A 60948-nucleotide genomic window follows, 5' to 3' on the forward strand; every position below is an offset into this window, starting at 1 on the left:
CTTTGGATTCAAGAAGATTTTAGTTTTCCCTACTCCCTCCCGTGACAGCTGCAACCTCTTGGAGAACCTACTCCATTTCCTTAAGCATCGGTGGGTTTGGGTGTTGTTTTTAAAATGGGACCAATAGCAAGACATATCTTGTCGGATTACTGTGAAACGCGAAAGAAATATCAGTTAACATCCTGTAAACCACAGCCAAAACACATTTGCCGTCAAATCATTTCTGACTCATCACTGTATAGTAGAAAAGATTGGAGTTTCCAAACCTTTATCAGAGCTGAATTTAATAAATACCAGCTTAGCAAACAAGATGGATACCAATGCAGCTACATTCTCATGGTAATTTAGAAATGAAACAGGTGGAGAATCAAGCATCAGTTCGAAAATCAGCATGGCCCTCCACCCACTGCCTCGAGTTAAGACAGACTCAGAGGACTCTCTGTAGGGTTTCTGAGGCTGTAAATGTTTGTTGTTGTTGTAAATGTTTTCAGGAGCAGATAACTCCATCCCTTCCAAGGAGTGCTTTGTGGGTTTGAATCGTTGACCTTGTGGTTAGCAGTCCAATGTCCTATCTGACAGTTCCATTAAAACTTCAGGCTCTCCAATGACTCTAAAATGAAACAGAAAAGTTCTGTCATTATAATGTGATACATCCACTATTCTGGTTTTAATAGATGGTGAGAAGTTGGGAGAATAAACCAGGTCCAATAAAGAAACTGAAAGAGAGCTGTGCTGGAATGTTTGTAATTAGCACTCCACCTAAACACTGATTTTAATCTCTAAAGTTTCCTTTTAAGCCTGTTGTGAATGATTTGATTTCTGGTACAACTGGTTATTACCATACCTACTTTAAGCTGTTGAAACCTGAAAATATCTTCCTCCACTTGACAGAACAGAGAAATGCAATTCTCGTGTGGTATGTCAGAAGATATCAGGTCAAGCTTGGCCATTCAGAGGGGTTCAAGGGATAGTAGATCATTATAATGTAGGGGCTTTCTAGAAATGTACAATCTTGGACTGCACCCAACTTAGCCAAATCAGAATTTACCTTTTAACAATGTTATCGATAAACTCATATTCACATTAAAGTACGATAAACATTCAGGTACAAAGGACATCAGATGGTGTTTGAAGATTATGTTTTAGAAATAGTTCTATCAGGATGATGGATCTCAGGGGGTTTCCACCAACTTCTTAGTAATTGTATGTTCTGAAAAAAAGCTATTCCTACCCAAAATAGTTGCAGGATCTATAATCTATTATGTCACCTTTACGATCCCTAGAATTGCATTGGATTTTCTGACATTTTCATATAAACAAATACTTCCCTTAAATAATAACTGCAACCAACCAGTCTTGCTCAGTATTATGCCTCACAATGAAGTTCTATTATTTACAAAGCTTTCAGGAAGTACTTTCCTGATTCACTGTGATTGGGGTTTTTATTTGCTCTGAAAATGGGGAAAGAAGCTAGAAAACTTAGTATTTGTGGTGCTTCTCCTCTTGATTCTTAGTGGGACACAGACACATTTCCAACCTCTTGCCCACCTCACAGGCACCTCCCAGGAATTGCCAAAAGACAGGAAAAGTCTGCTTTGGCCCTTTCTAGTCCCTATGTTCTTCAAGATAACTAAATTTTAAAGATGAAAGGTGAAAGCTGAAGGTTTTCGGAAAAGTAGAAATTAAAAGTGCAGAGGTGCCCAGACCTCCTATTTAAACGGTTTGTTTACTTTCTGCTTATAATTCTGTGGCCATAATAAGAGTAAGGCTAGAACAAAAAAGAAGGTGCCATGAGAATGAGACTGAGATGACGCTTTCCACCAAAGGAACAAGGGGGCCAACGGTAGCACATTATTTCATTATTTTGGTTTAATGTTGAGATATCTTTGCTCACATACAAAAAGAACTGCTTTTATTTACTGTTGATTTTTTTTCCCTCATGTGGATAAAATCCCATAACCACCCTATTGGATGTAACAGACCTGACTTTGTGAGTAGCTTTTTACAGGAGTAGGTCACTATCAGTCAGAATTGACTCAATGGCAGTTGAGTTTTATTTTCAGGGAATGAAAGAATTGAAGTCTAGAGGGATGAGCTAGGGCTACTGAACTGCTTAAATTATGTTTGTGTTGATAGTGTATGGCTGAATGTTTCTCCACATTAAAAATCTCTCTCTGAATTTTAAATGTTTTCCTTCCATTATTTAGCAATGTACACTGTTCACAAACAACAAGGAAACTCAGTTTAAGCCTTGGAGCTTCCTTCGTAGTCATTGATTGCACATTTTTCATTATCTTTGAGTGTGTTGTACATCTTGTAATTGCATGAACTTTGTACGTCAGTTTGCTACCTTTGTAGACCTAGTTAATAAAACCATTCAGCAAAATCAATGTTGAAGAGAAAAATTTGCATATTCTAGAATCCTATCTTCCCCACAACCCCTTATTCATTATTATTAGCCTTACTAATGAGAAAGGAAGTCATGACCTGCATCATCTTGTATTTTACTTTTTGCCTTAACATGAAGATTTTTGAGGTAGAATTGTGGGTAAACCCAGGGATTTTGAGCTCAGACAGACAGGAGTTATCCCCCATCTCTGCTGTTAACCATAGTCAAAACTAGAAGAAATCAATTTTCTTACCTAAAATGGCATCCATATTAGTCCTCTTTCCCTACTTATTCACACTTGTAATTGTATTGTCCCCCAAACCTCAAAGTCATTGCCACTGAGTGATGACGACTCATCCTGACCCTGTCATTCTTCAGAGATTAGAAACACTCCTTTCTCCCTCAGAGAAACGGGTGAGCTTGAGTGTCTGATCCTTTGATTAGCAGCCCCAAACGTAACCCCTACGACACCGCCAGCACTCCTAATTATATACCTTTCTAGAAATTCTGGTATAATTTCTCCATCTAGCCTCCTCAGTATAATTTCTACAAAGTCCTTTTTGTCATATAAGCTAATATATTCATTGGTTCTGAGGGTTAAGAGGAAATCTTTGCGAAGCCATTTTTAGCTTTCTATAAATAGGTAGTAAACGTGGTCTTTTGTGATATTAATGACCAGTTTCCTGAACTTTCTCTCATGTATTTATTGGCCATATGTTTCTACCTCTGTGAAACAACTCTTTATGATTTTTGCCATTTTCCCTGACTGGGTTATAGGTTTCTTAAGTAAATAATAGATATTATGTAAACTAGAAAACTATCCTTTTTGTTGTGCTTTAGTGTGTGTTGCATTATCTTGAAAAATATATATTCTTACTTTAATTTATCTTTTCATTTTTTTAATGTAACAGTTTGGTAAACGTAGGTTCCAAATTTAATGTGGTTTAATTCTTTTGCATATCGTAAGTTAAAAGCATAGCCAAAAAGCATATTTTTTTCAGATGCCTTTTTAATAAAACCTTTAACACCTGTAACCCATTGTCATTGAGAAGATTCTGATTCATAGCACCTTTATATAGGGTTTCCAAAATTGTACATCTTTACAGGAGCAGACAGCTATTAAAACCAAATCCTGAATTAAAATTTATTTAGGATCAGACATTGAAGACATATACTATTTAATTAAAAAATGGATTGTAAACAGATATGCTTTTATTAAGGAAATATTTTTGATGCCCTTAATAAAACATTATTTTCTATCTTTTTCTATTTTTGTTTTGTATGTTATGCTTTGTAATGTATACATCAGTCAGATTTCTACTCAGAAAACAGAAAGACTGAGAGAAAGATGTCTAAGCAAAACTAACAATGACTTTCGGAAAATTAGGAATTTGAAGAATTTAGCTGTGATTTAGGAGTTCACCTATTATTCAGCTGCTTGTTGACTAATGAAATTAAAGAATTCGCAAGAGGAAAATTATCCTATGGGAGTCTCTGAAAACACCTCTTCATCTGCTAAAGCAGATGACATACTTGCCATTGCTATGGGAATAAGATTATGGCTTCTGTTTCTCTCTTCTCTTTTCCAGCTTGTAAGAGTACATTTTATAGACAGAATGTGTAACCTGAAACTCTGCTGGCAGGGCTTCTGAGAAACAGAGTTTTATTCTTTGAGTCCTTGAGAATCAATGAACTAGGATTGTGGGTAGTTCTGGCTTATCCATAGATGATCTTGCATAGCACCTAAAGTATAAAAGTATATATTTTTCATTTAATAATAAGTATATATACTACATATTTGATACGAACAATGTGCAATTTTTTTTCTAATGAGGATGTGCAATCAAAATTATTTGGATAGTTGCTGCAAAATGGCACAGAGGCCATATCTGACCTCCTCTGGTATCTTTATTACCCAAGACAGAGATTAGATATACCTCCACCCCCAGCCTTATTTGCCTATTCTGAAACTAACTATTCTTCACACACACTGTAGTTTTCAGTTGGGTTCAATAATCTGTTGCAATAGCTACCCAGAATGCAAAAACTATATTCATGATTAAAGATGTTTGTCAGAGAAGTTAAGAGGTTACCACAAGCCGGGATCAGAAAACATCATGGATATAGTCATTGGTCAACAGTATAACCTCTTCTCAGTCAGCTGGACAAGTCTTTCTCTGGTCTTCAGCCTCTTATTCGTGGACTCCTGGGCCTCTGGTTCCATGAAAGCATGGAAAGCCCACTGGTTGCCCTGTCTCACAGTTCCATAGTTTTGGCATTGTTCCTATGTTCTGTATCATGGGCTTCTTGCCTCAGCCTCTAGTCTTGTCATGAGTTCTTTGGTCTATCCTGTAGTCTCTTTGTTACAGCTTCTATTACTTCTGGTCTTGGCCTCTACTACTTCAGACAGAAACTTGAATGTACGCCTGTGATCTGCTGGCTGCTCTTTTTCCTTTGTGGTTTGGGGAATTTTTGCTCTCTATTTCTGAGATGGCTCTTATATACAGTAGCATGGCATTGATGGAGGCGTGCTTTTTGTCTTCTAGAAGACTATATCCCAAAGGAAACAAAGGTTTGTGACCTGTTTCATACCCTTTAGTAAAGTTGAAATTCAGAATACATTCCATCTTATTATAGCAGAGAATTTCCTCCAAAATGAGATTATAACCACAGGCATAGAGACTAAGATTTATAATGCATCGCATAATCTATTATGGCTAGAAGGGCCTTATTAATTGACTACAAATCAGGCTACCCCTTGGGTATTCTAGATAATTCCTCACCATACTTGAGGGACTAACTTATCCACTCTTTAAGTTATGCTTTCTACAATTACAATTTTTATAATCCCCATTAACCCTGTTGATAATCATAACTGAATCATATAAATTTATATTTTCCCAAACTTTGATCTCCAGATTCACCAGGAAAAAGACAAAAACAAAAACCATTCAATGAGGATTCCCCCTTGTCCTCGTCATTTTGAAGCTAAAAACACTCATGAAATCTTAAAACTCAGTCACATCATGCTTTTTTTATTCCCTGTTCTAGATTTCTAATTTCTAAGAGATAGGAAAGTTTTTTTTTAAATCATTTTATTGGTGGCTCGTACTCTCATCACAGTCCATACGTACTCTCTTTTTTTTATAATCATTTTATTAGGGGCTCATACAACACTTTTCACTATCCATACACACATCATTTGTGTCCAGCACATTCGTACGTAGGTTGCCATCATCATTCTCAAAACACCTGCTTTCTACTTGAGCCCTTGGTATCAGCTCCTCATTTTTCCCCTCCATCCCCGCTCCCCCCTTGATAATTTATAAATAATTATTATTTATCATATTTTACACCATCTGATGTCTCCCTCACCCAGTTCTCTGCTGTCCGTCCTCCAGGGAGGAGGTTATATATATACCTTGTCATCTGTTCCCTCTTTCTCCCTCACCCTCCCTCCACCCACCCAATATCACCACTCTCACCACTGATCCCGAGGGGCTCATATGTCCTGGATTCCCTGTATTTCTAGTTCCTATCTGTGCCAGTGTATATCCTCTGGTCCAGCCAGATATGTAAGGTAGAATTGGGATCATGATAGTGGGGGGGAGAAAGCATTCAAGAACTAGAGGAAAACTGCATGTTTCATCATTGCTACACTGCACTCTGACTGGCTCGTCACCTCCCCACAGCCCTTCTGCAAGGGGATGTCCAATTTCCCCCAGATGGGCCCTGGGTTCCCACTCTGCACTCCCCCTCATTCACAATGCTATGGTTTGTTTTTTTTTTCATCTTTGATGCCTGATACCTGATCCCTTCCACGCCTTGTCATCTCGCAGGCTGGTATGCTTCTTCCATGTGAGCTTTGTTGTTTCTCAGTTAAATGGCCCCTTGTTTATCTTCCAGCGTATGGGACCCCAGAGTGTATATATTTTGACAACTGGGCACCATCAGCTTTCTTCACCACTTTTGCCTATGCACCTGCTTTGTTCTCAGCAATCGAGTCAGGAGAGGCCTGTGTGATTCTTCCATGTGGGTTTTATTGTCTCTCAGCTATATGGCTGCTTGTTTATGTTCAGGTCTTTAAGACTTCAGGTGCTATATCTTTTGGTAGCCAGGCACCATCACCTTTCTTCACCACATTTGCTTGTGCACCCATTGTCATCGGCGATTGTGCCAGGCAGTGAGCATCTCAGACTGCCAAATTGTTAGAACAAAGTGTTCTTGTGTTGAGGGAGTACTTGAGCAGGGGCCCACTGTACATCTGTTTCCTTAATACTAAACCTATAAATATATGTACATAGAGCTATTTCAACCTCATTGTATATAATTATATTTACATCTTTATATGCCTGTATTTAAAACTATATGACTACCCTTTGCCTCCTAGTTCTTTCCTCTATTTCTTTGTACTTTCCTCTTGTCCCACTATCATCTTCTGCCTTCATTAGGGTTTTAGGAATTCCTCTCAGTTACATTACCCTTGATCCCAGGGACAAGGGAACAACAAGGGATCCAAAATCAATGTCAAGGAGGGTGAGCAAGGTCTGGCAGGGCTGGATCAAGGGCAATGTTTTTTTTAATTTAAAGAATCTTTATTCCAATTAGAACGTGAAGCATCTACATCCATTAGCAAAATGTAGTCTATAACATGTCATTCATCAAAACTATAGCATTATAAACCAACTCAGAGCATTCAGTATCTTTATTTTCACCTGCCTGGGTTCTGGTCAACTCAGCCCTCACCGTCCAGCAGATCAAATGGAAGATACCATCAGCAAGCTTGAAAATTCAAAGATACCTCCTTGTAGTTCAGACCACCTAGGGCTAGGTCATGACTATAGGCTCACTAGCCACATACAAAATAAAAGATATGATCACAGGTAGAATCCTCCACCTGGCACTCCTGTTGTTAAATCAGAAAAAAGGTAGGAAGACCAATACCGGGAGGCTGGGTGCTAAAAATAGATTCAGTATACTAGGGTCTATTCCAGACCTCCCCTGCTATTTTCACAATGAAGTGAGTTGAGCACTCACTGAAACACCCTTTAGTTTACTGTGTCTGCCCATGGGCTCCACTAACCTCTTTCCAGGTCCAGAAGGATGGTGTACAGCACCCCTTTCTGGACCCAAGAACCAAGCCCCATAGTGAGCAGTAATTTCCCCAGGATCCTGTCTACAAGTGGTCATAATCCCAGGCTCATGGAGAGCCTCTTAAAACTTGCCACAAGACCTCACACCAGAGTTCTCCTCTCTGCTATCCACCCTGCACCTGCAGTCTAGGGCTTGGCAGCTCCCCTCCCCAGTCAGGAGCGGAGTGACTACATCAGCCATCTTCTTTCCCCCCTCCCCAGCTCCACACCAGAGTGGGTAACATTAGGTAAGTAGGCACTAATTTGTAGAAATTGAAGAGCTACTGGAATATTTACCTGTGACAGAGTTCCCCATAGCACAACATACTGTGCTGTGTAGGACAGAGCCTGGAGTGAAATCGGAGTGAGAATTCAGATCCAGTCAGCAGCTCCAAACCCACTCCACTAATCTGGTCCCCCTTCCCTGGTGACAGCATGTCTCAGCCCCAATACCAGGCACCACACACGTTCATTATAAAAAAAAGGGGGGGGGGTTATTATTTTAAAAAAAAACAAACGCTTTCAATTCCAGGTTGTGTTCCTTTGAATGTAAACCACAAGAACTCTTTCCATTAGCATAGCATTAACCTAACAAGTGAGAATTCTAATCCCCAGAGCAAAGCCTAGGATTTTAACATAACAAAACAGAAAATCCCAACCATTTCTGACAGCCACAGCCCAAACCAATAACTAGCTCTAACAGTTTCAGGCTCCACAAAAGGTTGAAAATTGTGGTCAGACAGTCCAGACCAGGCCTGTACCTATGCTGCAGGCGTGCCCCCCCAGGTCCAGTGGAATACCTACACTCACCTGCCTCAGCCCAGCCTTGGAGGTCCCTAATGACACTTGCCACTGAGTTGTCATGGTACTCCACCTACTTAGCAGTCTGACTCACCATGATAGTTGGCCACAGGTAGACCTCAAAAAGACTTATCAGCACACATAGAAAGAGCTCAGAGCCCCATAGTCTCCCAGGAACATGGCACCCAGTTTTCCAAAATGACACAAAAACAGCAACATATCACAACACACTCAACAAGAAAACAAGACAGTGGGGGAAGTCCTAAACCTAACTATGCTCATGGAAGAAACAGATGTTGATCTACAACAAAAAGAAATCTTGAGAATGCTGCTTGGAATAATAAAGGATATGAGAGAAATAACACAGAATAAGGATGTAATGATAGAGGAGATGAAGTCCATAATAGAGTCCATGCGCCAAAAGGAAACACAAAAACGAACAGTTGGAGTAACAGAAGCAAAAGATAATGGACCTCATCAACAGACTATAAGACGGAAAGGATCATACCAGTGATCTCGGGACGATCAGGCAGACTTCAACAAAAGGGAAAGACAGTCAAACAAGATAATCAAAGAGGCAGAAGAAAACCTGATACTATGAAAGAAAATGACAGGTATTATGAAGAGGAACAATATTTGAGTAATTGGTCTACTAGAACAAGACACAACAAAGAAGTGAACAGCTTCATTATCAAGGGAATTCCTGGAAGCTAACTTTTCCACCTTAATGAATGAGAATCAGACATTCATACAGGAAGCAGAGAGGACACCAATTAGATGAAACCCCAGGAAGAACTCACCAAGGCACATAAAAGTTAAATTACACAACTTTGAGGAAAAGGAGAACATTTTAAGAGCAACAAGAGAAAAAAAAGGCTATCACATACGATGGTGCTCAGGTAAAAATATGCTCAGACCTTTCTGCAGATACTATGAAGATGAAGAGAGAGAGGAATAACATCTTTTGAGAGCTGAAAGAAAAAAAAAGAGTCCTCTACCCTGCCCAACTACCTATTAAGGTAGATGGTGAAGTAAGTCTTCCCCGACAAGGTTACATAATCTGGTGTCAATTTGGGACTTGAGAAGATTTAGAGTGAAGGGGTGGGATCTAGTCTGTTAATCAGGTCATAACCAATGCGGCCTCTGTGTAGGCATGGTCTACTCCTGAGGAGTCTGGGAAATCCTATTTTTTCCTACTTGGAGGCAGGAAATTCTGGCTCTAGACTCACTCCCTAGGAGACATTGCAGTTGACAAGACACATGGAACTACAATAGTGCCCTGAGCTGGAGAAGCCACATGGACCTACCCTGATGCAGCCATAACCCTGGAGAAGCCATGTGGACCCCTGCCAGTGCTGAGATGCTTACAATGCCACTGAATCTACAAGACTAACCAATCACTGGCCTGTGATCATCCCGCATTCAGCATCATTGCATGTATTTTGTGAATCTGAAGAGGACTTTATAGATTGGTATTGGACATATGGGCTTGGCATGGACTGAGTTGAAATGCTTTTTTTAATGTACAATTATCATTTATATAAAACTATTTTTTATACATATGCATGTTTATGAATTTGTTTCTCTAGTCTACCCAGACTAGCACAAGGACAAAGTCAAAGAATATGCCATAAAACACCCAACCCTGCAGAAGGTCCTTGCTGACTCACTGAGGTCAAAAGACCAACATCCACCAAACACAAGCAGGAGACCACAATATAGTGAAGATCCATCCAGCAATCAATGAGCCGAAACAACTACCAAGATAACATTGCCTCATAGGGAAAATAAGGCAAGAATGAAGCCCTGACATAACCACAGCACACGGATCGGGAGGTAGAGAGGAAAAACACCCAACACAAAAGGTACAAGATAAACCCAAAGTTGATGGTAATAACTCTGAACCTAATGAACCCAAAGTCGGTGGTAATAACTCTGAATGTCAATGTCCTGAACTTGCTCTTTGATAGAGAAAGTTTAGCAGACTGGCTCAGAAAACATAACTCATCAATCTGTTGCCTGCAAGAGATACATCTTAAGCTTGCAGACAAAAATAGACTAAAAATAAAAGCCTGGAGGAAAATATGCCAGGAAAATGGCAACTTAAAAATAGCAGAGGTTGTAATCCTAATCTCTGACAAAATTGACACTATATAATACTAAAAGGATCAGTAGACCAGGGACCAGTAAGCATAATAAATTCATCAAACTATTCAAAAGATGAAAAAAGAAATCACAGACCCAACAATCATAATAGGTGGTTTTAAAACACCGCTATCCGAGAAAGATAGATCATTGGGAAAGAAGTTCAGCAAGGAAGCTATAGAGCTAAGTACTACAATTAAGCGATTGGACCTGATAGACATTTATAGAGCTCTCCATCCAAATGCAAAATAATTCACATTCTTTTCAAGTGCACAGAGCTCATTTTTGAAAATAGACCACATGCTGGGATACAAGTCGAGGCTGAGTAAATTTAAATACTTAGAGAATCCCCAGACATCCCTCTTGAACCACCATGCCAGAAAGCTGGACATGAACAAAAGGACGACCAGAAAAACTAGAGAACACACAACTGAAGGACGAATAATGATCTTCTGTGACATGAATGGGTACTGGCCCAGATTAGAGAGGAAATTAGGAAGTTTCTGGGAATTAATGAGAATGAGAATACAATGTACCAAAACGTATGGAACACAGCAAAAGCAGTTATCAAAGGAAATTTGATAGTGATTAATGCATATATGAAAAAGGAAGAGACTTATGACTGCTACACTATCATAAAACCTCCAGCAACTAGAACAGAGTCAACAGAACAACCAATCCAATAACAAAATAAAAGGAATAATAAAAATCAGAGTTAACAAACATTCCCTCAATGCATGAATACCTTCTTTTATTAAATTGGAACTCTATGATGCTCACTCTCCCGACACAACGGCTGGAGCCAAAGTGGGTGAACAAGTAAATGTGGTGAAGAAAGCTGATGGTGCCTGGCTATCAAAAGAGATAGTGACTGGGGTCTTAAAGGCTTGAAGATAAACAAGCGGCCATCTAGCTCAGAAGCAATAAAGTCCACATGGAAGAACACACCAGCCTGTGTGATCGAGTGGTCCCAAAGGGATCAGTTACCAGGCGTCAAAGAACAAAAAATCATATCATTGACTGCACACCTCCATGATAGGATCGCTGAAGACAAATGGGTGCATAAGCAAATGTGGTGAAGAAAGCTGATGGTGCCCGGCTATCAAAAGAGATAGTGTCTGGGGTCTTAAAGGCTTGAAGGTGAACAAGGGGCCATCTAGCTCAGAAGCAATTAAGCCCACATGGAAGAAGCACACCGGCCAGTGCAATCACGAGGTGCCAAGGGACCAGGTATAAGGCATCATGCAAAAAAAAAACAGCAACGATATAAGTGTGTGTATATATGTGTATATGTATATGTATATATATACCATATTAAATGAAGGGGGAAGTGCAGAGTGGAGACCCAAGGCCCAAGTGTCGGCCAATGGAGATCCCCTCATAGAGGCGTTTAGGAGAGGAGATGGGTTAATTAGGGTGTGAGGTAGTACCGATGAAGAACACAGCTTTCCCCCCAGATCCTGGATGCTTCCTCCCCCCAACTACCATGATCCGAATTCTACCTTGCAGGCCTGGATAGGACAGAGGCTGTACACTGGTACATATGAGGGCTGGAGGAACAGGAAATCCAGGGTGGATGATACCTTCAGGACCAAGGGTGTGAGGGACGATGCTGGGAGAGTGGAGGGTGAGTGGGTTGGAAAGGGGGAACTGATTACAAGGATCCACATGTGACCTCTTCCCTGGGAGAGGGACAGCAGAGAAGGGGGGAAGGGAGACTTCGGATAGGGCAAGATATGACAAAATAACGAGGTATAAATTACCAAGGGCACATGAGGGAGGGGGGAAAGGGGAGGGAGGGGAAAAAAAAAGAGGACCTGATGCAAAGGGCTTAAGTGGAGAGCAAATGCCTTGAGAATGATTGGTGCAGGGAATGTATGGATGTGCTTTATACAATTGATGTATGTATATGTATGGATTGTGATAAGAGTTGTATGAGTCCCTAATAAAATGTAAAAAAAGAAAAGGGAAAAGAAAGAAAGAAAAGAAAATGATTAGGGCAAAGAATGTACAGATGTGCTTTATACAATTGATGTATGTATATGTATGGACTGTGATAAGAGTTGTATGAGCCCCTAATAAAACGTTTAAAAAAAAGAATATAAAAGTATGCAAAATATATCATCCATCATGCTCAGGTAGGATTCATTCCAGGGATGCAGGGATGGTTTAACATCCAAAAGTCCCTCAATATTATTTGCCAGATTGAAAAGAAAAAGGATAAGAATTACATGATAATATTGAAAAGACACAGAAAAATAATTTGACAACATTGAACACCAATTCCTAATTAAGACACTCAAGAAAATAGGAATGGAAGGGGAATTCCTCAAGTTAATCCAAGCTATTTACGAAAAGCCAATAGCCAACATCATAATCAATGGAGAAAAAACCAAAAGAATCCCACTGAAAAAGGAAGTCAGACAAGGATGCCTCTTTTCCCCACTGCTTTTCAACATCCTACTGGAGGTCTTAGCTAACAATATAAGGCAGTGGAAGGACATTAAAGGTATCCTCCTTGGAGAGGAGGTGGTGAAACTATTGCTATTTGCAGATGACATGAGTCTATACATTGAAAACCCCAAAACTTTCATAACAGGAGTAATGGCAACAATAGAGAAACATAGCTATGTAGTGGGATACAAGATCAACAAACAGAAGTCTCATCAGTTTGCTATATATATATCAGACAAGACCATAGAAGAGGAGATCAGAAGGCAGCACCCTTTACAATAGTCAAGAACAAACTGAATATCAAGGGATATATCTAAACAAAAGAAACAAGACTTATACAAGGAAAACTACAGAACTCTCTTATAGGAAACCTAAAGCGACAGACTATCTCATGCTTGTGGATTAGAAGACTCACTTTTGTAAAGATGTCAATCTTATCCAAGGCACTATATAAGTTTACCGCTATCCCAATTCAAATACCAAAAAACTTCTTCAAAGAATTGGAAAAACCAACCACCAATTTCATACGGAGAGGGAAAAAGCACAGAATTAGCAGATAACGCCTCAAAAGAAGGACAAAGTTGAGGGCTCCCCTTACCTGACTTTATCACCTATTACACAGCCACAGTGGTCAAAACAGCATGGTACTGGAACAATGCCAGATACTCAGACCTATGGAAAAGAACAGAAAACCCAGAAATAAAACCATCAGTATATAGATAACTGATCTTCAACAAGGGCCCCCAAAGTATCAAGTGGGAGACAGTTGCCCTCTTTAACAAATGGTGCTGAAAACAATGGATATGTACCTATAGAAAAATGAAAAAAAGACCCTTACCTCATACTATGCACAAGAAAAAACTCAAGGTGGATCACAGACCTAGAAGTAAAACTCCAAAATATCAGGACCATCAACAAAGGAATGAGGACAAACCTATGAACCTTAGCACAGGGGATACATAGGGTAACTGTAATGGGGAAGTCTACCAACACAGATGAAGCTGAAATTGACATATGGGATATACTAAGGATAAAACACCTGAGTTCATCAAAAGGCTTCACCAAGAGAGTAGCAAGAGAACCTACAGAGTGGGAGAGGATTTTTAGCAATGACACACAGACAAAGGACTTATTACTAAAATTCTCAATACCATCCTAACCTGCAAAAAGAAAACAGGTAACGCCCCTCCCACCCCCCACCCTCCCCAAAGATGTGGGCAAAATACCTGAACAGAAGTTTCACTAGGAGTGAGATCCGAATGGCCAATAAACTTATGAGAAAATGCTCCTGAACATTACACATCAGAGAAATGCAAATTATACTGCCTACACCTTTGAGGGTAGCTGTGTTAGTCTGGATAGACTAGAGAAACAAATCCATGGACACACATATGTGTATAAGAATGAGATTTATATACAAGAGCCAGTGAACATTGAGAAAACATCCCAGCCCAGTCCAGATCAAGTCCATAAGTCCAATATTAGTCCGTATGCCAACTCCAATCCATAAAGTCCACCTCAAACTAATGAAACACATGCAATGATGCCAAATGTAGGTGATCACAGGCTAGTGGGTGTGTGGGGGTAGACAGTCTTTGGATATAGTGCCATTGGAAACATCTCAGCGCTGGCAGGGGTCTCCGCATGGCTTCCCAGGGCTGTATCAGGGTGAGTTCATGTGTCTTGTCAGCTGCTATGTCTCCCAGCGTTTGAGCAGAGTGTCTCCCACCTCCAAGGAGCAAAGTACCAGATTTCCCATAATTCTCAGAAGGCCATGCCCACACAGAGGTCTCATTGGCTATGATCTGATTGACAAGCTAGACTCCACCCCTGCACTCTTAATCCTCAAATTGACAAACGAATATATATATCTACCACAATAGCTCAAATCAGAAAACAACAAATGTTGGAGGGGCTGTGGTGATATAGGAACTCTCCTCCACTGTTTGTGGTCTTGTAGATATGTACAGCCACTTTGGAAAGCCATCCAGTGGTATTTAAAGCAAATGGAAATTGAGTTACCATATACCCAGCAATCCTTCTACCCAGAAGAGGTAAGAAATAAACCACGACCATCTGTGCTCCAGTGTTTATTGTGGTGCAATTCACAATCGCAAATAATTGGAAGCAACTCAAATTTCCATCGATAGACAAGTAGATTAGAAAACTCTGGCATATACATGCAACGGAGAACTACCCATCACTAAAGAGCACTGATGATCGCATTAACCACATCCCTCCATGGGAAGAGTTGGAGGAAATTATGCTAAGCGAAGTTAGCCCATCACAAAAAGACAAGCACAATGTGAGTCCACTGAGGTAAGTATAATCAGCACAGGAGGTATAGAAGAAAAGTCACTTATACTATATGGGTTGAGGAAAAAGTAGTTGGGTGGGGGACAGGCCAAGTCCAAGGGTGTACATGTCTTTCCAACAAAAAGAAGGGCACCAAACTTTGAGGACAATGTCCCTGCACAGAGCTGCTAAGGCACAGAGAGTAATGTAGGGCCTACAATAGCTCACGACGTGAAGTCCCCTAGCTGGAGCATACTTCCACAGAGGACTACACTGGGAACATATGGTGGGGAGTGAGTCCACTCTGAACAGCACCCCCCCCAAACACTCACACAGTGGGGCAAACCTAGAAGAGAATATAACTGTGGTAGTTATATAATCTGGTGTCAATTTGGGATTTGAGAAGATTAAGAGTGAAGGGGTGGAATCTAGTCTGTCAATCAGGTCATAGCCAATGAGGCCTCTGTGTGGGCATGGTCTTCTCGTAAGAATTCTGGGAATTCCTGTATTTTCCTCCTTGGAGGCAGGAGACACTTTCTCTGCTCACTCCCTTGGAGACTCTATACTGACAAGGCTGACTCCCTGCAAGGCATCCCTGAGGAGAAGCCATATAGACCTATCCTGATGCAGCCCTGCGTGCTGGAGAAGTCATGTGAAGACCCCTGCCAGCGCTGAGATGCTTACAGCGCCACTGGATCCACAGGACTTTCCACCCACTGGTCTGTGATCTACCTGCAATTGGCGGCATTGCATGTGTTTTGTGAGTTAGAAAAGGACTTTATAGATTGGTATTGGACATATGGGCTAATATCAGACTATGTACTTGATTTGGACTGGGCCAGGATGTTTCCTCAATATTCAACTGCTCTTGTATATAAACCTCTTTCCTATACAGATATGAGTGTCTATGAATTTGCTTCTCTAGTTCAGTGATTCTCAACCTTCCTAATGTTGTGACCCTTTCATACAGTTCCTCATGTTGTGTTGACCCCCAAACCATAAAATTATTTTCGTTGCTACTTCATCACTGTCATTTTGCTACTGTTATGAATTGGGTGACCCCTGTGAAAGGTCAGTCAACTCCCAAAGGGGTCGTGACCCGCAGGTTGAGAACCACTGCTCTAGTCTACCCTGACTAACAGAAAAACAGATCAGCATGGAGAGCAAAGAAAAGCCACAAAGCCTCTGAGAAGCCTCAAAAATACACTTCAGGCTAGGAGGGGCAGTTCCAGGAGCCCCTCAGGACTGGTGGGGAGATAGTCATAAAGGTCAGAGGACAGACCTGGAACTATATGCTCTTTGAGGGTTTTTTTTTTTTTGCTAGTTATTTATTTCCCTTTTTATTCAATCTTTTGTTTTGTTTCTGTTACTGTTGGTTGGCCTACCTATATAAGATAGGCATGGGAAGTAAGCCCTAAGAGAAAGCAAAAGGACCGATGCTTCCAGAGGAACTTGCAGGGAGAAGGAGGTTGGGGAAGGGAGCGTTGAACAAACAAGGCCATAAACAGGGGAGCAACTAGGGAATTAAAATAAACAATGAGGAGGATGTATAGATCCTGGGATGAGGGGAGGGTGTTGGAGCAACAACAATCTAGCTGAGAGGAATTACTAAGAGACAGAGGAAGGGTGACCATTATGGGGTGGACAGGAGAAATGTAAAAGGAAATAGAGGAAAGAACTAGGAAGCAAAGCTATGCATAGAGGTATAAACATAGGTGTGTACATATGCAAATATATTAATTCATAAAAACAGTGGTATTGGCATATATATATATGCACATTGAGGAAGTGGATGGATTTGGGGCCTCTGCTCAAGCCCTCCCTCAATGCAAGAAAACTTTGTTTTAACAACCTAGCATTCTGTGATGCTCACCCTCCTGGCACCATCACTGAAGACAAAGCAGGTGCACAAGAAAATGTGGTGAAGAAAGCTTATGGTGCCTGGGCTATCAAAAGATATAGCCTCTTGGGTCTTAAAGATGTGAAGTTAAACAAGTGGTCATCTAGAAATGAAGCAACAAGACCACATGGGAAAAAGTACACCAGCCTGTGAAATCATGAGGTGTCAATGGGATCAGGCAACAGGTATCAGAAGTCTCAAAAGAAACAAACATACTAAAAAACATGTAGTTGATAATAAGGGGGGTTGGAGCAGAGAGCCCACCCCCCTCTGTGGACAATGGGACATCCTCTCACAGAAGGGTCAAAAGGAAAGGATGAGTCAACCAGGGCATAGTATAGCTCTGATGAAATACACAATATTCCTCTGGCTCCTTGGGACTTCCTCACCTCCACTATCATGACCGCAGTCCTGTCTTTCTCTTTGGGCTACACTGGAGCATGTGCACCGTTACAGATAAGAGCTCACAATACACAGAATCCAGGTCAGATAAAGCCCTCAGGAACAGAAATGGGACTAGTGATACCAGGAGGGCAGGGGAAAGGTAGGGAAAGGAGGGGAGGAGGGGGAACTGATCAGAACTGTTCCTCCCAGGGGGGAGGAACAACAGAAACTGCGGGGGAAGGAATACAGTGGTCAGTGTATGATAGTGAAAATAATAATAATTTATAATTTATCAAGGGGTTATGAGGATGAGGGGAGGAGGGAGGGGAAAAAGAGGAGCTGATACCAAGGGCTCAATAGAATGTAAATGTTTAGAAAATAATGATGGCAACATATGTACAAATATGCTTGTTACAATTGATGTATGGATTGTTAAAGAACTGTAAGAGCCCCAGTAAAATTATATAAAAAGGGAAAAAGATATGATCCTGCATATGGGGTGCCATTAAAAAACTATATATGAGATTAATGGACACCAATTACTTTATAGCAAAAATGTGATGGTAAGGATGCAGGGAAACTAGAGTATTTGAAAATGGAACAACCAGATTGTAATTAGAATGTTGAAACATTGTGAAAAATGTAACTAATGTTGTTGAAAAAAATTCACGTAGAAATGGTCAAATGGGAATGTAATGTGCCATATAAATTGTCACACGCAAAACAAACAAAACCCAACCAACAAGAAATACAATATAATATTAAAAGAAAAATTCTCTCACTAGTACGTCTCTCCTACTCAGCAGCTACAAGGACACTTTCGCTCTCTTATTTAAGTAGTCCTCTAATTCATGGTTCTCTACTCTGCCATCTTCTGTTTTGATCCCCTCTCTGATCAATGGAGCACAGGTGGCAGCATGGCTTAGATCTTGGACACAAGGTCAGTGGTTCAAAGTCACTAGGCTTATATAGGGGTGACTATGAATTGGATGGACTCCTGGTGACCTAGTCAGTTACTCAATGGGCTCCAACTACAAGGTCAGCGGTTCAAACCAACCAGCCACTTGGTGGGAGAAAGGTAAATACTTCTGGTTCTATAAAGACATACTGTCTCAGAAACCTTATGGGGCAGTTCTACTCTGCCCTACGGGGCCACTATGAGTCTAAGCAGATTGATGGTAGTAGGTTCTGAGTCGGAGCAACTCGGTGACAGTGGGTTTTTGATGTTTTGGCTTTCTTCCTTATCAATCGTAGAGGCTTTGAGGATTTACTCTCCACCATTTTGTGTAGAGTCTCTTGTGTGTAGTTGATCTTTGGCTAGCGGTGCGTCCCTCCTAAAATATAAATGGTAAAACGGAACATGCGTGCAATGCTCAAGTGTTCTAATGAGCTCGGGAGAGGAAAGGCAGTAAAAGTATGCTTTGTGCACACTCCCTGTTCCAGGACACATGAATGAAGATGACTGCAGAAGGTACGGGTTTCTGTCTCTCCTCAAAGGACTGTAGAGTTTGCAAAGAAACTTGAGTCAATTTCTTTTTCCCCCTCTCTCTTCTAAGAAAATTTCAGTTCTCCACCCACTCAATTCTGACATCCAGGAGGGTCATGCTTAGTTTACAAATGATTCATAGGGCGATGATTATTGACACCTAGAAGTTTCAACAAAAGATTCAGTCATTAAGCCAGGGTGACATCCCATCTCACCTCTGGAGTCTCCAATGATTCATTCACTTAATATGAGGCTCTTCCCTCTTAATAAGGAAGTAGTTTTACCCCTCCGTATGCCAGGTCTACGCAAAGGGAAACATAACCACACATCTTGAACTAGAATGTGGTCACTTTAAAGAGGGCCGGTTTAGTAGGAATGCTGGCCATATAAAGGAGGAAACTGGAGCCCAATGCTGCCCAAGCTTTTGACTTTTCCAGTGACCATCATGGTCTGTGGATACACAGTTATAGTGAGAAGACATTGCCGCCTCCCTTTATAGCCAGTGACATTTAGAGTTGAAAAGAACCTTCTGCTGGATTTCTGACATTTTACCTCCTGGCATGTAAGAGTTATCGTTATTGGATTTCCAAAATACATTGTGAATGTCTGGAGCTGTTAAATTTATGTTCTATGAAAGGAAGGAGTGAAGAAAAGAAAATGAAAAAAACAATAAAGCAAATTGTTCTGAATTAGTTCCAATCTTTACCTGGCTCAGAAGTGAGCATTTGCCAATGTAACATTGTGTGTGCGTGCGTGCGTGTGTGTGTGTGTGTGTGTGTGTGTGTGTGTGTGCGCATGTGTGCTGGTTTGCTTATTTTATATCTTAAAGCTACCAGTGGCAGAGGAAGGTTGTAGACAGTTTGATGTAAATGATATTTCTAAATAAGTACAACTTAATGGCCCTTTCTTTTAGAAAGGCTCTGGATGGTTCCATGTCTCTGGCCAAGGAACCCGTTCTTCATGCCACACCTCATGGCTGCCAAATACCTACGGACAATCCCGAAAGAATGTCTTTGCCTTTGAGTGTGTTTGCTTGGCTGTGAAGGGTGGGTCAGCTCACAGGGCGGGCTGCATACCTCCCAGGAGGCAAAAGGAAGCTGCTCCAGCAACCCCAGTGACAGTGGGAACTTTACTGGAGCTTCAAAATATGTTGTTTACTCTGGTTGGGAATTTGCCTATAGCTATAGAGCTGTTCCTATGAGCTCCCCAGAGGAGAAATATATATATTTGCTATCATGAAGTTCTATGTAAAATATGGTGTGACCCTTCTCTCGGTCGCATTTAATTCAGGCAGCACATGAAGGAACCCCATACTGCTTTGTGCCATGGCCTCTGCTGAGGCAGTGAAAAATGGAAGGAGAAGAGCATTTATGGCAGGGACCAGACCAAATCCAGGGGTACATATAGTAGCCAACTAAAAAGGGGGCGGGGAGGGAGGAAAAGGGAAAGAAGAAAAAATGATATGTGGCGGGGGAATAGGGCACTGACCCACCCAAGGGGAGGGTATTGTTTGTGTCTCCACAGGGAAAGAGGGACCAGACTTAAAGCCAGTGTCAGATGAACGCAGCATGCCGGCATGGAGAGGGGAGCCAGTGGAGGGGCCTTAGGGCTTGGCCCCCAAATCAGCTACTTGGACAACTGCCCCTTCTCCCAGAAGAATTTACTTTAGAAGACAGCACTGAAGCTGCAGCTAGCGGAGAGGGGCATGTCTCATCAGAGCACATGGGAGCAAATGAAGGGGGAGAGGGAGGAAGAGAGGTGAGCACATCCTGGCCCACCAGACCTGGAGGACGATATCCTTGCTCTGAACAGCCAGTTCACAGAGTGGACCATATGGCTGATCCCACTAAGAGACAAGTCATCCCTTGCTGGCCCAGGACTCTAAGGGAGACAACACTGGAGACTCAGTGTCAGTACTGGCCTGGACTGACCCAGTGACACCGAGGCAAATCACTAAAGGCATGCAGCAGAGCAACTATGGGAGCAGAGCAGGGGATGCCCGGGGTAGTACAAAGGAGAGACTCTGGGGCCAGAGCGTGGCACCCCATTGGACCTGACTGAAGGACACGCCTAGAGATCAAAAATCAGACCTTGATCTATTTACAGGTTTTTCTTTCCTTTTAAAATTTTTTATTTTAATTAATTTATTTTTCTATTGGTCATTGGTTTTCTTTTTTGCTGTCATCGCTGTGTTCTCATTCATCGCCTATCTTGCTATGGCTTGATTTGGGGTGCATATTATTATCTCTACAGATCCTATCTAGATAAGATAGACTGGATGAATAGTCTGGAGGAGAAAACAACGGGACCAATGGTTCCGGGGGGACACGGGAGTGGGAGGCAGGGGTAGGGAGGTGATGCTGACCAGCCCAGGGACAGAGGAATAATAAGTGATCCAAAAAATCAGTGGCAAGGAAGGTGTGAGAGACCTGGTATGGATAAAGCAAGGGCAATGTAACGGAGAGAATTTACTGAAACCCAAATGAAGGCTGAGCATGATAGTGGGAAAAAGAGGAAAGTAAAAGAAAATAGAGGAAAGAGCTAGGTGACAAAAGGTATTTATAGAGGTCTAAATACTGGCATATACATATGTAAATATATTTAAATAGGAGGGTGGGGAAATAGATCTACGTGCATATATCTATAGGTTTAGTATTAAGGCAGCAGATAGACATTGGGCCTCCTCTCAAGTACTTACTCAATGCAAGAACACGTTGTTCTATTAAATTGGCATTCCATGATGCACACCTTCCCGACATGATCGCTGAAGAAAAATGTGTGCATAAGCAAATGTGGTGAAGGAAGTTGATGGTGTCCGGCTATCCAAAGATATGGCATAGCCTCTGGGGTCTTAAAGGCTTGAAGATAAACAAGCAGCCATCTAGCTGAGAAGCATCAAAGCCCAAATGGAATAAGTACACCACCCTGTCTGACCACGAGGTGTAGAAGGGACCAGTTATCAGACATTAACAAACTAAAAATCATATCAGTGGGTGCCCACCTTCCTGATACAATCACTGAAGACAAACGATACAATCACTGAAGAAGGACACCAGCCTCTGTGACTACGAGTTGTTGAAAGGATCAGGTATCAAGCATCAAAGAATAAAAAATCATATCATTTTAAATGTTGGTGAGTGCAGAGTTCAGACTCAAAGCCCATCGGTAGGCAACTGGACATACCCTTATTGAAGGATTGTGAGGAGGAGATGAGCCAGTCAGGGTTCAGGGTAGCAACGATGAAACATATAACTTTCCTCTAGTTCTTAAATGCTTCCTCCCCCCCACTATCATGAACCCAAATTTACCTTACAAATCTGGCTAGACCAGAGGATGTACATTGGTACAGATAGCAACTGGAAACACAGGGAATCCAGGACAGATGACCCCTTCAGGACCAGTGGTGAGAGTGGCGATGCCTGGAGGGTGGAGGGAATGTGGGGTGGAAAGGGGGAACTGATTACAAGAATCTACGTATTGCCTCCTCCCTGGGGATGGATAGCAGTGAAGAGGGCGGGGGGAGACATCGGACAGTGTAACATATGACAAAATAATAATAACTTATGAATTTTGAAGGGTTCATGAGGGAGGGAGAAAAACAAGGAGCCAATATTAAAGGCTCAAGTAGAAGGCAAATGTTTTGAGAATGATGATGGCAACAAATGTACACATGTGCTTGACACAATGGATGTATGCATGGATTGTGATAAGAATTTTATGAGCCCCCAATAACATGATTAAAAAATAAATGAAATGCCCTATTGATTTACCATAGTGACCCAATGTGCAATAGAACAAAGCACAAGTCGTGTGCCAACCTTACAATCATGGTCATACTGGAGACCATTGTTGCAGCCACTGTGTCAATTCATGTCCTTGATGGTCTTCCTTTTGTTTGCTGATGGTCCACTTTAGCAAGACAATATTTTGCTGCTGCTATTCATTCATAAGATTTTCCAGGGCTGAGGAAGTTGGTTTATTGTGCCAACCTGGCCGATAAACACATGTGGGGTTAATTGAATGGTGGAGGGATAAATGGCTCGGTGAGCCTCGCCTTTCTAGTTCTCGGTTCTCTTTCTTTCTGATGTTCAGACAAGGGTGCTGTTGCCTTTGCCAGTTTCCTGCTTTAGCTGGCAAGGCTCACTTCCTGCAAGACATCCCCAAGGAGAAGCCACATGGACCTACCCCAGTGCAGCCCTGGGTGCTGACGCACCCATGTGGGGATCCCTGCCAGCGCTGAGATGTTTACACATTCACCGACTCGGCTTTCCTCCTGCAGTTGGCATCATTGTGTGTGTTTTGTGAGATGGAGGAGGACTTTGTGGATTGGTATTGGATTATATATGGGTTAATGAATTAATGGATTATTGGATGTATGGGTTAATGAATTAATGTTGGACTTGTGGGCTTGGGCAGCACTGGGTTAGGATGCTTTCTTGATGTGCAATTAACCTTTATATAAAACCCTCTCTTATACATGAGTTTCTGTGGATTTCTTTCTCTAAAGTCCCCAGACTAACACAAGGGCTAATGCCTCAGAGTGGTCAGCCTATTCCATCTTTGAGGATACTATATCTGGAAATGTTCCTCTGCTATTTCTAAGCTTTTCATTGTGTAATTCCCCAGAATTGGACAGCTGAATGCTTCTTTGTAGTCTGTTCTTGTTTTGCAAGCTCTACTGAAATGGAATCTGTGTACCTTGGGTGGCCCTGTGAGTATCTACAATACCGGTGTCATAGCTTCCAGCCTCACAGCAACATGCAAGCCATTACAGTCCCGTTAGTGGAGGAAGCCCCAAACCTGAGGTCTCACCCTTTTCAGTTCTTGTCCCGTTCACAAGAAAGCACTCAGGGGATGAGACAGATAGCACAATCAAGCAAGGCTTTTCCATGGGGAAGAGTGTGATCAGCACAAGGTACTAGCAGGCTGAGTCAGCTATTCTGAAATGCACCCCTGCTGGGGACTCTGGAGGTCTTGTGCCCTCAGTTATAGCTTTTCAAGTCTTCCCTTTCTGGGTACCAGATAAAAACATTAGGTTCACGCTGTGTCTTTTCATGAAACCATGGAAACATCAGTCTACCTTGTTCCGCCAGTTTCAGACCTGCTGACTTCATTGCTCTGGGAGTAGGAGCTTCCCTGTTGTTTGGTTTCCTTTGATAGTTCACGAGATGCTTTCTTCTGTTCTTGCTTCTTGCTCTGGAGAGAATTCACATGGCAGAAGCATGAATGTGAGTGAAAACAACCTTTTTGATAATATGTTCTCCTAGATAAGAACAGGTCGTCTCTGGAGAGCATGGAGAGAAACATGGTGGTAAAAGTCTTGGTCCTTTATAACGTCCTTCCCTCCCTGGTCTCCTTCCACCTCTACTTGCAGAGCGGGGTTTTGTGTTGATGGGCTCTTAGTGAGGTGTGCAAGTGTGCATAAAACATGCAATGTGTGATATAACTGGTTCCTACTGCATACATGTTTTTCCCATAGCCTTCTAGTGCATGGCTGATCTCTGAGGAAGTTTCCTTTTTTGTCTGGGGTTTGCAAGCTATGCATTGCTGATTGGTGCTTTTTAAAGAGATAACTCCATTTTCTTCAAGCTTCCTGCCTATCCCCTTCATCCCACCTTCCATTCCATGGTGAGCTTTCTATCTGTTTAACAATGATGCCTTGCATTCACCCATAGAAAAATATTTGATTCTGTAATATGAACATAATAACTTGGAAAAACTGCATTAAAAACCTTTTCAACTCATAATTTGCAAATTAGTCCATGGTGGTTTTTGTTTTAATGGTAGAAGCTCTAGTTTGCCACTTGCCAAAAGTTCACAAGGAAATAGAGAATTTGGAAGAGACACTAGTGTTGAACTTCTCTTTATTCCATGTGACATTTTCTGCACCTACTTGTTTGACAGGACTTATGAGAAATCAAAGTGGGTGGATGTGAATGTAGTGCAGGGATACAGTATCATTACTAGGGTTTGGATCACTGACTGTGGTAGCTCATGGTGTCAACCCCACTCCCATCCTCCTGGCCTGAATCTCTTCCCTGAACAGACCATACAGAATCCTTAGAAAGGTTTATTACCAAGTTTAGTCATAGAATAATATGTGATAGACATACTCATAAATCACTTAAATGTACTATTTCTTAGATTATGTAATAAACACTGACAAAAACATTGTTTGATAAAATCCTTGTTGAAATATGTTATTAATTAGTTAAAACATTATTAGTAACTTAGTTGAAGCTCTTTTTACTTTTCTACTTTTAATTGCTACTTTATTCTCAAAAGTTATTAAATGGGAACAGGAAGAGAGGAGGAATTGGGATGCGGACAAAAAATGAGGGTCTAACATGAAAAAAATTTCTTCATAGGAAAAAAAAACAGCCACAAACATTTAGATTACTTACCCCTTAAATCTAAACATAGGTCTAAGTGGCTAAAAAAGGAGAAAACATAAACCTGAAGTGGACTTGGAGTCTTAATGACATACCAGTTCATTTTGAACAAAATAACAATAACATTATTCATATATGTAGGGACACTACTTAGCTCTAAAATGGCTGCTTTTCAGCTAAGCAGGCATTCCTCTTGCATCCTTGGGTCTACCTGGATGATACCTTTTCTCACAGGTAGCCCAGGCTGCCCAGCCCAGCCAGAGACACTGTGAATGTTTCCTGCTTAATCAGTGTCATGATAGCATCAACATAGCAATGTCAGATGCCACTGTGATGATAATGCTTTAGTATCCCACCTCACTTAAACTTGTGACCATATAAAAAGAGCCTTCTAGGGAAGGGGTGTTCAATACATCAATCCTGATCTAGTCTATCGCAAATGTAGTGTGGGTATATCGCATGGCATTAAAAAAAAAAAGACGTAAGCCTATCATCAATCCCATCGCTTAATTGATATACAGCACAGCCTATCAGAGGCAATCTTTGGTGTCAAACGCATGCACAAACAACTAAGTGCAGCAAAACTGACGAGTTAAGTTATCGCCAATTTTTAGACTTCGTTTTTTTTCTCTTAAACGTAAGAAAGGGTATTAAAATGAGTGGGGGAGCTGGACCAAGTAAGAAGACAAAAACGTATCACTTTTATACGGAATGGGAGATTTCGACTCTACAAGCCAACAATCAGCTGAAGACCAGCATGCAAGAACAGTTCTGGAACTTATTCACAGAGGGAAAGTACCCAAACATGGGAAAATGTGCTACCTCCTTGACTGCATTATTCGGCTCTACTTATTTATGTGAGTCAGCCTTTCCCACAGAGAGAGCATGAAGTCCAAGTACCGTTCCACCATGACTGATGATCATTTGGAAGTGTGCTTGAGGCTGGCTCTCAGCAGTCAGTGTCTGGACTATGCATCCCTGGCTCAGTCCATTCAGGACAAATCATCAGAGTCAACTCAGGTAATGACAAAAATGTACATAGTTAATTGTGTTGTGCAATATGGATTCATATGTTTATGCAAGGTACATAAACTCACACTGTACATATAAAGAAGTCTCAACGCATTTATGAATAAAAATACATAAAAACAAATATATGCTTTGCGTGTTTGTAGTTGGTAGATCATTTTGACTTGATCATTTCTGAAGTCGCTCGCATGCTGACAAGTGTGAGCACCCCTGGTCTGGGGTATTCCTGTCCCTGGGAGGAGCTCGTTAGCGGATCCTTTGCTGTCTACTGCCGCTGCTGGATGCAGCACTGCGGTTGCTGTGCACGTCTCTAAGTCCCGCAGCCCGTGCAAAGAGACTGACGTTTCTCCTCAGCTTGTCTCCCAGGCAGCTTCTTTTGGTTTCCTGGAATCTAGGCATAGGGACTCTCTCCCTCTTTGGCACTTGAGTCAAACAATATAGGTTCACAGATACCTCCATAAGGCATTTGGTAATTCTAACCATTGGGTCATTAATAAAACCAATGATATCGAATTTAAAGTACTATGGAGACAAGGAAAATATACATATATAGGAAAACTTTTAGACTAAGATATATAAGGTGTTCACTTATACAGGGTAAAAACTTAAATAACTGAATATTGTTTAAGCAAGCAAAGATTGCGATTAAGTATTATTGAAAGTTTTTCCCTATTCCAAACCCTCATTGTTTGTGCAAATAATATCCAGTTACCCAAGCTTTTAATCTGTAAAAATTAACAATTCATGTATTTTGTTCTGGAAAGCCAGCCTACGCATGTAGAATTTCATTTTCTTGACAGTGTTTTAAACTTTATATCATTGGCTAAATTAATGATACGATCAATAGAATTACATGATGTCCCAGGGCGATGATTTACAGTGTCCTCTTATCCTAAAATGATAATGCTGTCTCGAACGTGAGCCGGAGACATATACAAACAATAGATACATGAACAGATTTGGGGCTCACATATTTTAGCCCTAATCTAACAATGATTAATTCTTATGACTGGCTCTACTCACTGAGCACCTGGTTTGCAAAAGACTATGGATAACAGTGGAAGGCTAACGGCTTACATACGGATTAGCCTCTGAGCACGGTCTTGGTGATGAACCAACCTCCTCTGACCATAGTCTCTGATGATGAACCGCATCTGACCATAGTCTCTGACGGTGAATCGCCTCTGAACATAGTCTCTGACGGTGAACCAACCTCCTCTGACCATAGTCTCTGACAATGAACTGCCTCAGACCATAGTCTCTGACGGTGAACCGCCTCTGACCATAGTCTCTGACGGTGAACCAACCTCCTCTGACCATAGTCTCTGACGGTGAACCGCCTCTGACCATAGTCTCTGACGGTGAACCGCCTCTGACCATAGTCTCTGACGGTGAATCGCCTCTGACCATAGTCTCTGACGGTGAACCGCCTCTGACCATAGTCTCTGACGGTGAACCGCCTCTGACCATAGTCTCTGACGGTGAACCGCCTCTGACCATAGTCTCTGACGGTGAACTGCCTCTGACCATAATCTCTGACGGTGAACCAACCTCCTCTGACCATAGTCTCTGATGATGAACCAACCTCCTCTGACCATAGTCTCTGACGATGAACCGCCTCTGACCATAGTTTCTGACGGTGAACCGCCTCTGACCATAGTCTCTGACGATGAACCAACCTCCTTTGACCATAGCCCAGGGATATGAATACACTCGCTACCAGACAGAGGACATTGTAAAGTTGAGTGTAGCAGAAGTCATTAGGTCAAATGTAATGCCTTATCATTTAACCCCCTTTAGACTCATTTTAAAGTTGTTTTAATATTAAAGTTTTAATGTAATTTTTAACAAGTATTAAAGTTTTAAATATTTTCTGCTTTCTTTCCAATGAAGGGTTTTTCTATTTTGTTGTGTTATTTAATTTTTCTTCTTGTTTTAGTATTGCATGATTTTTGTTTGTACACTAAAACCAGGATTGGTAAATCTACCAAGAAAGTAACTGGATTAACAATTACCTACAAGCATGGCAAGGGAGGCTGGAGGGAAAGGGGGGCTAACAACAACAACGAGCGCAAGAGATAAAAAAAATTTCTGATATTGATTGTGGTGCTGACTGCACAACTTTTCTTAGTATGACTGAGGTATTAACTTGTATGATATGTGAAAAAATAAGAGTAAACAAAAAAGAAAGCAATGAGGGTTAGATACAAGGCAAAACTTTCCATAACATTTATTCACTGAGTCAAAACTGTTTACAGGACTGAGACATGTTCTGGAAAGCAAGGAAAGTATGAAAATATCAACTAGAAGTTAGACATTAGCTGCCAATTATTGGACACTCAAAAATAAGAGTTCTGAACCAAAGTCCAGTGATTTCTGAATCCACAACCTTAGGATAACAACCTCGGCTTCCTCTCACACTAAGGTGTTTCAGCTCTAAGTCCAAAGGCATAGTTCAGATCCTTTCATCTGCAACAGACGTATTTAAGGTAAAGCCACATCTCTTAGTGGGAGTTTCAAATAACCCAATTCTGATATGGTCTATGAAGAATACTGTGTACCTCAAAAAGACAAAAATATAAATAATAAAATCCAATATCAGAGGAGGGAATTGTAGTAGAGCTTAAGTACTGAGCACCTGGTTACAGAAGGGTATGGAAGACAGTGAAAACCCAGTGCACATTTGCAGAGTCCCCATGTGGATTAAACCTCCCTTAAGCAATTAATGACCACATGGAGCATGTTGGACAGTGAATATGACAGATACAGTTAGGTTAAAATTTAACATATTATTTGCCTTCCCTTTTGACCCATTTTTAATTTAGTTTTTATTATTTTTTGCTTTCTCTTGGATTTAGATTTTTTATGTTTTGTTTTGTTATTTGTTCTTTTCCCCTATGGTTTCTTTATGATAAATCCAGGATTGGTAAATCCAGACAAACAATAGCTAGATTAATAGTTCCTTAGAATTATGGCAGGGGAAGATGAGTTGTAATGGGGAACTAGTAATAAGTTTTGGAAATGTTCTAAAATTGATTGTGATAATGATTGTAATCTCTTTTTAATATATTTAGACAACTAAATTTTATAATACATAAATTTATACCAATAACACTGTTAAAAAATAAATAATAAATAAAATACCGAGAGGAAAGAAAGAAAAAGCCAAAGGAGCTGTCAAAAGAGACATTGTAACTTGTTCTTCAAAGTAAAGCTGCAGCTGGACTCTGGCTCAATGGGTAGCGCATTGGACTCCTAACTCTTTCCAACAAGTGATTCAAAGTAAAGTTGCTAGAGCAAATTGAAGAAACAATGAAGTAAAAGAACTGAGCAAAATATTTCAAAAGGACGCTAAAGAAGACAAAGGAATGCATCATAATGAAATGTGCAAAGACCTAGAGTTGGAAAATCATGAAGAAAAATCATGCTCAGTATATCTCAAGGTGAAAGAGCAGAAGAAAAATTCAACCTATGAATTTAAAAATGGAAGGATTCTGTAGACAAAATATTCAGTCATGCGGCTGCATAAGACTGATAGTCTCCAGCTATCGTCTGAACCATTGAAATGCATTGCGCTGGGCTGGGCCACTCTCTTTATGTAAATTCTCTCTTGATATAAAGTTCTTTCATACATATATGACTGAACGCTGGTTTTGTTTTCCTGGAGGGGTGGTAGAAAAAGGGGTGATGGATTGACACAGTGGCTGTAACAATGAGCTCAAGTAGAGGAACGAGTGGGAGGATGGCGCAGGGCAGGCAGTGTTTCGTTCCGTGTGCACAGGGTGCTATGAACAGAAGCTGACCTGATGACACCGACCAACAGCGACAGACAATTCAGCCTAACACAATGTGGTATTGAAAAGGTGTGGCATTTTAGAAAAAATGTATCTTAAAGATGGAGGGCGGTGACAGACAATCTGGTGGAATTGGATTTTCATTCTTCTCGACTTTCTACTCCTGTAAACAGTTACCGTCTTAGAAGTCCACATGCCTGCAGAATTTTGACTCATAGCAGTGGGTTGTTTATTTGTTTTTTAAAAATACTTTTACTGGGGACTCATACACCTCTTATCAAAATCCATACATTCCTCCAATGTGTCAAGAACATTTGCACACATGCCGCCATCATTATTTTCAAAGCATTTTCTTCCCACCTGAGCCCCTGATATCAGCTCCCAATTTCTTCTTCCTCACTCCCATTCCCTCCCTCCCTCATGAACCCTTGATAAGTTATAGATTATTTTTTCCATATCTTACATCATCCCCCGTTGCCCTCACCCACTTTTCCGTTATTTGTCCCCCTGGAAGGGAGTTCTAGATTGATCCTTGTAATTGATTCCCGCTTTCTTCCCACACTCTCCCCTAATCCTCCTGGTATCTTTACTCTCCTTGTTGGCCCTGGGGGCGGGCTTTATCTATCCTGGATCCCCTGTAGCAGTGTGCATGCTCTGGTCTAATTTGTTTTCTAAGGCAGAATTGAGGTCATGATAGTGGGGTGAAGGAAGCACCAAAGAACTAGATGAAAGTTGTATGTTTCATTGGTGCTATACTGCACCCTGACTGGCTCATCGCTTCCCTGTGACCCCTCTATGAGGGGATTTCCGATTGCCTATAGATGAGCATTGGGTCTCTACTCATTCACCTTGGGTATGGTTTTATTCTGGGTCTTAAATGCCTGATACCTGATCCCATCTACAATTTGTGATCACACAGGCTGGTGTGCTTCTTCCATGTGGGCTTTGCTGCTTCTCAGTTAGATGGCCGCTTGTTTATCTTCAAGTCTTTAAGACCCCAGACGCTATATCTTTGAATAGCCGGGGGCACCATCCGCTTTCTTCACCACATTTGCTTATGCATCCATTTTATCTTCATCAATTGTGTCAGACAGGTGAGAATCACAGAATGCCGGATTGTTAAAACAAAGTGGTCTGTGTTGAGGGAGTACTTGAGTTGAGGCCCAATGTTTATCTGCAACCTTAATTCTTAACATATAGATATTAGTACATAGTTCTATTCCCACTCATTATATATATATACATATGTATGTGTATATATATACACATACATATGTACATGCCTATAGTTAAGGCCTCAGTAAGTGTCCATTGGATGGCAGTGAGTTTTACTTGGTTTGGTTGGATAACCAGAGGAGGTCAGATATGGCCAGAGTGTTCATTCACTTGGTATCTCTCGGGAAAGGGTATATAAAGTGAAACTTTTGATGTTTAAGGAAAACTTTAGAAGTTTTCTTTGATTGGTCTTACCTCAAATGGTTGGCAGGAATTTAATGGACGCTAAATTGCAACATAGGGAAGGAAAACAGCTTTTGTGCTTCCACGGGGCAAAACCATGCTCTTTAGACAAAGTGGCCTCTAGAAGGCCAGGCTTCCTGGACACGCCCTGCCACAGGTCCAAGACCATATGCATGGGAGGAACGTTTACAGTCTATGACATGCAGATGACACAAACTTGCTTGCTATATGTGAGGAAGACTTGAAGCACTTGTTGATGAAGAGCAAGGATTGCAGCCTTCAGTTTGTATTGCAACTCAATATATTAAGAAAACCAAAATCCTCACAATGAAACCAAGAGGTAGCATCATGATAAATGGAGGAAAAGTTGAAGTCATCAAAGATTTTGGTCTTGTTTGGATTCATAATCAATGCGTATTGAAGCAGCAGTCGAGAGATTAAATGATTAATTGCATTGGGTAAATCTGCTGCACAAGACCTCTTTAAAATGTTGAAAGTCTCGGGCAGACCTGTGTCTGACATTGTCTGAATAGTATTGTGAATTTTGCCTGGCCACCAATTCCCATTTTTTGTGTACTAGTGTCCAGTCGCACAAGTACCTAATCTGTATATGTCAATAATTGATGAATTGTGATTTGTAGTTAGACTATACCGGTTTATTCTTCCTTTCTCAATTGTATTTTAAATATATTACCAAGCGTATTTGGTAACCATGGGCCAAAGCAGAGACACTATAAACAGAAGGGCCTTATGCTCTTCGGAGATTATGGATAAGATTCTCTATCATAAAATAACAAAGATGTGTCTAAGGTGAACAAGAGACAGAAAGCATAGATTTGGGAATGGATTTTGGACTTCCATTTAACCCAACCCCAATCTAAGAAGAATTCATTATTGTAACATGGCCCTGCTTGATATAGAAACATGGAAGATAAGTGTGCTAGGGAAAATATGGTGAAGAAATTAGATGGCATAGGCTATCAGAAAGAATATCATCTGACAGACTTGTTTTCAAACAAGCAGCTATGTACATAAGGCATTAAATAGGCCCACATGGAAGAAGCACACCACCATGTCTGATACAAGGATTGTAAATTATATAATCTGAATCCGAAGGAGGGAATGGTACCAGAGTTTCAATTGTGAGATTCTGGCTTGCAGAAGGCTATGGGTGACGGTGGAAGCCCAAAATACATTTGCTGCTGTACACCTGGACTATGCCTCTGGTGATCTCCCTCTGACCATAACTGAGGGATAGGAATAACCTGGTTATAAGACAGAGAGTATTTAGAGATGATTACAGTAGACTAAAATGATAAAGCTGACTCAAATGGTTACATGTTTTGCATTTGATACACTTTGAACTAGAGCTGATTTTTAGTATTTTTTCAAATCAGAGTTTATCCCAGCTGTGTTTTGTTGTGGGTAGCCTTCTTGACTCTCTGTTATGTATTGTTCTGTGCTTTGGGGTATATTGAACCCGGATTGGGACAATCTATAGAGACAATAACTAGACTAAGGATTCCTGGGGGGTGTGGCAGAGGAGGTGGGGTGCGGGTAAGTAAGAGGGAGCTGATATCAAGGAGAAAGAGAAGGAAGAGGATGCTTTGAAATTGATTGTGGTAGCAATTGTACAACACTGCTTGATATAACCAAACTATAGAAAGGTATGATGTTTGGATTATGTCTTAATAAATTAGTTAGAACAAAAAAGTTGAAAGGCAAGGAGGTTACTTTGAGAACTAAGGTGTACCTGACCCAAACCATGATATTTTTAATGGCCTCATATGCATGTGAAAGCTGAGCATTGAAAAAGGAAGCCTAAAAAAAGCATTGCTGCATGTCCTGCTCGAAATTTTACTCTGCTCAGGATGTGGACACACAACGTTCCAACTAGAATGAAGATTCTTCCCATCTGAAAACATGCTTGTCTCCTCAGAGCATTGGGGTGACAGGAAGGGGAAAGTTAGAAATTGGATAGACAAAATGGAGGGAGGTAAAGGCATGAAGTGGATGGCCTACAAACTTTCATGGGCCCCTTTAGTCTCCAATAAGAGGAACAAAAGAACCTCCACGAATTTCTTCTTGTCTACAGAAAAGAGAGTTGGGGATGTGGTGGAGCGATATCTATAGGATTTTAGGATTCAGTTCTAGATGATTGTGCACAGAACTGCAATTTTTAGGCATCAAATATTTTGTGTTGCTCATTTATTTATAAGATGTAAATAGGGCTGGTGTGTTTTTAATTGTACACGTTGTGTCTTGCTAGCTGCAAGTATGGTAAATTGTGCAACAATCAACTCATCTTTGTTTGGAAATTATGTAATCTTAAAGAGTTGTGTACAGGTGCCAAATTGATAAGGGGTGGCCTGATAGTTAGATTCCATGTTAGCTTGCAGCTGTGTGAATGTAGTGGTAAAGTACATCCTAGCAATCAGACTGATGTCTGATGATACTTCCTTGGGGTGTGGCCTTTTTATAAGAGATACAGTGAAGAGAACTGAGCTCTCTTTTGCATCTACTCTTCCTGCTTGACTAGGTTCTGTGTCTCATGTCTGGGGCTGGCAGCCAATATGGCCCACTGACCCTGGAGCTGTCAACACCTTCTATGTGCCTGTAGACCCTGGATATGCATGACTCTTCACTCCTGGCCTGTGATCTCCCAGTTTTCTGCCTCACCGTCCTGCTTAGTCCACACTGGCAGCTTCCTGGATCTGGATGTCATTAGCTAGAGTCTGACCAGTGGACTTGAGTTGGACTGGGCTGAGTCACTTTCTTGACATAAAGTTCTTTCTTATACATTCTCTTACATGAGTGTCACTGGTTTTGTTTCTATACATAGAAACATATCAGATGATATGGATTCTGCAAACAGAGAGTATTACTTCTTTACTAGTATGTATATCTTTAATTCCTTTTTGTTGTCTAACAGCCCTGGCTATGATTTCCATGACTAAATTAGAGTAGTAATTGAGGGTATCCTTGTCTGCTTCCCTTTCAAAGGGGAAATGCTTTCCGTTTCTCTCAGTTGAGCAAAATGCTGCCCATTGAACAGATTACAAGGATCTATATATAAACCTCCTCCCTGGGGGATGGACAGCGGAGAAGTGGGTGAAGGGAGATGTCAGACGATGTTAGATATGAAAAAATAATAATCATTTATAAATTATCAAGGGTGCATGGGGGAGGGGGAAGGGGGAGGGAGGGGCAAAATGAGCTTAAGTAGAAAGGGCTCAAGTAGAAAGCAAATGTTTTGAAAATGATGAGGGGAACTAATGTACAAGAGTGCCTGACACAATGGATGGATGTGTGGATTGTGATAAGAGTTGTACAAGTCCCCAATAAAATTATTTAATTATTTAAACAAACAAAAATGCTCTCCATTGATTTTGCATATATAGCTTAATTGTGTTGAGGAATTTCCCTTTTATTCCTATTTTATTGAGTGTTTTGACAAAAAATCAAAGTTGGATTTAGTCAAATGTGTTTTATGGAAGGATAACTGCATTTCATACAAGGATAAATGCATTTGTTTCTTTTCTATTTTATTTTGTTGGTTTTGTTTTACATGGAGGGTTACATTGATTGTTTTTCCTTACTTACATACCTGGTATACATCACATTCATTCGATGTACTATTTTTAAAACATTTTGTTGAATTCTATTGCCTAGGATTTTATTGAAATTTTTGTATTTATGTTCACAATATTTTGATTCACCATGTAGGTTGGCCTATATGATCTATTCTGATAACATCTTTGCCTGGCTTTGGTATCAGTGTTGTACTCACTTCATAAAGAGTTTGGGTGTTTGCCATATAAGTTCTGGAATAGCTTTTCTGGAATTGGTGTCAACTCTTCTCTAAATGATTGGTAGAGTTCTCCAGTAAAGCTGTCGGATCGTAGACATTTTTCATTGGGAATTTTTTAATGACCAGATCTATTTATTACTGCTGAGTTTTTCTATACTAGTCTATGTCAATGTAGGTAAGAATGTTCTTCTAGGAATGCGACCATTTCTTCTAGGTTTTCTGATTTGTTGGAGTAGTTGTTTTTATAACACGGTATAATTATTTTTCATAATCCAATTTGTTCTTTTGTGATGCTCCCATTTCATTTCTTTTTTTTGAGTCCAAAGTGTATCTAAATCATTTATTTGAAGAGCTTTTAAAAAGGTACATTGACTACATCTGTTCCAGAAAAGATTTAAGATAACGAACCTGTAACTCTTCTGGCACTGATGTAATTTTCAGACCTGGAAATAGGTCTTCACCAGAACAAGTTATTTTGTTCTCAAAATAGCAACAACACTGAGATTTTACAGATTAAGCTATTCAGGGGATTGTGGGCACACAAAGACAGAGATGCTTGGTTCTCTTTCTGAATTAGCCCCGAGAAAGAAAACGGCATAATCACAAAATAATTTTAAGGTCCACATATCTCTTGACTCCTTTCTGTGATTTGTGATACAACCACCTTCAGCAGTAGGCAGGATTCAGGTAGTCGGTACAGTAAGGTATTTCCCCATAATCATTTATGGATGCCATCATACTCGTTTTTTGGGGTTTCTTAAAGCAAAAAGTTCTTGTTTTTCTGATTAGTTTTAATTTCAGAAATTACATTAGACGTTTCTTATTTTCAAATCCATCCTTTACAGAGAAGACAAGAAATTTCTGAAGTCCATCTTTGGGCTCTTTTGGGATTCTTGCTGACTGAGCAACATTTTTAGTTGAGAAAAGTGTTTCTTTGTTTTGCTCGTACTTCTTGAGGAGGTGAAAGTGGGTGTTGACTGTGCAGGTGTAGGTGTTCTGAATATCCAGGCAGGGCTTTTGTCCTTGGATCTGGACAGCTCGTGATTATAGCTCGCAGAACTCAGAGGCCTCCCCTTCGGCGTCCTCAGAGCGGGGTTAGCCACAGCAGTGCCAAGACTGCTCTTCAGGGAGGAGAGAAAGCTTCTACTTTTACCTTGATGCTTAACTATTCTGTTGCATGTCTTACAAGTAACCAACAATACACTTTTGGCATCTTTTTACTTTTTCACAATTTTTGCTTCTTTAAAACTGAGAGTGTAACTTTTTGCTTCTCGATTCAGAAGTTTCTGTATTTTGGGTGTCAGTTTGGGCTTCGACTTGAGGCGCACTCGGGAGTTATCCAACACCAGCAACTGGAAACAGTATGGACAGGTTTCTTCAAAAGTGTTCTTATCATTGTGTGACGAACTGTAGGCCCAGAGGAGGTAGCGGGCTTGGCCCCAGCAGCTAGCTTGTAGTTTCCGCGCCGTGGCCTAGAGGTAGTGCTTCTCTCTCATTGTGGTCCGCAAGAAAGATACGCCGGAAGCACGATTCTCAGTGGGCCTTTAATTTAAGGTCCAAGCTCTCGTTGGAAACAACCGCTGCAGGTGGAGACATTCCGGTGACTATAAGGGCCGGCTTCCCGCGCGGCCAGGTCCAACCAGGAGGCGGCCCTCAGACCCGCCCCTTCGCCCTCGGACCCGCCCGCCTCCTGGGCTGACAGGTCTCCACCTGTGACAAGTTTGCCCCTCCAACGTCATACAGGTGTACACCTTATTGGCAGCAAATATATTCATGGGCTGTGCATCCCTCCTCTAATCGACGTGATCCCTCTTTCATCACAACATATGCAATGACACCTAATGCTGGAAGGCCAGTGGGTGGGAAGTCTTGTGGATCCAATGGTGGGAGAAGCATTTCAGAGCTTGCAGGGGTCTCCACGTGGCTCCTCCAGCTTCAGGCCTCTGGCTCCATCATCGTAGCTCCAGGTCCCCATTTTATTTCTTATTTGTGCTATTTGCATCATATCCTTCTTTTCCTTGGTTAAATTTGTCATTGGTTTATCAATTTGTTAATCCTTTCAAAGAACCCTCTTTTTAACTTTTTTCCCTTCCCCCCAGCCCCCCCCTCCCCAGCTCTTGTTTTCTAGGTCTTTTATTTATCCTCTGGTTTTTTTTAACTTCCTCTGTTTTGGTGGATGAAGGTTTATTTTGCTGCTTTTGGTCTAATTGATGAAGATGTTGGGTTAGGGTGTTGATTTTGGCGTGTGTACTTATTGCTACAAATTGTCCTCTAAATATTGCTTCTGCTGTGTCTCAAAGATTTTAGCATGCTATATTTTCATTCTCATTTGCTTTGAGGATTTTTTTCACTGCACTCCTTATTTATTTTATAACCCAGTAGTTTTAAAGCTAGTTGTAATTTAATTTCCATATATTTATTTGATGATTTTTGCTTCATCTTCCTATAATTGAGTTCTAATTTTATAATATTGTGATCTGAGAAAATAATTTTAATATCTCAATGATTTTTAATTTATTGATGTTTGCTTAGAAACCTAATATATCATCTATTCTGTAGTAGTTTCCATGTGTAGTGGAAAATAATTTATAATATGTTACTCTTGGGTGGAGTATTCTGTATATATCTAAAAGATCAAGCTGATTGTGTAGTTAATCTGTATTTTTTGTTGATTCCCCCCCAAATTGATCTATCCTTTTTAAAGGGTGGTACATTGAAGTCTTCGGTTTTTCTTCCTTCTACTTTTATAAGCTTTTATTTTAAGCTTAATTCACTTCATAACTATAAGTTTTGCTCCTTAAATTTCTTTTGAGATTTTTTTTCTTCTTCTGTATAACTTCCCCTTCTCATTTAGAAACAATTCGTTCCTTTTCAGTAAGGATCATTTCAATGTGGCAGCAGGCGCTCATATACAGGTTGATCTGAACCATGAGCTCTCTAAGTCCAGTGGTGCATTTTGGAGGCTTTGTTTACCTGAATGAGCTTAATGACCAGAGAATCCACGTCTAAATCCTTAAGTTCAGCAGTACTATCTGCATTTTGAAGTAGGTGCAGCAAAAATTCAGTACTCCTTTTGGACGACCATGGGTCCAACCCATGGTATGGCCTGAGCAGACCTGCCAATTCCACCAGTGCAACATCAGAACGGCACATGCTGCTGTGCAAAGCAGCTTCTTTCAAATACTTGGTGGCTTTCTGGATATGCATCATCTTGTGGGCCTGCGCAGTTTCATGAATGTTACTAGAAGATTTGACCCCCTTGCTTTACATGATTTTGTTGTGTTACCTGGGTCCAGTGAGTAACAAACCGTTTTCCCAGATCAGCTCAGGGCTGCTATGGGAAGAGACAGCCTTCTACTACGGTTGTAGTATTGTCCATTTGGCTCATTAACCCTGCCAGCGTTTCAGTAATGTGTTTTGAGAGTCTTTCATTGGGTGTAGAGATGTTTACTGAGGCTATGTCTTCTTGTTCAATTGTGGCTTTGTTTATTATCTAATGCTTTTCCTTTTCTCTCATGATGGCTTTTATTTTGAAGTCTATCTTTCAGAAATTAACATGGTCAATCCGTCATTGCTCCATTTTTTGGTTGCTGTTAGCTTGATGTATATTTGCCATTCTTTGATGTTTCTTTAGTCTGATTTTGACTGTGTCTACGGTGTGTTTCTTGTAAGCAACATGGCACAGAGTTCTTTTTGGTCTTTCCCATTCTGCTAGTCTCTAACTCTTGACTGGTGACTTAATCCATATAAATTTCATATCAGATTGACGGGTATGATTTTATTGCTGTCATTTTGTTGTGTGTTTTTGTGCATTATAATTTTCTATCCTTTATTCATTTTGTTCATGGGTTTTCTTGTCAATTTTGTTTACTTGGAATTTTTACTGTTTTCTAGTTTTGTGGAGTTCTATATTTTGATGAGGTTTCAGCTTTTTCTCTGAGGCTAGCTTATTTTAAATATTATTTTCTTTCACAATTTAAAGCATTTTATTCTCTCTTTTGAACTGCTCAACCTTTTTTCTGTTTGACTGTTTCATATCTACTTGATTTCCTCTGCTATTTTGTTGATGTCTTCATTGTGGAATGTTTTGTTTGGTTCTCTCTGTTCAGTCTTATGTTTGTGTTTCTTGGTTTGCAGCTTGATTTGATTGTCTTCTCAATAGTGGTATCTTTTATGTTGATCTCAAATTGCTGTTTGCTATTGTTAATTCTATGTTCAAAGAACTCCCTTTAATATTTTTTGTAAGGTTAGTCTGACTTTTAAAATTTTCTTGAAAGATTTTATTATTTCTTCTTCATACTTGACAGGTAATTTTTCTGGATGTGAGATTCTTGGTTGGCATTTTTTTTCTTTCAAAAATGTTTTTGTGTCATTCTATTGTTTTCTTACTTGCATGGTTTCTGTTTAGAAATCTAAGCTTATCCTTATTGGGTTCCCATATAAAGTTACTATTATTTTTTCCCCAAATTCTTTCAGATGTCTTTCCTTTTCTTTGTTGTTGCAAAGTTTGCTTATGGCATTCCACGATGACTTTCTGTTTTCTCTTGGGGTCAATTCTGTTTGGGGTCCTTTCAGCTTTGAAGCTATTTTCTCCCCTATCATGATGATAGAGAAAATTTGTCCCATCATTTCTTAGAATATTGTCTTTTTTCCCTTTCTTTCTTCTTCCTGTTTTAAAAGGTTTATCAAATGTGAGTTAATTCCTCTTAATAGTGTCTCACATAATTCTTAGGCTTTTTTCAGATGTTTTTATTCTTTTTAAAGATTGTTCTTGTAGCTTTGTCTTGAGAGATTTTCAAGTTCACTAACTCATGATTCTATGGTTTCAATTCTACTGCGTTGCTCTTTCAAAGTGTTATGCAGTTTTAATATGGATATGTGTTGGGCTGCTAACTTCCTAATGCCGAGACCCTTTCATACAGTTCCTTATGTTGTGGTGACCCCCCCAACCATAAAATTATTTTTGCTGTTACTTCATAACTGTTATTTTTTTGTTATGATTTGTACTGTAAATATCTGAGATGCAGGATATATTTTCATTGTTACAATTGAACATAATTAAGGCATAGTGATTAGTCACAAAACTATGTAATTATATATTGTGAAATATTTATTTCTAGTTAGAAATAAATGGAATTTTGTCTTTAAGCATGATGTAGCATGGATTACATGCACTCATATATGGGCATATCTGCATGTGGGTGGACCCGCAAGGAGGCAGAGGAGCAGTGTCTAGTTTCCTAAGACCACTGGAAATATGTGTTTTTCGGTGGTCTTAGGCAACTCCTGTGAAAGGGTCATTTGACTCCCAAAGGGGTCACGACCCACAGGTTGAGAACCGCTGCTGTAACGTGTTATAGTCTTGCAGACCCATGGGGCAGTCCCACTCTGTTTTACATGGTTACTATGGGTCAGAATAGACTACAGTGCAGCGAGCCTTTGGGAATTAATCTTCTGGATTTTCGCTCAGAGTTATATGATTTCTAAATTTTCATTTGCTTTGTCATATCACTCTTGTAGTACTTTCTGGAGATCTTCTATCTTCCCTTCCGGTGTTTCTTTCATTCTCTCAATATTTTTCTCCATTGTTAAGAGCAGTGAACATCATTCTTTCCCCTCCATTAGTAGTTGTCATGCCTTTTATCTCTCTAAGAGGCCTCCTGAGCCTGTGAATTGGTCAGTTACTTATCACATTGCAACTTGTTATCTCTTGGGTAGTGAGATTGCAGTTTCTGAGACATAATGGTACTTTAATATTTGTTTCTCTGTGTTAATCAGGTCGCGTTGGAATGGATAATGTTTCTTTCCCACTAATTCTGGTTGGCAAAGGTTCAAGGTTGGCTGGGTCATGTGTAACATCTGACTCTGTAAATAATTTATAAAAATAAAACAGAACGCAAAACCATACACAAAAACAACTGAACCCAAAACTTCACCCTATTCACGCAAAAGGAAAAACAACCACATAAAACCCAAATCCTGGAGAAATACCAAATCCTAAAGCCAGGGCTGGCTGCTGCTTTTTGCCAAGGCCTCCGCTCCAAGACTGCCTTCTGTAGTTGTCAGGGAGTGTGGACCAGTGACTAAAGGAGCTGTTTCTCAAGAAAAAACTTCTACAAAGGAAGGAATAAAAACTCCTCTACCCTGTTTTTTTCTGCCACAGAGGTATCTTTTTCCCAAAGCAGGGTCAGGAGTCGCCAACTTCAGTTGAATTGAGTGTCAGAGCCAGGCTGCATGTCAAATTTCATCATCTACAGTCACTTGCAAAAGAATGTGTGGGTGTATTTCATTTCCAGGCCTGGGACTATGAGGGACCAGTGTATTTCAGGAGCGCTGGTGGCATTGTGGTTGTGTTGGGTACTAACTGCAAAGTCAGTAGTTCAAAAGTGTTAGCTGCTACACAAGAGCAAGGTAAGGCTTTCCACTCCCATGAAGAGTCACCGTCTCAGAAACCCTTGGAGGAGAGTTCTACCCAGTCCTATAGGGTCAATATGAGTCAGAGTTGACTCATTGGCAGTGAGTGGAGTTGAGCTGAGTCTATTACAGCTTCCCAATGGTTAGCTCTCCTTGAACAGGCTCCCCTTCCTTCAGGATGTGTTTCCTGTCCCAGGTATGTGGGTGGAAGGGTACTGATCCTCTGCGGGACTATTTTGAGTCGTGGGTGTTTCTCCATTGACTTGGCAGTTGTTGAGAGCAAGAAAGTAGTCCACCTCTCTCTTTCTTCTAGTTGGGCACAATGAAAGTTGTTCCCTGCTGTGCAAGGTGTTGTTTCCCAGGTAATTGGCCCACTGAGAAGTTGCTGCTCTTTCCAGTCTCTTTGTGTAAAGTCTACTCGTTAATTTTCCCAGTAGGTGTTTAGTTGACTCATCTTTCCTACAGAGCAGATACTGAACTTCAAGATTTTGCATCTTGTCCATTTATTTGGGATCTTAGCTGTAGAAAGTGGGTAGAGTATTTATCTAGGCTGCCACCTTTTATCAGAAATGGGTGGGCCTTCTCTCTCTTGTTATCTAGAAATCATCTATTCAAAGTTCAAGGTGTAAGTAGAACTCTACAGTCTCTCCGTTCACTATGCTATCCCTGACCCTGTAATTCCTCTTTATTACTTTATCCACACTTTCGTCTGTGAGTTTGTCTGACTGTGGTGTTTGTGTGTTAAAGAGGTAGTAGAAGCTACATCACTGGTATCTTACATAGCAGCAGGGTCACTCATAAGGGACAGGTGTCACAGGAGCTTCCAGGCTAAGACAGACCACTATATATTGTTACCTGTAAGTTGTAGTTCACGTCGACCATTTCACTCTCCTCTTATTCCAGTACCATCTCACTGCCCATATTATGCTTGGGCACTTATGAAAGATGGAACAGCTTGATTAGAGGAAAATATGTGCTCCAGCCAGCATGCCTGGAGTGGAGTTGCCAGCAGTTGTGATTCTAGCCTTTAGATCTTGGGCTTTCCTGTAATAGGGGCATAATAACTGTTTATATTGGGTAGGTGAGGATCAAGTGAAATACTGCCTGGAAGGCACTAAACCATGATTAAGACTATTTAATTGTTGAAGCTGCTGCTGCTGTTGTTGTTTTTATCATGATGATGATTACGATTAAGCATGCCTAATTTCTGCTGGTTTTCTTGGGCAAAGGTCTTTTCCTGTTTTTAATCACGGCTGTGTAGTCCTGATCGATATCTATAGAGAGACAGGCTTAGGACCTTGGTTAAAAAAAAATTACAAATGACCATGATAGTCTACCATGATATTCTCAGAGACCTATCCAGTTGGTAATGAAACCTATCTCCGGTTTTATTGCACCAAGAAGGACATAGGCACCAAAGATAAGCAATTTGTCCCTAATGAATAATGAGGCTGCAACAGAAATGCAAATAGAACCCAGGATCTTGGTGCTGTTTGCTGTGCTCTCCGTTCATCTGGGTCAAGCATTAAACAACCTGTTGCAAGTACCGCTGTGGCAGTAACTCATTAATTTAGGCATCTGTCTTCTCCCAGTCAAAGAGAAATTGCTTTCGTAATCATCACCCTAATTACATCTCTCTTATTTTCACATGCACATAACTCATGTTTTCTGCATTTGGGAGAGACGTAAGAGACTTCTATTTTGAAAATCCTCTATGTTCAATCATAACATGTGAGGTAGTTAGTTTATTGTGCCAACATGGCCGATAAACACATGTGGGGTTAATTGAAGGGTGGAGAGAAAAATGGCTCAGTGAGCCTCGCATTTCAAGTTCTCAGGTCTCTTGATTTCTGGTGGTCGGACCAGGATGCAGCTGCCTTAGCCTGTTCCCTGCTTCAGCTGGCGAGGCTCACTTCCTGTAAGACATCCCCAAGGAGAAGCCACATGGACCTACCCCGATGCAGCCCTGGGTGCTGGAGAAGCCGTGTGGAGACCCCTGCCAGCGCTGAGATGCTTACACATTCACTGACTCAGCTTTCCTCCTGTAGTTGGCATCATTGAGTATGTTTTGTGAGATGGAGAGGACTTTGTGGTTTGGTGTAGGACATATGGGTTAATCTTTGACTTGTGGCAACACCGGGTTAGGATGTTTTCTCGATGTGCACATAATCTTTATATAAAACTCTCCCTTATACATGAGTTTCTGTGGATTTGTTATTCTAATGTACCCAGACCTACACAATATGCTGCAGAGAGCTATGAGGTGTTGATCTGTCCAATTTGTATTATTTGCATTTTCATGGTGTTTTATGATCTATCTGGGGTGAGGTGATAATCATTTAATAATAACCGTTTAATCAATTAATATTTGAAGAGTTGCCTAGAAAAATGGCTGGCACATTGAAAACTCTATTTTCGTTGTTATAGAGAAGTAGGTGCTTATTTTGGCTGGTTGTTCTACTAGGTACAACACAGAGAAAGCAAAATTCCTATTTTAGGAAACTGGTCAGTAAACACTTGCCATCCAAACCTACAGTGAGCATTGCTAATCAGCCATAGCATTGGTTTAATAAGGTAGATGGCATTGTTTCATGTCTGAGACACAGGTTCAATTCCTTGTCAATAAACTGCATATGTAGCTACTACCTGTCTGTTGTGGATGTGTGTGTGTGTGTGTGTCGCTATGATGCTGAATAGCTTTCAGTGGGTCTTCTAGATTAAGATGTTCAAGGATAAGGGTCTGGGTGTCTACTTCCAAAAATCAGCGAATTAAAAAGCTATGGATTACAAGGGTTCATGAGGATGGAGCAGGACTAAGCAGTGTTAAATTCCATTGTGCATGGGGCCACCATAAATCGTGGCCAACTATAAAGTTACCAACAATCACCTCTCCTATTGAGTCCAAATTTACCTTACACACTTCCTTATATCCCTTCAGGCAGCCACCACTAATCAATTGGCTTTGGCCCTTGAGAAGAAGCACATTAGCCTTCCCTAGGAGTTGGCAAATTAAAGCAACTTTTAGAACTCCGATACTTACATTGAAATGGGTGTGGTGTAGCTAGAGTTATTGTAAGTATGCTTACGGCTTCCTGTTTCAAGGCCTTAGTAGAGCCAAGCCCGAGCCATTTGATTCAACCTACCGAAACATGGAGAGTCCCAAGTCTAGGCAGTCTTCCTGCTGAATGGCTCTTCAGCATAAATAAAACCAACACCAAACTCACAGCTGCTGAGTTGATTCTGATTCAATTAATTTAGCTCTCAGCAATTCTTTGAGGCGCTCTCTTTCTCCAGTTTCTATCAACTGGGACACTAGGAGGGGAGTGTTTTGGGGGGTATGCACCAAATGGATCACACTGTCTCCAGCTTCTGGGTGCATCCTGGGGACCCAGCATCCTAGGGACCCAGGCCAGGCGCCATGGATTGCTGGGACACTGGATCCTGGATCTTCAAGACACATGACTTGGTCCAGAGGCTGCATCAGTGAGATCCAATGTAGAAATTCCATTGGGTGGCCTGGACTCTACCGCAGACACTCTTGTAACCTGAGGGCTTAAGTCAGAAAGTAGAAGACAGCGGCACCAAGATGGTTGAACTGGTGGTAGGTGGACAAACATGGCCTTGCTTCACCAATGCCCTGTATGCTGTATTAAGACATGTATTATTCCAGCAAACTTGTGACTGACATTCTCAGTGATTGTTACTGTAAATTTCCATGACAATTACCTCCCATTGTCTGTGTAAATAGCATCCAGTCATCAAAGGATTGATCCTGCACAAGTGACTGATTCAGGTACTGTGATATGGAGTTAGCCTACAGAGACCTAATATCCCTCTCTCAACTGGTTTTAAAAATTCGTACCAGGGCCTAATCAAAGACAATATTAATGAAAGATGGTTATGCTCCAGGGGCATAATCGATATGGCTTGTTAGGTTTCTTTGGTGGGAAATGCCTCGGTGCTTGGCTTCGCTCGAGAAAGAAACTCATGTCGAAACCTGGTTTGGGATCCAAGTGGGATTTTATAAAAGAGAGAAGTTTCAGGTTTTACAGTTAATGGAACACAGGACTGCACCCTTATGTGTGGTGACCTGAGGCCCCAGAGAGAGAATGTGTCCCGGCCCAGCAGAGAGCATAACTGCAGCCCGGCTGAGCGGACGGCTGGAAGTCGCTAGAAGAGAAGCCATGGTCTCCAGGTCCAGTCTTTTGGGGCCTGCGCCTGGGAGGCGTGGTCGATGGTACAGGTTGACCCCATTATCTGAATTAAGCCCGCCTGGTCTAGATTTGGCCAATCCAGATTTAACCAACCCCTTCACATCCCCCCTCCCACCTCCCAGCCCCGGCCTTGGGGCTGGAGTTGGTGCATGCCCTTTAGCCTTTATCAGTTTCCAACTTCCTGTAGGGGGTCCCTAGGCATGGAGAGGAACACCCCCTATCTTGCTGCCTAACAGACTCTCCACCATAAATTAATTAGGAGGTTTGGAAAGGAGCCAAAGCCAGATAAAAACAAAGAAAAGAACCCAAAACAAACAACAAAAAACATAGCTCCAAGAATGGATCTTGCACTGAATCCTCGCTCCGATTTAAGAACAGTTAGTTCTTGCATCGTGGCCCTGCTCGATACTCACCTTCAGGAAGGGAACACGGAAGATACGGGGGCCATAGCAAAATGTGGCGAAGAAATTAGATGGTGCTCAGCTATTAGACAAAATAGCATCTGGGGTCTTAAAGACGTGTCTCCATCTACGTGAGATGTGAAATAAGTCCACATGGAAGAAGCACACCATCATCAGTCACCAAAGGATTGTAAATCATATAATCCGAAGTCAAAGGAGAAATTAGTATCAGAGCCTAAATTGTGAGAATCCAGATTGTAGAAGACTATGATGACTGAGAGCCCAAGATTCATTTGTGGGAACTATATAGGAAATAAGCCTCCGGTGATCTCGCTGTATCTATAATTAAGGGATGGGAGGAAAGTAGTGCATTGGAGAGATGAGTATAGAAGATCAAAGGCATAAATCTTACTTGAACAGTTAAAGCTTTGCCAGTCTATCCATCCTCTGATGCACATTAGGCCTGAACCGGTTTTCAACATTTTGACTATTTTTGTTTAGTTTTTGTATTTTGTTTGTTCAGATTAGGGTTTATCACAGAGGTGCTATGTCATTGGGGGTTACCCTTTTAAAGTCGTGTTATATGTTTTTTCTGCATATGAGACCCAAGATCGATGAAGCTATAGGGACAGTAAGCAGAATAAGTGTTTTGGGAGGTGGTGGTTACACTGGTGGTGAGGAGTGGCTAGATGGGAGATGAGGTTTGAAATTACTATCTGCTCAGTAGGAAAAAGATGAGGCTTTCTACTTCTGTAAAGAGTTACAGTCTTGAAAACAAACAGGGATAGTTTGCTATCATCCAGAATTGACTTGATGGCAATATATTGGTTTTTTAAAAATAAATTGTTGGTGGTGGTGTGTATTTGCCTTTAATTATATTGAGGTTTTCCAATTATATTCTACTTTGCTGAGAAATTTGGCCAATAATGAGTATTGGATTTTTGTCAAATATCTTTCTTCATTGGTTGATAAATTTTTATTTTATTTAAGTACTTTTATTGGGGGTTCTTACATCTCTTATCACTATTCATTTATTAATCCATTATGTCAAGCACATTTGCATGTATGCTGTCATCATCATTTTCAAAGCATTTTCTTTCTAATTGAGCCATTGATATCAGCTCCTCATTTTTTCTCTCCCTCCCCACCTGCCCTCCCTCGTGAACACTTGATAAGGTATGGATTATTATTTTAATATCTTACATAGTTCTCTACCACCCTTTTCCCAATTTTCTATTGTTTGGGAGGGGGTTGTATGTTGATCCTTGGGTTGATTTCCTGTTTCTCCCCTGGTTGATATTTTCATTTTGTTTTCCCTCTATTTTATTTATGTGGTGATTGTATTGTTTGCCATTTCTAATGTTGGATAACTGATATGAAACCCACTTGATCATGATGTATTACTTTCCTGATATGTGATTGTATTCTATTAATTAGGGTTTTATTGACAGAGCATTCTTTTTGAGCACACTTTCTATTTTGGATTTTCAAATTCGTCATCCCAGAATAAGGGAACATTACGGAAGTGGTCCCCCACATCTCAGTAACTGAATGCTGCAAGGTACTGAACACCTCAATCTGACTTTTCCCCTCCTGTTATAATCATTTACCTGGTGATGTTTCAGGTGAACTGAAGTTTTCAGGAGCTGTCTTCCTGGGAAGATTTGGTTAATTAGCTGTGTAATAGGTGAATAAAGATGGCTTGAGAAATCTTAATGTCTTGATTTCTCTCAGCAATGTTTCAGATTTAAGCCTTCTATAAACACTTCCTGCTATTACGGAAGGTGTGTTTTAGAACTTGTAATAGATGTCTCCACCTAGGACAACGCTTCTCATGATTTCTCTCTTTGGGGAAGGGTTTGAGTTGGGGTTTATTGCTGCTCTCACTGGGGAAAGGAGGTTCAACAATCTTCAGATTTCTAAATACCGAGAATTCACAAATTGCGTAAGGATTAAAAAACAAAACAAAAAAACAGAACAAACCCAAACCAGTTGCTTTTCACTGATTTCTCTAAAGTGGGCAGAGTAGACTGTGATCTTCCGGAAGCCAATCACCAGGCCAGTCATCAGAGGAGGAGTCTGTGGGTGGGTTCCAACGATCAATATTTCTACTACCAAGTGAACGCTTCATTATTTACTACCCAGAAATTCCAATCTAAAATAATAATGCTTGAATTCTGAGATGTCACCTTTATCTGATAGTTGTACAAAATCGTCCATGTGTCGAATTGTGAAGCCGATTTCATGATCTGTATTTCCTGATTCCAGTGTTTCTGAGTACTGTGCTTTCCTAAAGGAATTTGCTTCCTTTAAGTGGTGTGCCTCTCCTGCGTATCTGTGTCCCAGTCTTGAAGAAGTAGGACCGGAGAGATATGTGTTGGGGCTGATGTCGCCTTTTCACTGATGTTCTCATGCATGTTGAAGCCATCAGTTTTAAAACGGCGAGAACTACCAGACTTCTTTGTTTTCTCTTGAACAACAAACCATAAACGATATGAAGAATGCAACCAAGACAGAAAGATCAGGAGTGGGACTATTTGAATAGAATTGGTATTTGTACAAGGTGACACCCTCTTTTACACCACCCACCTCCTCCCTGTGTGACTCAGCCACCAAGGGAAGTGTCTACGCTGTTCATTAATACTGTCAGGCGGAGGCTGAAACTCCACTCAGTCAACCGCAGTCACACATTCACTTCGGCAAGCTTCACCTGGGCAATCACTGCAGTGTTCTGCAAGGTAAAGGTAAGCTGGATTGCATGTGTAAATGTAAACACATATGCCGTATATGTGGGACTTTCCTGGTTGCTTTTCAAATGATTACAATTCGAATCTGTTAGATTCTATCCTTTAAATCGTTGTCCTTTTTTTGTACTTATCAACCTGTTGTGCTTTGAAGATGGGGGTGCTTTTAACTTCTTGGCAATGGTACACATTTCCAGGTACCACAGGATGGAAAGCCTATTTGAGCCTCCTTGTGAGGGCCATCAGCTGGAAAATGCTGTCACACATTGGGTAGTAAATTCTTTCAGGCAAGGGATCTAGTTTCTCAAGTGAACATAAAAATGTCGAAGGACGGCTTTGTCTTCGGTGAGGATCATTTTAATGAGATTATTTACTAAACTCTATTGTTTCATAGCTAAGTCCCATTTGTTTTTTCCTACGCTTGCTAGAAACCGTGCAGTTCACTCCACTATCAGACAGAGATGACAAGTCCATACTCTCTCCACGCCGTTTCTCTAAACCCTGCACCAAGTCGTAAAAACAGGGCAGCTAGAAGAGGGCGTGTTGTTTCTCACAGGGATTCATGTGTATGTCGCAAGCTCCTTCATGTAGTATTTTGATTTCTCATATGAGAAGTAATGGATGTATACGGGGGCAATTTTCAAACTCTATTCATATCCTTGTCCTGAAAAACCAGTTTGGAAGCTTGTTGGTAAGTAGTGAAAATATTTTAACCACAATGTCTTTCATAATGAATAGTGTGAATGTTTTCCCCCACAATTTTCATTAGCGATGCCGAGCTGTGGAAATGAAGCCCTGGAGGTCACTTGAGGTTGGCAACAAGCAGCTCCGTGTCCTCCCACACCTGGTCCTGCCTTAGCTACTGGAATTTGGCATTCACAATGTGAAGAGAATTGAGATAGATCAGAGTTTAATTTGCAATGGTTTACTGAAGAAATTTATAATTTGGCTTTAGAACATTCATAGTCATTCAAAAGTTAAGGTGTCGTTTTGGTGAACTATAATTTTCATAGAAAGTGATCTGCCATGTATAAAGGTCGAGCCAGGTGCCACTCTTTCTTGATTTGGTCAAATTTAAAATGAACTCTCATTTCTACCACGCATATATGCTATGTCTAGTACTTATTGCACTCCAGTGTATAAAGAACTAGAAAACTAGATTTTAGCAGAAAATTTTTGTAAAATATTCAAATCATTCTGTCAGAATATAGATTTCTTTGAAGAGGTGAAGGTTTTAAGTAAAGCTTAGCTTCATGTTAACCTTTGGTCTAATTGATGCACTTTATCTATGGCGGTATAGGACCTTCTGGTCTTTAACTGCTGTCAGTTGCCATAGAGTTGATTCCTGTTCATCTTGTCTAGCTCATGAATTTTCCAGAAGATAAATACAAAACCTACATGTGGAAACCAATTAATCAGAATTAAAGCAACAACATCAGGATGAGAAGCCAGGTTACCTGATATTTGCTTTACTAAAAGTTCTCAGTGACCTTAGAAACTTCTTTCCTATAAAATGTGTACCAGCTGTAAAGGCGCTCCACTGCATTTTGACGAAAGGACTACAGTTGATTTGGAAACGGGAATTTCTTTAATCAGTAATTCTTGAAGATGTTACTATAATGTGCACGATACAGGTATAAAACAAGCTAGAGATTTAATCACTGGCACGTAAAGTCAGTTTTGTTCTTCATTATATTCCTGGTGTTTTAATTCCTTCAGAAGCACGTTATCTGGAATGCTTATAGAGTGTAATAGGTCCAGTGCGAAACATCCCTCACCACTTCGGTTGTTATTCTGCGAGGTTTTGTTTATGACAGTCTTCCAGGTTTTTGACTGAAATAGCTAAGATATTTATTTTCTGGGGTCTCTGTAAACAAAAAAAAAAGGTTATGTTTTGACTGACTGAGTTCATACTGTGGAATGAACTGCACGCAATTCCCTAAGTAGTCAATGGTAGATATTATCTAAATGATAATATTCTGTAAAACTTAGACATGAACTCCAAGCATTCCTGAGAAGAGAAATGATAAAATCCTTCCTAAGGGAAATTTTATTAGTCTTATACAGCTTTCCCCCCACATTTTTATTGGCACCTAATCCATATATCATACAATTCAATAGTTCAATCATATCAAGAAGGATTGTGAAAGCATTACTGTATAGCTTTTATATTTTATTATCCTGTTTTCAGGCATTTGCTAATCATTTTTCTATTTTCTAATCCTGAGAACTTTGGCATTGAATTTTATTAATTACAATCTCTTATTAATCAATGGTTTTCATCATCAATATTCTTTTAATGTTTCCAGTCTACCATTGTACAAATACATACAATTCTAGAATTTAGGAGACAAGTTCCTTAACATTTTATATTTTATATTATTTTATATTAGCTTCTAAACTTTTAAAGGATATGTACCATTCTTTTATAGTCATCGTGATGATGGGATAGTGAATTTAAAATTACTTATTAAATGATAAGGGGCCCTGGTGAGATTGTGGGTTGCTTGTTGGGCTGCTAACCACAAGGTCAGTAATTGGAAATTGCCAGCCCCTCCACTGGAGATGGATGAGGTGCTTTATTTTCATAAAGAGTCACAGTCTTGGAAATTCACAGGGGCATTTCTATCCTGTCCTGTTGGGTTGCTGAGTCAGAATGAACTCAATGGCAATGAGTTTGGAATTTTGGATTAAATGGCAAAGGAGCCCTAGCTCCTAGACCTTGATGAAAGTACCTGCCAGCTGAGAGGTTCTCCTTTATGAACTCGATGACAGTCTTCTCATTGAGGTAAACATACGATAGTTTATCTTGTATAGCGAGCTCCTTTTGGGTCAAGCCTTTTGGAGACAACGCTCTACTTCTCTGCTTCCTCCTAGCCTTTGGAGTGTTTTTCCCTCTGTAGTTAAGAACACTGTGCAAAACAGCGTGAGAAGGATTCATAGAGAAAACTGAAGGAGGTTGGAATCCAGGTAAACCTGTTTGAGTCAGACCTATTTTGGATCCAAGATACCTTACTTCAAGTCCTCCTGCACTTGATATGAAAAGGGCTATCTCAGCACAGTGATCTACAGATTTTAAAAGATAATTTAATATTGTTGCAGAAGGACATTTTAAACGAATATTTTATAATATGTATTGATAATATGGTAACTGCATTAAGAAATCAAAATAAAACTACATGATGAGCACTTCCATATAGCATTATTATATGTTTTTACATTAGGAGAAAGTATTTCATTCTATGTTTGTTCAACTAATATTCCTTCGTAAATGATTATATGTCAGGTACTTTAAGAAGTTCTGGAAATACAATGGTAGAGAAGTCAGGTTTGGTCACCGTGTTAAAAGGTTAATATATGTGTGTGTGAGTATGCAGGTGTGCATGCATGCACACACAATGTAGTAGGTGGGGGGGACTATTTAGATAGAAAATAGGCTGTGTGGATAGTAAATTTTATGAGGAAGTACATTTGGCTATTTAAGCATAGGGAGGATTCCCTGCCTCAGCCAGACGAGGGGCGTGCACACATTTAAATGTCACAAATGCTTTCCGGATGATGTTCCATCTAATGTATGTCATGAAAGAGGAAACTATGTCTTTCCTGAAAATACAGTGAATGGTTGGAGAAAACTCTGAGAGAAGAATGTGCTGATCTGGAACCTAGAATAAGCCGTGCTTGGCAGTGATAACGAAGAGAGATGTGTGATGACTCGCCCTGACTGTAATTAGACCTTGAGTGAGAAATGAGGAGTGGGGAAGCATAGGATGACAGCTTGACTTTGCTACCAATGTAGACATATCCTCCCAGAAATGGCATGGCATTAAAAAGTATTATTCAAGGTAGAAGCCACTTAGACACTAATGACTAGATTTGAAGTGAGTAAATCTAGAGATTGAGATAATAACTAGGAAGGTCTTTTAATGGATCATGGCATCTTGATTTCAAAGAAGTGGCAGTGAAAATAAAGCTGAGTAGTTAGAAGTAGAACTGTAGGACTTGGTGATTTTTGAAATCAGAGAAAATCTTCATGGATGGTATACACAGATTTACAAAGTTAAATAAATCATAAGAGGAAACATAGAGAATGAAAAATTGAAAACTCCTGGTAAAAATTAATAGATATTATTGATTGAATTGTGTCCTCCCAAAATATGTGCCAGCTTTACTATGTCATAATTCTCATTTTTATAAAATTATTAACCATTTAAAGACTGATATAACTATTATTATATAAATTATAACCTCTATGGTGTTAATGGGGGAATGATTAAAACCACTTATGTTAAGGAGGGAGGATATAATCTATAGAATTAGGATGTATTTTGAGTCACTCTCTTTTGAGATATAACAGAGATTAAATGAGTGAGGAACGATCAGCGGGGAACTACCTACCACCAAGATAGAAGAGCAGGAACTAGTGCATTTCCTTTGAATCTGGGATACCTGTGCTGAGAGCCTCCTAGAGCCAGGGGAAGATTGGTATCAAGACATATGCACACCTCCAAGGAACATGGGATTCACAAATGTTGAAAAGAGACAAAGATCTTCCTCTAGAATTGACAGAGAGAATAATTTCCTCTTCAGTGAGTGCCCTGAATTGGGGCCTATAACCTTTTAAATAGCGAGTATAAATTTCTATTTCTTAAAGCTATGCACTTGTGGTATTTCTGTTTATAGCAACCCTAACTAACTAAGATAGAATTTTATACCAGGAGTGGGGTGCTGCTCAAATAATTGCTCTCATAACGTTACTAATCAATTATCCAAAAACCATTATTCCTTCCTCTGACATTTAAGGAGATTACCTAATTGTGCATGCTGATATGACACTTGGGGCATTGCCTGAGACAGAAACTTACAAGACATTGCTTTATGTTCCTAGAAAACACCCTCCCCATTCATTATTTCTTTTAGACCTATAACTAGACTTAAGTCCCAGCCAATTCCAAAAGGTGAAGTACAAATGGTGACCCAGGAAGCATTGCATGATATTCCTAGAGAAGTCCTAGACTTTTCTAATGTGTACAGACAGAAACGTTTGACTATGTTGGGAATGGGTGTGAGTTGCAAAGAACATTGGGTTGACTCCATTTGAGTTTGTTGAGAATGGACCATTAAGCACAGATTTCTTTTTCAATGCTTTAGCTCAAGAAGTTAGGAGAGGATCTAATAGTTGATTTGGTTGGTTTGCTGAAGCGTGGACTGTGCAAGGGCCTAAAATAAGGCAGATTGAAATACCAGACCTATCCAACATTTAGGGAAATTGGTATCTTAGAGTGGGTTTATTAGGATAGAGTCTTAGACCCAAACATAGAGTGTCCCAAGGAAACATGTTGTGAGTAACAGAGTTGTGAAGGAAGTCCCAGTATCTCTGAAGACTGCAGTGATTGTTATTTTATGTAATTCAGGCTTGAGAATAGGAACTTCCTCCAAGTGAAATAAGACACCTAACGACAATGACCACGTGTCCGTCAGTTTGTCACACAGTGTTGGCTTGTATGTTGCTCTAATGCTGGAAGTTATGAAATAGCAAACAAGGTCACCCAAAGTGAACAGAACAGACTATGGAAGAATTGGGTTACATTCATCACTTAAAAGGACATTTCAAGATCTATCTTGAAGTACAGTGCTGTGATAGGATTATATCTACTCATTTATCCTTTGGATCCAGGCTCTTTCTGCTGGGAACGTCCCAGACTCGGGGGAAAACTGATGCCAAGATAAAGAGATATTCCAGGCATATCAAACCCAAAGATGTTGAAAGAGACAAGGCCCTTCCTATAGAGCCAACAGAGAGAAAACTTTACCCTAGAAGCAGTTTTTGAATCTGGAATTCTGGACTCCTAAAATGTGAGAAAATAAATTTGTATTTCTAATATAGCAATTCTAGATAACTAACACAATAAGTAAATAAAAAGCTGGTGATGTAAGAATGAAGGCTTATTATACCAGAAGGCTTCAAACCTTTTGTGGAAAATTGTATGAAAGAAATATGAAAAATACAAGCCCATCAATAGGGAAATAGACAATAAACATCAATGGACAGCATGTAAAATAGCCAAGAAACAAAAAGCATGTAGAGTAAAATATTATATTTCCATTGACTATCTACAACAATTAAGAAACTATTGTTGTTGTCAGTTGCCATTGAGTCAGTTACAAATTCTATAGACCCTATGTACAATTGAATGAGACATTGCCGGATCCTGTGCCATCTTCACAATTGTTGCTTTGATTCATTGCGGCAGCCACTGTGCTTGTCAATCTATCCCAGTGGGGTCTTCCTCTTCTTCATTAACAGTAGAGACACTAGTAAGTGATAAGTTCAAGTGTTGGCAAGTGTAGATACATTAATATTTTACAGGTGGAGTATAACTTATACTAGATTGGTAGAAGAAATTTGACAAAAGGAATTAATAACATTATAGAAGTTTTACCCTTTGGCTAATCATTTCATTTCTGGAGATCGATCCCAAGACAATAATTAGAGATGTGTTTAGAAGTTTTTATATGGTGCTGTTAGAATCAATAAGAAAATTTAATTTTAGGATAGATCAATAAGATGAAGTATTTTATAGTTGTACAATAACACTGTGCTTAGAGGTTGAGTTAGGTGTTTGAATCCAAAATATCAGTGGTTCAAACTTAATCGAAGCTATTATTAAATGTATGCACCAACATATAAAGCTAGTTGTGTTAGGCTAGGTTAACTAGAGAAACAAATCCAGAGGCATTCATATATGTATAAGAAAGAGCAAAAGCATCTCAGCCCAATCCAACTCTAGTCCCTAAATCCGATACTAGTCCATAAGTTACTCATCAGACTCACCCAGATACATGCAGTGTCATCTACTCACTACACACTGAGTCAATGCCAACGCACAGTGAACTTATAGGACAGGGTAGAACTGTCCCTGTGAGTTTCCAGACTGTAACTCTTTATAGGAGTAGAAAGCCCAGTTTTACTTCCATGGAGCGGATGGTGGTTTCAAACTGCTGACCTTATGGTTATCAGCCCAACTTGAAACCACTATGCCACCAGGATGCCTGGTGCAATGTCCTCTAAGAGACTGTATGTGTTCTAAATCAGTGTCCAGTATTTGATGTTCCTCCAATAACCAGGATTCATGGGTCTAGGAACCAAGATGTGGACTGGGATCGACACCATTACTCCTAGGGACCCACTCATCACATTGTTGCTTCCTGTCCTTGCAACCCTATGCTCTTCAGGTTTGGAGGGGTCTTACTTCCAAAGGGAGAATAATCCCACCTGGTTACACAGTACTGATTCCATGAATTGGAAGTTAGAAATATCTCCTGGCCTTGTTTTTTTCCTTATGCTTTTGGATCAACAAGAAAAGAAGTGTGATTGTTCATGGTGTGATTGATCCTGATTACCAGTGGTAAACTCTCAAAAACAACCAAACAAACAAACAAACAAACTGCCATCAAGTTAATTCCAGCCCATAGCAATCTTAAAGGGCAGACTAGGACTGCCCTGGTGGGTTTCCAAGACTGAATCTTTACAGAAGTAGAGAAGCCCTTCTTTCTCCCGCAAGCAGTAACGTACAACAATCCAATCCTACACGACTGCTAATGGCCCAAACCACCAAGAACAAACGTTTGTGTCACTAAAACACACCCAATCAGATGAGGTACTTGTTGAGGGAAAATGGAATATCGATAGGTAAACAAAGTAGTTATAAGTACCAGTTAAGACCATATGATCAGGTGCAGAAAGGAAGACTATAATTGGTTTGAGTGTTTTCTCCTTTGACGTATACATAAAATTCTTTTGTTCATTTATAAAAAGATATTTTGTAAATGGGGGTAGTTCACTTTTGGTTTCACACATTATTTGTAAATGTTAGGCACGAGTATGACTTTATTATTGCTTTTGTTTGGAGGTTGTAGTTTAATTAAAAGTGTACATGTTCCAAGTGACACTAGGTCTCCTGTGATAGTTAGGTCTATGTCGACTTTTGGATCCTAAATACTTAGTTATTTGGCAGTCAATGCCTGGTCATCCCCCGTGGTTTTCTATAACGCAATGTAATCAACTCCATAATGGGGTCTTCTGTGAAAAACCCATCAGTTGAAAGGAGATTAAGGTGGAGTACACCCACCTTATTCAGGTCGCATCCATGATCTAATAGAAAGGAAGTTTTCTTGGATGTGTGCTCGATATCCTATGTGAGTTGATGCTGTTGGGAAGCTTTTTTGCTTCTTGCTGAGTCTGGATCCTGTATCTGGATCACTAAATGATGATCTCCAGTTCCTCAGACTTCAGCTTATGGCTTACTGTATTGCTTGTTGACGGTGGGAGCCATCAGCAACCAGGCATCTAGCCTGATGATCTTGGATTCATTAATATTGCAGTCAAAAGCCTGGCCTACTGATCTTGGATTTTCACCCGCTTTGACACCCAGCAGCCTGTAGCCTTCTGCTTTCTGGTTCTTTACCCCACCAGCTACATAGATCAGAAAAGCCTTTGCATATATACAGTTGAACCCCATCAGGCATGTACATTTTTACTATCTTGTTATACTTTCTATCACTATAAATATTTTGCCAAGGTAACTATATTTGGTATTTTTCCCAAGATTTTATTTACTTAAGTTTTTTAGAAGCTTAATGAATTTACCGGAAGATGTTAGCATAGTTAAACTATCCAATTTCTACTGTATTCTGGTCCTATGATGCATTATTGTTGCTAGGTGCCATTGAGTTAGTTCCAGCTCCTCATAACTGCATGCATATGATACATTCGTGTCCAAAAAAGCCTAGTCCAAGTTGAGTTACTTGAGGTTCATCATGGATTGTTCCATGGAGGGGATGCTCTTTTTTCACCACCATCACCTTGTTTTTAAAGCCCAGTAATTTTGCACCCTTTGTCCTGTGACATGGACAGGATAGTTAATAACAGTGCCCTGAGTGTCAGGATGGTGTGAGTCACAGCTGTGCAAAACACTGGCTATGTAGCCTCAGGCGAGCTCCTCATCCAAGACTCTTCAAAAATAACTAACTTCACTGCTGCCTACATTGCCAACTCCTCCCCTAGCCTGTGTACAGAGATTTCTGACTTCATTGGAATGATTGGTCATAAAGTCTCATGTAGATATAAAACCAAGCTCTGTTGTGTTTTTCTGACTCACGACCAACTATCTGTTAGAGTTGAACTCTGCTCCATAGTGTTTTCAATGTTTGAGTCAATGTTTTGAAAGATCATATAATTTACCTTCAAGAAGCCGCTGGTGAATCAAATCTCCAACCTAACAGCTGATTGTGTTAATGGTTTGTCACCCAAGGTAAAGAATGAGTAGGAAAATCAACTCTAAAATGCTTTGTGAGGTATAAATTAGATAAGAATCCAAACAAAATATCTAACCGATTATTATTACTATCAAGTAGATTTCAACTCCTAGTGAATTTATAAGACAAAATAGAACTATCCCAGAAGTCTTTCAAGAGTGTAAATCTTTGTGGAAGTAAACTGCACATTTTGTGATGCTCACCTTTCCTGACATGGTCGCTGAAGACAAAGCAGGTGCCTAAGCAAATGTGGTGAAGAAAGTTGATGGTGCCCAGCTATTAAAAGATATAACATCTGGGGTTTTAAAGGCTTGAAGGTAAACATGGAAGAAGCACACCAGCCTGTGTGATCATGAGGTGGCGGGATCAGGCATCAAGCATCAAAGACCCAGAACAAAAAAAAATCATATTAATGTGAATGAGGGGGCGCACAGGGTGGAGACCCAAAGCCCATCTGTAGACAATTGGATAGCCCCTTACGGAAGAGTCACAAGGAAGAGACAAGCCAGTCAGGGTGCAGTATAGCACCAATGAAACATACAACTTTATTCTAGTTCTTGACTGCGCCCCCCCCATCATAACCCCAATTCTACCTTATAAATCAGGATAGACCAGAAGATGTACACTGGTACAGATAAGAACTGGAAACACAAGGAATCCACGATAGAGAAACCCCTCAGGACCAATAATAAGAGTAGTGATACCAGGAGGGTAAGGGGAAGGTAGGGGGAGAAAAGGGGAACTGATCACAATGATCTGTAACCTCCTCCCAGGGGGATGGACAACAGAAAACTGGTGAAGGGAGACAGTGATCAGTGTAAGACATGAAAAACAATTTACAAATTATCAAGGGTTCATGAGGAAGAGAGAGGGTGAAATGAGCTGATACCAAGAGCTCAAGTAGAAAGCAAATGTTTTGAGAATGATGATGGCAGTAAATGTTCAAATGTAGTTGACACAATGGATGCATGCATGGATTGTGATAAGAGCTGTATGAGCCCCCAGTAAAATGATTTTTAAAAGGGAAGTGAACCGCCACATCTTTATCCTATGTAGTGGCTCAGGGCCCCAACTGCTTATCTTTTTGTTAGCAGCTGAGTGCTTTTACTATGGTGCCAATGAGATACTATGTGCAAAAGCAAAGCTCATTAAATATTTTTTTATCATTTTCACATATCCCAAATAAGCGGCAGAGTTGATTTCTCTTTCTTATTTGTCTGTATTTTCTTACTTTACCTTCTGCTATACACGATTTTTTTCTTTCTATTTTTTCTTTCCTGCCTTGCTTTTTCTCTTTTTACCAAGCCATCCTAGTTTTTTGTTTTACACAGTGTTTCTTAAATGAGAGCTTAACCATTTTAAGAGTACAATTCAGGATCATAAAGATGTTAATCCCTTTCTAGAAATAGGATTATAATATCTATGTACCCAATATTGCTTTATATCCTGAGAAAGATAAAAAGCGTCCATTTTAGTAAAATTTTGGAGGAGGTAGAAGTTGGTGAGACAGGGGATTACACCTTAGAGACCTGAGATGGGTGTGTGTGTGTGTCTGGAAATGATGCTGGGGCCAGCAGGTGAGAAACTGACATAACTAACACATCTTAAGGGAAAGGGTAGCTGATGGGTTGGAGGGAGGTTGTGTGGGAAGTGTAGGCGGTATACCAAAAGAGAAAGAACGCCCGTCAACAGAGCAGACCTCTTTCGTGTTGGGTCATCTGAAAGGTGCCATAAATACATAGAAACATGTAGATTTGGTGAGAAAAAATTAATCACCTGCAGTGCTGGCCATTTCTATTTAAAGTAAAAATCCCTCAGGCTTTCAATAAAACTATCATCACCTTAAAAGAGAATCTGTTGTATTTTACTTCCTTAGTTTACTGTGCCCTTGTGCAGCACGGGGCCAAGAAAGAATGAAGCCCTGTCATACTATCTGGTGGGAAGATGTAGCCAGAGGAAGAGTAAGGTCAGGAATTGTGAGGAGAGTAAGGCCACTCACGGTTGCAGTGTGGCAGCCTCATCTTCAGGTGGTGAGGTTAGACTAGTCAGTCATTACTGTTGCTCCTCCTAGTTAGTCTTCCACACTTGGGTACCAGGCACATCTCTGAAAATCTGGTTTTGGCGCTATAACATGGAGTTTTGAATTTCATGTGGAAACATACTGGGGCGAGCCCTGGAATTGCAGTTACATAGACTATAGTTCCTGGTTCTATTACTTACTTTGGGCTTGTGAGTTCAGGGCTAGTACTTGACTGAAAGCATTAAATAAAAGAATGTGCAGAAAGCATGCTAGTACAATATTAGTGGCCCATATTAGGTGCTTAACAAGTGGTTCTTCTTGTAACATTGAACATATGAACATATTGTAAGAAAGTGTTTTGCTAAAAATC

General features: G+C 40.3%; 2 pseudogenes; both read right to left on the minus strand.

The window, feature by feature from the left end:
• Positions 1 to 36309: 36309 nt before the first annotated feature.
• On the minus strand, positions 36310 to 36966 carry LOC142460863 (UPF0711 protein C18orf21 pseudogene; annotated as a pseudogene).
• Positions 36967 to 38235: 1269 nt separating this feature from the next.
• LOC142461036 (large ribosomal subunit protein uL22-like) lies at positions 38236 to 38766 on the minus strand (annotated as a pseudogene).
• Between the last annotated feature and the right edge of the window lie 22182 nt (positions 38767 to 60948).

Source organism: Tenrec ecaudatus, chromosome 11 (genome assembly GCF_050624435.1).
Source record: "Tenrec ecaudatus isolate mTenEca1 chromosome 11, mTenEca1.hap1, whole genome shotgun sequence".
Lineage (NCBI taxonomy): Eukaryota > Metazoa > Chordata > Mammalia > Afrosoricida > Tenrecidae > Tenrec > Tenrec ecaudatus.